The 72,089-nt window shown below is 39.1% G+C and overlaps 3 protein-coding genes across 3 annotated transcripts; 2 read left to right on the top strand and 1 right to left on the bottom strand.

Moving 5' to 3' along the window:
* The first annotated feature begins 45,277 nt into the window (after window positions 1-45,277).
* LOC132642643 (coatomer subunit epsilon-1-like) lies at window positions 45,278-47,630 on the top strand. Its single transcript, XM_060359729.1, has 4 exons — window positions 45,278-45,402; window positions 45,481-45,635; window positions 45,874-45,953; window positions 47,362-47,630. The coding sequence occupies exons 2-4, from the start codon at window positions 45,579-45,581 to the stop codon at window positions 47,453-47,455; spliced, it is 231 nt and encodes a 76-aa protein (XP_060215712.1). The 5' UTR covers window positions 45,278-45,402; window positions 45,481-45,578; the 3' UTR covers window positions 47,456-47,630.
* A 1,922-nt stretch (window positions 47,631-49,552) lies between these two features.
* LOC132642642 (two-component response regulator 24-like) lies at window positions 49,553-50,874 on the top strand. Its single transcript, XM_060359728.1, has 2 exons — window positions 49,553-50,432; window positions 50,530-50,874. Exons 1-2 carry the CDS (start codon window positions 50,178-50,180, stop codon window positions 50,701-50,703), a joined length of 429 nt encoding a protein of 142 aa, XP_060215711.1. The 5' UTR covers window positions 49,553-50,177; the 3' UTR covers window positions 50,704-50,874.
* A 961-nt stretch (window positions 50,875-51,835) lies between these two features.
* Window positions 51,836-52,318, bottom strand: LOC132639660 (secreted RxLR effector protein 161-like). Its single transcript, XM_060356099.1, has 2 exons — window positions 52,172-52,318; window positions 51,836-52,039 (listed from the first exon to the last, which is right to left on the bottom strand). Exons 1-2 carry the CDS (start codon window positions 52,316-52,318, stop codon window positions 51,836-51,838), a joined length of 351 nt encoding a protein of 116 aa, XP_060212082.1.
* Between the last annotated feature and the right edge of the window lie 19,771 nt (window positions 52,319-72,089).

The raw sequence follows: 72,089 nt of genomic DNA, 5'->3' as shown, positions 1-72,089 counted from the left end.
CATATAGCATAAGAGAAGTTTCAGAATGAGAACAAGCAAGGTAGGAGAAGACATATGTCAAAGCACATAGTTGCATTTCCAGGAGATGTAAGGACTAATGCTCCATTTTCTGAGGCCAAATGGCTTCCAAGTCTAAAATGCACACATAAACACATCCATAGGACTTCATCAAATTCCAAGTAGGATAAATCAACAAGAGACCTCAGCTTAATTGGCTAGTTGTTCACAACAGTAAAGTCAAACAAGTATAAAGAAGGAACATAAGACTTCCATGACACAAAACCAGCTTGAACCAAATCACAAGCTGCAGGACTTGCAGGTTTTCAAAGAAAGGGAAAAATCAATGGTCTATGTTAAGCCTAGGACACTGAAGACTTATTTATTTTTTATTAAACTTACAGGAAAGGAGGGTTTGAAGAAAAACAATTTTGTAACTTAAGATCAATCTACACGTAGGTTCAAAGAACACAGACATCACAACAGGGTCTGTAAACTGAACATAAGTTCAAAGAAATAAATTCTTTTGGAAATTCAGTGGCAAAGCAAGTATCTAGGACTGGTTTTTGTAATTTTCAAACTTGATCAAAACTTTTGACTAAAAAACATGATCATGTTATAAGTACAGACTAAAATGTAAGGACACAAAGGAGAGGACAGGAATAGATAGTGAAACAACCATGACACAAACTGCCAATTCTCTTAATTTCTAGTATTTCATTAGCTAGATGATCACACGAGGAGAACCAGGCAAAGTGAAGTAAGATCTCACTTAATTCTAAGTTACCTACAGATTTACAATATACTAAGTGACTGTACCAAATGAGATATTTCATCAAATTCAGACAAATTGTGGGGTACAAGCAAGACAACATTGACCACACACATAACTTGATCTTTTAAGAAAAAACACCTGCCTTAAGTGATCATGACACATATGAGCAAAGATCTTCCTCTTTTAAGGTCAACTACCACTTTACACTACTAGTCTGGACAAATGAAAAGACAAAGTACCAAACTTATACTAACTTTGCAAAACTCCTCATCACTTGGTAAAAAATGATTCAAAAACAGTTTTGACACTTCACCCCTTGGCCAAAAAGAGTAGTTCTAGCAAATAAGTGAAAATAGATACCAAATGAGGCTCAGTCTACATCTTCAAACCCTTCTCCTCAGTTTTATCTTATCCTGTATCTAGGTGGAGTAAATTTATATGGAAAATAGTCTTTTCTTATGAGTAAACGTTCCTGGCCACTTAGAAGAACCAAAACAAGTCAGGAATGAATCATATGCACTTAACTGAACTCTAAGCAAATTATTTTGGGAAATAGTAGTTATCAAACAACAAAGAAAACAGGGACGTATTTGTTAATTAGAAGTACACCTAACCAGTTCATATTACATGCCTATATTAAGTAAATTCCCAAAATCCACTCAATATGAGCAAACAGGTTTAAGAGGGAGGGACCAGAACATCATCATGAACAAACAAACTCAAAGGAAAAGGAAAAAAATAAGTGTTATATACAGTTTGAAAGAAAGAAAAGGGACAACCCCTGTATCAGACAAAGAACCAATCTCAACTAGCTAAAAGCAACCTCACATAGATCAAGTTATACCAAACTGAATAAGAAGCTTAGTATCATCACAGGTGACTAATCAAGTTCACTAAGCTTGACACACATGAATTCAGACTAGGCTAATTAACAAAAGAACTAGTTCCCAAGGATTAATTACTAGACAAACTAGACTGTAACAACAACTACTCCAGCCACTAACCATTAAGTCTAAAGACAAAAAGTAAAAACTTAGTGGATACCTCAAGTTAAAACATGGACCTATCTCAAATCTAAACCCTAGTCAAGTAAGAACAAACAAGACCAAACAAATATCAATAAGAGAACTCCATTAAGCTACTGTCTTAACTAAACTTAACACAAGTCCTATGTGAACTAATTCAAAAAGGCAAATGTACTTAAACTGATTCATTTCTTCATCAAAATCCATTTATCTATAAAGGAAAAATAAGAAGAAATCCAGGGAGCATAATAACCTAGACTCAACAAGTTCTACTAATGCCTATGTCAAACTAGACTAAACTGCAAGAACACAAAATAGAAATCAATTAACGATATTACCAAATAATTAAACACTAACCTCTAAACATAAATAAACCACCATATGATCACAGTTAACTAGCAAAAATCCCCAAAAAAACTCTGGGACATAACTAAAGCAAGTATTAAAAGATTGAAATTAAAACAAAGGAACAACAAGAATGAGTATTACCTTTTGTTGGCACGGCCTTGACCAAAATCGAACTTGGATGTTCCCTCCTCCAAACTCAAACCCAGAAATGCCAAAAATAACAAAGAACACAAATTTTAGAAACTTGGTTTTCGAGCAAATCGAAGAAACCTTAAAACTTTTGAGAAAATCTATCTTTTTAAGGACTAATATTTCAAATCCCTAATATTTCTTAATATTTTCCCACCTCTTCTTTCGTGAATGGGGGTTTCTATAAAAATGCTCTAAAACTACAACCAATCGATGTGGGACTTGCAAGTGTTATGCAAGTCACAGTCACGAACTTAAATTAATGGCTCAATCCAAAGTAAAAACGCAATCAAAGGTCCAAAACACTTTGATCCTAACAAATACATACAACATGGGGGTGGGTATACCTTTAAGGCTTGTTTGGCTGTCTCTTGGTGAGAGAAGGATGAAGCTTTTAATGCTTCGTCCTCTCCTCCGCTTTACACGCTTCTAAATCGATGGGACGTGACCGAGAACAGTGGTAGGTACGTGGTGGCATATAGGGGGGAGGGGGCGGCGGCGCTAGGGTTACCCCTAGCTGTCTCCCACTCTTCTTCTTTGCAAACAGGCCCCTAGGCCAAATGAAAATAACGGGGAGGAGAGTAAGACTCCCCCCCCCCCCCCCCCCACTCATTTGTCGCTGCTTAATGGACCGGGTTCGGTCCTTTTGGACTGGGCCTGGTCCCTTGTCCGTTTTTTAAAAGGGGCCTGGTTCGTGTATATATATACATGGTGTATATACATACATATATATAGAGGGTCGGGGAAAAAATAGACTAATACATAAATAAATAATGAAAAACTAACTATTAGTGCATTAGGACTTAAATAATTTAAGAATACGACCCATGAATAAAAGTAACAATCATTTTGTAGATACCGATTTTTTTGAGTTAATTAACCAGATAAAAGAGAATTAATCGATTACGCAAACGCACACAAAATCAGAATTTGAAGGGTAAAATGGTCATTTCTTTTAATTACTCAAAGTGCCTTGGATAATAAAACTGGAATAAAACTACTCATTAATCTAATTTTCTTTGATTTAATTAACTAAACAAATAATAGTCCAAAAAGGTTTTCTTGCCCCTTTGATTAATTAAAATAAAATATTCTTCAAAAATATCAATTTCCACAAAATTTAAAAATACCCTAGATGTTTCTTTATCAACTCAAAAGAGTGAAATATTATCCCAAATAATTTCATAAAAATTACCTAGACCCCTTTGGGGTGCGCAACTGATTTTATTTATTGTCCAAGGACTCCGAGCGCTTAAAACAGATTTTGGGAGGTCAAAAATTAGGTGTCAACATATGTAAGCCATGAATAGTAACATGATAAAAGCATGAAGATAACGTAAGATAAAAAGAACCATTTATACCTCATAATACCTCTTAAGATGATCGTCATGCTTACTTAACTTTTCTCTAAATGAAATATCTCATACATATACATATACGATACCATACCCGGCCATATAGGCTCGGTGTCGCTCATACCCGACCATAACAAGGCTCGGTGTTATCCATACCCAACTGCAGTTGTGCGCGCGTAATAGATATCATACCCGGCCATATAAGCTCGGTGTCAAAAAAATAGGTATATACATATATGACGTACATGAGTATCCAAAGGAAACATTGCAACTCTATCGGGGTGACATAAAGTCCGTAAACCCCCGATTTCTATTATGGAATTACGATCATCATCATCATCATCATCATCATTATCATCACTATGAAGAGCTTTTATCAACAATATCTTAAGAATCTTGAAAGTCATGAGCTTCTAACATTTTCTAGGAATAGGACATTACGGATATCTTAGATGGATTCACAATAAGAAAATCATGCCTTTGGAAAGAAAGGGTTAGCCTTAACATACCTTTACGTCTCCTTATTTACTTAACGTTCTTCTTCAAAGTCCGCAAAATCTACATTGAAGAGGATTCATACTAAGGTTAGGTCTTAAAATGTCACGACCCAACTAGGGCCGCGACGGGTACCCGGAGCTAGCCACCGAGCACCACTTGCTCTACTATTCATCTTACTCACCTAATGCTCTTTTATCAACTTTATACATAAATTATAGAAAAAAAAAACATAGTTTAGATAAAAGCATAAATGCTTTATATACATTTGCCTCTCAGCCATCAAAATAATATATATACATATAATACCACCTTGTGAGACCATCTAACCCACACTGTGTATCTACGAGCCTCTACTGACATACTATACATATAAACGGAACAAGACTCCGTCGTGCCCAAAATATGCATTTATACCAAAAGGAGAATCGCAAGCACCTCCGAACGATGGAGTGCTCTCAATCAGCTGACAACTACTAAGGATCTGGATCAAGCTCGCCTCCCTGTCTACCTGTGGGCATGAATACAGCGTCCAAGAAAACGGATGTCAGTACGAATATTGTACTGAGTATGAGAGGCATAAACAATGTAGAAAGACAACAATAATATGATGAGAACGTCAATATGAAACATCTGGATCTGAATGACAATCATAAAAGAAGTAATGCATGCTGTCTTGCTCATACTCATCATCATCTCATGTATGCATGATATGAAAGCTGGTCGTCCATATCGGAACGGTGTGATAATCAATAACAATAGCCCGCGTCCAGGCCTCCCGCGTCCGGGGTACCATCTCATGCCGCCCACTAGTGGTGTCTGCCCATGCCAAAAGGTCATGGCAGAACTTCCTTTATTTATACTACTTTTCCCATAGTCTATATCAACTCCCAACGTTCACAATAACATCCACAATATTACAATCAACAACCATCATTTATATACGTTTGTCACATTCCACCATTTTCCTCCAATTTTTCCGCATTTATCCTTATAACGCATTTTTGTGGTTTCGCGTATTTAATACTTGTTTCATGCTATAAACATCATTTATAACGTATTCATAATCACAACACATCAATATTCATGATTTAATCCAACTATCATTCAACCACTTACACTATTCACCCATTCAAGACCCATTTCCCATGTCTTCCTACAATTCAAGCATCTTAGTCTTCTAATACCTTAAACAACATGATAAAGTCATGAAACTTACCTTAGATGATAGTTGGACAAGTCTTGAGTTGAAATGCTTCACTTGCACAAAACCCTAGTCCCACCTTCTATGGAATTTCTTGACTTAAATGATCCTTTGATGTGTTTCTTACACTTGGTTTTGGTGGATTGATGAAGTTGATCTTAATTCTTCACTTGGATTCTTGTTTTGGAAGAGTTTGGAATGTTCTAGAGAGAGATTGGATCGTGGAGTGAGAAGGAGAATTGAATAAAATGAACTTGGATCATTATTTTATAAAGTTGAAATCTGTCCTGATGCCATTATACGACCCATTATACGGACTGTATAAATTTTTACGGTCCGTATAATCGACCGTAAAACTGCTCCAGTGACTTCCCTTCTCTGTGTCAATTTGACGGTTCATTTTACGGGCCGTATAATTTGTACGGTCCGTATAATATACCGTAAAACTCACCTTTCCACCACTTCATTCTGTGACACTTATACGGCTCATTATACGGCCGTAAAACCATTATACGGTTCGTATAATCGACCGTATAATTCACCAGTTCACTGAATCTTATTCTTATTGCTTCGTTTGATCCCCGATCCTTATGAAACCATCTTAACCATTATTCAACACTTCGATACCAATATAAGGGACGCCATCACTCATCAAAACATCGCATACGCTATGTCCTTTGTTAGCCTATTCACTGTATGCTAACGGAAAAATTTCCGAAGCGTAACATTCTCCCCCCCTTTTGGAACATTCGTCCTCGAATGTTAAACACTCAGGATTTTATAAAAATTTCGCCAGAGTTTCCCCTGTAATCTGGCACTACCAACCTGTCACAACAACCCATAATATCATCGCCTCACGGGGCTACATCACAATATCAACACATCTATGGCCACACACAACCAAAAGCATAAAAATAAGGCATACATACCTCATCTCATCGACGTTTCATCTTGAATCTCTTCCGGGGGTTGGAACAAATGGGGGTACTTGGATCTCATCTTCTCTTCCGCTTCCCAAGTCATTTCTTCCCGATTGTTGTTCCACCATAGAACTTTGACTGATGCCACCTCTTTATTCCGAAGCCTTCACACTTGCCTATCTAGAATAGCAATAGGCACTTCTTCGTATGTTAGCTTCTCTGTCACTTGTACATCCTCTATCGGGATAATCTTCGTGGGATCTCCGATACACTTGCGGAGCATCGAAACATGGAATACTGGATGGACCGATTCAAACTCCGAAGGCAAATTCAATTCATAGGCGACCTGACCCACTTTACTAACGATCTCATAAGGTCCGATGTATCTAGGGCTTAACTTCCCTTTCTTGCCAAATCTCATCACCCCCTTCATCGGTGATACCTTCAGAAACACCTAATCGCCAACTTGAAATTCCAAGTTTCGTCGGCGGTTTTCTGCATAAGACTTTTGACGGCTTTGGGCTGTTAGCAATCGATCTCTGATCACCTTAACTTTTTCCACCGCTTGTTGAATCAATTCGGGGCCTATCAATTATGCTTCTCCTGTTTCAAACCATGCAATTGGAGATCTACACTTCCTTCCATATAAAGCCTCGTACGGAGCCATTTGAATGCTGGAATGATAGCTATTGTTATACGCAAATTCAATTAGCGGTAAGTGATCATCCCAACTTCCACCGAAATCCAGCACACATGCTCGCAGCATATCTTCCAAGGTCTGAATAGTACGCTCGGCTTGTCCATCAGTTTGTGGATGGAATGCCGTGCTAAATTTCACTTGAGTGCCGAGACCTTCCTGAAAGGATTTCCAAAACTTGGCGGTGAATTGTGCCCCTCTATCGGTAATAATAGACAATGGAATACCATGAAGTCGCACAATTTCCTTGAGATATAGCCTCGCATAATGTTCGGCTGCATATGTAGTCTTAATTGGGAGAAAATGGGCTGCTTTTGTCAATCTATCCACGATCACCCATATAGAATCATACTTCCCTCGTGAACGGGGTAATCCCACAATAAAATCCATGTTGATCACTTCCCATTTCCAAGTAGGTATTTCTATTGCTTGCAATGAGCCTCCTGGCTTTTGATGTTCTGCTTTTACTTGTTGGCAATTCGGGCACTTCACTACAAATTCTACTATGTCTCGTTTCATGCCATCCCACCAATAGAGCAATTTTAGATCATGATACATCTTGGTTGCACCTGGATGGATAGAATATTGGGAATAATGGGCTTCCCCTAATATTCGACGGCGCAATTCCGCCACATTCGGCACACATAATCTGCTTCGGTACCTAAGAACCCCATCCATAGCAATTTCAAATGAAGACTTCTCTTTCTAATGAGATATGTCTCTGTAATGACGCAATTGAGGGTCTTCATATTGTCGTTCTTTCACTTCTGTGTTCATAGAGGAATCTGTGGGATCATTAATGTTGATCCCTGCATCACCCGAACCCATTACACGTACTCCAAGATTAGCTAGTTGGTGGAGCTCACGAGCCATCTCTTTCTTTCCCGGGGAAACTTCACATAAGCTACCCATTGATCGGCGGCTAAGCGCGTCCGCTACTACATTTGCCTTTCCGGGGTGGTATAAAATATTCACATCATAATCTTTTAACAATTCTAACCACTGCCTCTGCCGCAAGTTTAACTCCTTTTGCTTGAAAATATATTGAAGACTTTTGTGATCTGTATAGATATCAACGTGCACACCATACAAATAATGTCTCCACATCTTTAAGGCATGAATAACCGCAGCCAATTCGAGATCATGAGTTGGATAATTCCTTTCATGTTTCCGCAATTGTCTCGAAGCATATGCAATAACTTTGCCATGTTGCATCAATACACATCCTAATCCGACACCGGAAGCGTCACAATATACAACATAGCCATCTGACCCTTCTGGAAGTGTTAAAACTGGAGCCGAGGTTAGTCTATCTTTCAACTCTTGGAAACTACGCTCGCAAGCATCACTCCACTGGAATTTAGCTGACTTTTGAGTTAGTTTCGTCAACGGAGCTGAAATAGATGAAAATCCCTCTACAAATCTTCTATAATAGCCTGCCAGTCCAAGAAAACTGCGAACTTCCGTGGGTGTTGTAGGCCTTGGCCAAGTCTTCACCGCTTCAATTTTCTGAGTGTCGACTCGAATGCCATCATCTGAAATAACATGACCCAGAAATGTCATAGAATTTAGCCAAAACTCGCACTTTGAAAATTTCGCATATAATTCTGGGGCTCGAAGAATGCCAAGAACGATCCTCAAGTGATCTGCATGTTCCGATTCTGTGCGAGAGTACACCAGAATATCATCGATGAACACTATCACAAATAAGTCCAAGAGTGGCCTGAACACATTATTCATCAAATTCATAAACACAGCCAGAGCATTAGTCAACCCAAATGACATTACTCGGAATTCATAGTGGCCATATTTCGTCCTGAAGGCTGTTTTAGGGATATCCGCTTCTCTAACTCTCACTTGATGGTAACCCGACCTTAGATCTATTTTGGAAAACCATTTGGCACCTTGCAATTGATCGAATAGGTCATCAATCCTAGGAAGAGGATATCTGTTCTTCACCGTCACTTTGTTTAACTGTCTATAATCAATGCACATCCGTAGAGAACCGTCTTTCTTCCTCACGAACAAGACCGGTGCTCCCAACGGTGATGAACTGGGCCTAATAAACCGTTTCTCAAGGAAGTCTTTGAACTGTTCCTTTAACTCTTTCAATTCTGCCGGATCCATTCGATAAGGAGGAATGGAAATTGGCTTGGTGTCCGGCAATACATCGATAGCAAAATCAATTTCCCTTTCTGGAGGAAGACCTGAAAGTTCATCTGGAAACTCATCTGGGAATTCACTTACTACCGGAACTGATTGAAAAGCTGGTGGCCGTGCCTCGGTGTCATGAACTCTAACTAAATGGTAAATGTAGCCCTTGGCTATCATCTTCCTTGCCTTAAGGTAGGAAATAAACCTACCCTTTGGAGACGCAGTATTACCCTTCCACTCAAGCACGGGCTCTCCCGGAAATTGGAATCGAACCACTTTTGTCCGGCAACAAACATTAGCATAACATGATGCCAACCAATCCATCCCTATGATTACATCAAAATCAGTCATTTCCAGTTCAATCAAATCAGCTTTTGTCTGACGATCACATATAATAACTACACAATTCTTATATACTTGCCTCGCTATTACAGGATCACCAACCGGAGTGAATACCTCGAAAGGTTTAATTGGCTCGGGTCTTACCCCAATACAATCAGCAATATACGGAGTAATATACGAGAAAGTAGAACCCGGATCGATCAAAGCATATACATCGCGGGAAAATAGAGTCAATGTACTGGTGACAACATTTGGGGAGGACTCAAGATCCTGTCGCCCGGCTAAAGCATATACGAGGGGTTGAACAACACCTGAAGTAGATGCTCCCCCTCTACCTCTACCTCTACCAGCTGAAGTTTGGGGAATCTGTGCTGTCAGGCGTACCGAAGAAGAACCTGCCGCTGAACCTGTGGGCTGAGTCCCAACCCTATCTCTCGCTGATGGACAATCTCTCATCATATAGCCATCCTGCCCGCAGGCGTAGCAAGACTCTGAACCCTGAAAGCACTGTCCGGAATACAATCTACCGCACTAACTACACCGCGGTGCCGGAGGTCTCCGCTGACTAAAGTCTCCCCTAAACTGAGAATCTGAGGCCCTCGAACTCTGGCCCTGTCCTGACTGAAAAGAACGATCAAACCTCCTGTCTACGAATCTGCGAGGCGCACCGGTCGCTGACTGACCTGAGTGCCTAGAATGCATCTGTCTCGGTCCTCCTCTATATTCACTGCTCACTCCCATAGATCTAGCCCTCTTACCTTGTCTTCGATCATTATCACGATCACTTCTTTGCGGCTATTTTCGTTCCTCGAGGTTCTGTGCATGGGCTTGTATTCGGGAAATATCCATCCCGTCTTGTAAAGAGGCCGTCAAACAATCTCGAAATAGATGTGGCCCCAAACCACTCACGAATCTATGGACCCGGTCTCCCATATCGGCTACCATAGTTGGAGCATATCTAGGCAAAGAATTGAACTTCATACTATACTCTCGGGCACTCATGCTCCCTTGCTTTAGATTCAAGAACCTGTCCGCTCTAGCTCGGCGGACTTTGGGTGGAAAATAGTGACGAATAAAGGCATCCACGAACTCTTGCCATATCGGAGGAGGCACATTCTCTCCTCTTGATGCCATCCAATTGATATACCATAATACCGCCACATCGCGGAGTCTATAAGAGGCCAACTCCACGGATTCGGTCTCGGAGGCATGAATAATCTTTAAGGTCCTCAACATTTCATCAATAAAGTTTTGCGGCTCTTCATCCGACTTTGACCCAAAGAATTCTGGGGGATTTAAGGTCATAAAATCACGGGCTGTCGTTGTGCCTGAGCGGCAACCAATTGTGTCAATAAATGTATGGCCTCGGTCACTTGTTGACCCGAAGAACCCGCTGGAGGGATCGGAGCTGAGGCTCCTCCTTGCTCTTCTACATCGGGCGAGGCCTCATTTTGCGATTCACCTTCCCCTACATTCATCAGAAGCTCTCGTTCTGCCCGCCTCTTTGCCGTAGTCTTTCCCTTCTGGACGGCGGTAGCTTTTCCCTTTGGCGGCATATTCTGAAATCACAACACACTATTAGGAAGGATAAGACCTTATACATGGCTTTATCGCACGATTTCTTAAGAAGAAAGATGGTCATTTTTCCTAAATGCCCTGTAGCCTCTTGTTTATTGATGTGCCGCGCAACACACCATAAACAAGACTCTACTAGACACGGCTCGTAGACACTTCCTAGGACGAACTGCTCTGATACCACTTCTGTCACGACCCAACTAGGGCCGCGACGGGTACCCGGAGCTAGCCACCGAGCACCACTTGATCTACTATTCATCTTACTCACCTAATGCTCTTTTATCAACTTTATACATGAATTATAGAAAAAAAAAACATAGTTTGGATAAAAACATAAATGCTTTACATACATTTGCCTCTCAGCCATCAAAATAATATATATACATATAATACCACCTTGTGAGACCATCTAACCCACACTGCGTATTTACGAGCCTCTACTGACATACTATACATATAGACGGAACAAGACTCTGTCGTGCCCAGAATATGCATTTATACCAAAAGGAGAATCGCAAGCACCTCCGAACGATGGAGTGCTCTCAATTAGCTGACAGCTACTAAGAATCTGGATCAAGCTCGCCTCCCTGTCTACCTGTGGGCATGAACACAGCGTCCAAATAAAACGGACGTCAGTACGAATATTGTACTGAGTATGAGAGGCATAAACAATGAAAAAAGACAATAATAATATGATGAGAACGTCAATATGAAACATCTGGATCTGAATAAAACTGGAATAAAACTACTCATTAATCTAATTTTCTTTGATTTTATTAACTAAACAAATAATAGTCCAAAAAGGTTTTCTTGCCCCTTTGATTAATTAAAATAAAATATTCTTCAAAAATATCAATTTCCACAAAATTTAAAAATACCCTAGATGTTTCTTTATCAACTCAAAAGAGTGAAATATTATCCCAAATAATTTCATAAAAATTACCTAGACCCCTTTGGGGTGCGCAACTGATTTTATTTATTGTCCAAGGACTCCGAGCGCTTAAAACAGATTTTGGGAGGTCACAAATTAGGTGTCAACATATGTAAGCCATGAATAGTAACATGACAAAAGCATGAAGATAACGTAAGATAAAAAGAACCATTTATACCTCATAATACCTCTTAAGATGATCGTCATGCTTACTTAACTTTTCTCTAAAAGAAATATCTCATACATATACATATACGATACCATACCCGGCCATATAGGCTCGGTGTCGCTCATACCCGACCATAACAAGGCTCGGTGTTATCCATACCCAACTGCAGTTGTGCGCGCGTAATAGATATCATACCCGGCCATATAAGCTCGGTGTCAAAAAAATAGGTATATACATATATGACGTACATGAGTATCCAAAGGAAACATTGCAACTCTATCGGGGTGACATAAAGTCCGTAAACCCCCGATTTCTATTATGGAATTACCATCATCATCATCATCATCATCATCATTATCATCACTATGAAGAGCTTTTATCAACAATATCTTAAGAATCTTGAAAGTCATGAGCTTCTAACATTTTCTAGGAATAGGACATTACGAATATCTTAGATGGATTCACAATAAGAAAATCATGCCTTTGGAAAGAAAGGGTTAGCCTTAACATACCTTTACGTCTCCTTATTTACTTAACGTTCTTCTTCAAAGTCCGCAAAATCTACATTGAAGAGGATTCATACTAAGGTTAGGTCTTAAAATGTCACGACCCAACTAGGGCCGCGACGGGTACCCGGAGCTAGCCACCGAGCACCACTTGCTCTACTATTCATCTTACTCACCTAATGCCCTTTTATCAACTTTATACATGAATTATAGAAAAAAAAAATAGTTTAGATAAAAGCATAAATGCTTTATATACATTTGCCTCTCAGCCATCAAAATAATATATATACATATAATACCACCTTGTGAGACCATCTAACCCACACTGCGTATTTACGAGCCTCTACTGACATACTATACATATAAACGGAACAAGACTCCGTCGTGCCCAAAATATGCATTTATACCAAAAGGAGAATCGCAAGCACCTCCGAACGATGGAGTGCTCTCAATCAGCTGACAGCTACTAAGAATCTGGATCAAGCTCGCCTCCCTGTCTACCTGTGGGCATGAACACAGCGTCCAAATAAAAGGGACGTCAGTACGAATATTGTACTGAGTATGAGAGGCATAAACAATGAAGAAAGACAACAATAATATGATGAGAACGTCAATATGAAACATCTGGATCTGAATGACAATCATAAGAGAAGTAATGCATGCTGTCTTGCTCATACTCATCATCATCTCATGTATGCATGATATGAAAGCTGGTCGTCCATATCGGAACGGTGTGATAATCAATAACAATAGCCCGCGTCCAGGCCTCCCGCGTCCGGGGTACCATCTCATGCCGCCCACTAGTGGTGTCTGCCCATGCCAAAAGGTCATGGCAGAACTTCCTTTATTTATACTACTTTTACCATAGTCTATATCAACTCCCAACGTTCACAATAACATCCACAATATTACAATCAACAACCATCATTTATATACGTTTGTCACATTCCACCATTTTCCTCTAATTTTTCCGCATTTATCCTTATAACTCATTTTTGTGGTTTCGCGTATTTAATACTTGTTTCATGCTATAAACATCATTTATAACGTATTCATAATCACAACACATCAATATTCATGATTTAATCCAACTATCATTCAACCACTTACACTATTCACCCATTCAAGACCCATTTCCCATGTCTTCCTACAATTCAAGCGTCTTAGTCTTCTAATAACTTAAACAACATGATAAAGTCATGAAACTTACCTTAGATGATAGTTGGACAAGTCTTGAGTTGAAATGATTCACTTGCACAAAACCCTAGTCCCACCTTCTATGGAATTTCTTGACTTAAATGATCCTTTGATGTGTTTCTTACACTTGGTTTTGGTGGATTGATGAAGTTGATCTTAATTCTTCACTTGGATTCTTGTTTTGGAAGAGTTTGGAATGTTCTAGAGAGAGATTGGGTCGTGGAGTGAGAAGGAGAATTGAATAAAATGAACTTGGATCATTATTTTATAAAGTTGAAATCTATCCCGATGCCATTATACGGCCCATTATACGGACCGTATAAATTTTTACGGTCCGTATAATCGACCGTAAAACTGCTCCAGTGACTTCCCTTCTCTGTGTCAATTTGACGGTTCATTTTACGGGCCGTATAATTTTATACGGTTCGTATAATATACCGTAAAACTCACCTTTCCACCACTTCATTCTGTGACACTTATACGGCTCATTATACGACCGTAAAACCATTATACGGTTCGTATAATCGACCGTATAATTCACCAGTTCACTGAATCTTATTCTTATTGCTTCGTTTGATCCCCGATCCTTATGGAACCTTCTTAACCATTATTCAACACTTCGATACCAATCTAAGGGACGCCATCACTCATCAACACATCGCACACGCTATGTCCTTTGTTAGCCTATTCACTGTATGCTAACGGAAAAATTTCCGAAGCGTAACATTCTCTCCCCCTTTTGGAACATTCGTCCTCGAATGTTAAACACTCGGGATTTTATAAAACTTTCGCCAGAGTTTCCCCTGTAATCTGGCACTACCAACCTGTCACAACAACCCATAATATCATCGCCTCACGGGGCTACATCACAATAACAACACATCTATGGCCACACACAACCAAAAGCATAAAAATAAGGCACACATACCTCATCTCATCGACGTTTCATCTTGAATCTCTTCCGGGGGTTGGAACAAATGGGGGTACTTGGATCTCATCTTCTCTTCCGCTTCCCAAGTCATTTCTTCTCGATTGTTGTTCCACCATAGAACTTTGACTGATGCCACCTCTTTATTCCGAAGCCTTCGCACTTGCCTATCTAGAATAGCAATAGGCACTTCTTCGTATGTTAGCTTCTCTGTCACTTGTACATCCTCTATCGGGATAATCTTCGTGGGATCTCCGATACACTTGCGGAGCATCGAAACGTGGAATACTGGATGGACCGATTCAAACTCCGAAGGCAAATTCAATTCATAGGCGACCTGACCCACTTTACTAACGATCTCATAAGGTCCGATGTATCTAGGGCTTAACTTCCCTTTCTTGCCAAATCTCATCACCCCCTTCATCGGTGATACCTTCAGAAACACCTAATCGCCAACTTGAAATTCCAAGTTTCGTCGGCGGTTGTCTGCATAGGACTTTTGACGGCTTTGGGCTGTTAGCAATCGATCTCTGATCACCTTAACTTTTTCCACCGCTTGTTGAATCAATTCGGGGCCTATCAATTGTGCTTCTCCTGTTTCAAACCATGCAATTGGAGATCTACACTTCCTTCCATATAAAGCCTCGTACGGAGCCATTTGAATGCTGGAATGATAGCTATTGTTATACGCAAATTCAATTAGCGGTAAGTGATCATCCCAACTTCCACCGAAATCCAGCACACATGCTCGCAGCATATCTTCCAAGGTCTGAATAGTACGCTCGGCTTGTCCATCAGTTTGTGGATGGAATGCCGTGCTAAATTTCACTTGAGTGCCGAGACCTTCCTGAAAGGACTTCCAAAACTTGGCGGTGAATTGTGCCCCTCTATCGGTAATAATAGACAATTGAATACCATGAAGTCGCACAATTTCCTTGAGATATAGCCTCGCATAATGTTCGGCTGCATATGTAGTCTTAATTGGGAGAAAATGGGCTGCTTTTGTCAATCTATCCACGATCACCCATATAGAATCATACTTCCCTCGTGAACGGGGTAATCCCACAATAAAATCCATGTTGATCACTTCCCATTTCCAAGTAGGTATTTCTATTGCTTGCAATGAGCCTCCTGGCTTTTGATGTTCTGCTTTTACTTGTTGGCAATTCGGGCACTTCACTACAAATTCTACTATGTCTCGTTTCATGCCATCCCACCAATAGAGCAATTTTAGATCATGATATATCTTGGTTGCACCTGGATGGATAGAATATTAGGAATAATGGGCTTCCCCTAATATTCGACGGCGCAATTCCGCCACATTCGGCACACATAATCTGCTTCGGTACCTAAGAACCCCATCCATAGCAATTTCAAATGAAGACTTCTCTTTCTAATGAGATATGTCTCTGTAATGACGCAATTGAGGGTCTTCATATTGTCGTTCTTTCACTTCTGTGTTCAGAGAGGAATCTGTGGGATCATTAATGTTGATCCCTGCATCACCCGAACCCATTACACGTACTCCAAGATTAGCTAGTTGGTGGAGCTCACGAGCCATCTCTTTCTTTCCCGGGGAAACTTCACATAAGCTACCCATTGATCGGCGGCTAAGCGCGTCCGCTACTACATTTGCCTTTCCGGGGTGGTATAAAATATTCACATCATAATCTTTTAACAATTCTAACCACTGCCTCTGCCGCAAGTTTAACTCCTTTTGCTTGAAAATATATTGAAGACTTTTGTGATCTGTATAGATATCAACGTGCACACCATACAAATAATGTCTCCACATCTTTAAGGCATGAATAACCGCAGCCAATTCGAGATCATGAGTTGGATAATTCCTTTCATGTTTCCGCAATTGTCTCGAAGCATATGCAATAACTTTGCCATGTTGCATCAATACACATCCTAATCCGACACCGGAAGCGTCACAATATACAACATAGCCATCTGACCCTTCTGGAAGTGTTAAAACTGGAGCCGAGGTTAGTCTATCTTTCAACTCTTGGAAACTACGCTCGCAAGCATCACTCCACTGGAATTTAGCTGACTTTTGAGTTAGTTTCGTCAATGGAGCTGAAATAGATGAAAATCCCTCTACAAATCTTCTATAATAGCCTGCCAGTCCAAGAAAACTGCGAACTTCCGTAGGTGTTGTAGGCCTTGGCCAAGTATTCACCGCTTCAATTTTCTGAGTGTCGACTCGAATGCCATCATCTGAAATAACATGACCCAGAAATGTCATAGAATTTAGCCAAAACTCGCACTTTGAAAATTTCGCATATAATTCTGGGGCTCGAAGAATGCCAAGAACGATCTCAAGTGATCTGCATGTTCCGATTCTGTGCGAGAGTACACCAGAATATCATCGATGAACACTATCACAAATAAGTCCAAGAGTGGCCTGAACACATTATTCATCAAATTCATAAACACAGCCGGAGCATTAGTCAACCCAAATGACATTACTCGGAATTCATAGTGGCCATATTTCGTCCTGAAGGCTGTTTTAGGGATATCCGCTTCTCTAACTCTCACTTGATGGTAACCCGACCTTAGATCTATTTTGGAAAACCATTTGGCACCTTGCAATTGATCGAATAGGTCATCAATCCTTGGAAGAGGATATCTGTTCTTCACCGTCACTTTGTTTAACTGTCTATAATCAATACACATCCGTAGAGAACCGTCTTTCTTCCTCACGAACAAGACCGGTGCTCCCCACGGTGATGAACTGGGCCTAATAAACCCTTTCTCAAGAATGTCTTTCAACTGTTCCTTTAACTCTTTCAATTCTGCCGGATCCATTCGATAAGGAGGAATGGAAATTGACTTGGTGTCCAGTAATACATCGATAGCAAAATCAATTTCCCTTTCTGGAGGAAGACCTGAAAGTTCATCTGGAAACATATCTGGGAATTCACTTACTACCGGAACTGATTGAAAGGCTGGTGGCCTTGCCTCGGTGTCATGAACTCTAACTAAATGGTAAATGTAGCCCTTGGCTATCATCTTCCTTGCCTTAAGGTAGGAAATAAACCTACCCTTTGGAGACGCAGTATTACCCTTCCACTCAAGCACGGGCTCTCCCGGAAATTGGAATCCAACCACTTTTGTCCGGCAACAAACATTAGCATAACATGATGCCAACCAATCCATCCCTATGATTACATCAAAATCAGTCATTTCCAGTTCATTCAAATCAGCTTTTGTCTGACGATCACATATAATAAGTACACAATTCTTATATAATTGCCTCGCTATTACAGGATTACCAACCGGAGTAAATACCTCGAAAGGTTTAATTGGCTCGGGTCTTACCCCAATACAATCAGCAATATACGGAGTAATATACGAGAAAGTAGAACCCGGATCGATCAAAGCATATACATCGCGGGAAAATATAGTCAATGTACCGGTGACAACATTTGGGGAGGACTCAAGATCCTGTCTCCCGGCTAAAGCATATACGCGGGGTTGAACAGCACCTGAAGTAGATGCTCCCCCTCTACCTCTACCTCTACCGGCTAAAGTCTGGGGAATCTGTGCTGTCGAGCGTACCGAAGAAGAACCTGCCGCTGAACCTGTGGGCTGAGTCCCAACCCTATCTCTCGCTGACGGACAATCTCTCATCACATAGCCAACCTGCCCGCAGGCGTAGCAAGCATCCCAACCCTGACGGCACTGTCCGGAATACAATCTACCGCACTGACTACACCGCGGTGCCGGAGGTCTCCGCTGACTAAAGTCTCCCCTAAACTGAGAATCTGAGGCCCTCGAACTCTGGCCCTGTCCTGACTGAAAAGAACGATCAAACCTCCTGTCTGCGAATCTGCGAGGCGCACCGGTCGCTGACTGACCTGAGTGCCTAGAATGCATCTGTCTCGGTCCTCCTCTATATTCAATGCTCGCTCCCATAGATCTAGCTCTCTTACCTTCTCTTCGATCATTATCACGATCACTTCTTTGCGGCTGTTGTCGTTCCTCGAGGTTTTGAGCATGGGCTTGTATTCGGGAAATATCCATCCCGTCTTGTAAAGAGGCCGTCAAACAATCTCTAAATAGATGTGGCCCCAAACCACTCACGAATCTATGGACCCGGTCTCCCATATCGGCTACCATAGTTGGAGCATATCTAGCCAAAGAATTGAACTTCATACTATACTCTCGGGCACTCATGCTCCCTTGCTTTAGATTCAAGAACCTGTCCGCTCTAGCTCGGCGGACTTTGGGTGGCAAATAGTGACGAATAAAGGCATCCACGAACTCTTTCCATATCGGAGGAGGCACATTCTCTCCTCTTGATGCCATCCAATTGCTATACCATAATACCGCCTCATCGCGGAGTCTATAAGAGGCCAACTCCACAGATTCGGTCTCGGAGGCATGAATAATCTTTAAGGTCCTCAACATTTCATCAATAAAGTTTTGCGGCTCTTCATCCGACTTTGACCCAAAGAATTCTGGGGGATTTAAGGTCATAAAATCACGGGCTGTCGTTGTGCCTGAGCGGCAACCAATTGTGTCAATAAATGTATGGCCTCGGTCATTTGTTGACCCGAAGAACCCGCTGGAGGGATCGGAGCTGAGGCTCCTCCTTGCTCTTCTACATCGGGCGAGGCCTCATTTTGCGATTCACCTTCCCCTACATTCATCAGAAGCTCTCGTTCTGCCCGCCTCTTTGCCGTAGTCTTTCCCTTCTGGGCGGCGGTAGCTTTTCCCTTTGGCGGCATATTCTGAAATCACAACACACTATTAGGAAGGATAAGACCTTATACATGGCTTTATCGCACGATTTCTTAAGAAGAAAGATGGTCATTTTTTCTAAATGCCCTGTAGCCTCTTGTTTATTGATGTGGCGCGCAACACACCATAAACAAGACTCTACTAGACACGGCTCGTAGACACTTCCTAGGACGAACTGCTCTGATACCACTTCTGTCACGACCCAACTAGGGCCGCGACGGGTACCCGGAGCTAGCCACCGAGCACCACTTGCTCTACTATTCATCTTACTCACCTAATGCTCTTTTATCAACTTTATACATGAATTATAGAAAAACAAAACATAGTTTGGATAAAAACATAAATGCTTTATATACATTTGCCTCTCAGCCATCAAAATAATATATATACATATAATACCACCTTGTGAGACCATCTAACCCACACTGCGTATCTACGAGCCTCTACTGACATACTATACATATAGACGGAACAAGACTCTGTCATGCCCAGAATATGCATTTATACCAAAAGGAGAATCGCAAGCACCTCCGAACGATGGAGTGCTCTCAATCAGCTGACAGCTACTAAGAATCTGGATCAAGCTCGCCTCCCTGTCTACCTGTGGGCATGAACACAGCGTCCAAATAAAACGGACGTCAGTACGAATATTGTACTGAGTATGAGAGGCATAAACAATGAAGAAAGACAACAATAATATGATGAGAACGTCAATATGAAACATCTGGATCTGAATGACAATCATAAGAGAAGTAATGCATGCTGTCTTACTCATACTCATCATCATCTCATGTATGCATGATATGCAAGCTGCCCGTCCATATCGGAACGGTGTGATAATCAATAACAATAGCCCGCGTCCAGGCCTCCCGCGTCCGGGGTACCATCTCATGCCGCCCACTAGTGGTACGTCCATGCCAAAAGGTCATGGTGTATCCGTATAGCTGCCCGCCTTAGCGGTGACTGCCCGGCCAACTAGGCGCGGTGTAATATGATCATGACATGCTTATCATAAAATACTTGTAATAATATACTTATCATAATACATGCATATGGCTCAAGATCAACTATACTCTATCGGGGTGACGTAAGGTCGTGATCCCCCGATTTCATTATGGAGCAATTATTGACATTCTGCCTCACCTTGAAGGAATTAGTACATAAGGTGAGTGTAAGCAAATAAATAACATCATTATCAATATGGAATCATCATATCATATCTCTTATCTTATATAGGCATTTATGGATATCGACTTTTAGCTTTTCCGGAATATAGGAGCTCATGAAGAGGAAAGGAACTTATGCTATAGGACTCATGCCATTAGAAAGAAAGGACTAGCCTCACATACCTTGTCGTTTAGCTAAGCTATCGTTCACTTGCTCCCCTTTAACGTCACGTCTCTACCTTCACGAGAGAATCCGTATTCACATTAGTTAGTCGACTTAAGGAAACGCGTCACTATTTCTAGAGAAAATTTGGTAGCACTTCCTTTATTTATACTACTTTTCCCATAGTCTATATCAACTCCCAACGTTCACAATAACATCCACAATATTACAATCAACAACCATCATTTATATACGTTTGTCACATTCCACCATTTTCCTCCAATTTTTCCGCATTTATCCTTATAACTCATTTTTGTGGTTTCGCGCATTTAATACTTGTTTCATGCTATAAACATCATTTATAACATATTCATAATCACAACATATCAATATTCATGATTTAATCCAACTATCATTCAACCACTTACACTATTCACCCATTCAAGACCCATTTCCCATGTCTTCCTACAATTCAAGCGTCTTAGTCTTCTAATACCTTAAACAACATGATAAAGTCATGAAACTTACCTTAGATTATAGTTGGACAAGTCTTGAGTTGAAATGCTTCACTTGCACAAAACCCTAGTCCCACCTTCTATGGAATTTCTTGACTTAAATGATCCTTTGATGTTTTTCTTACACTTGGTTTTGGTGGATTGATGAAGTTGATCTTAATTCTTCACTTGGATTCTTGTTTTGGAAGAGTTTGGAATGTTCTAGAGAGAGATTGGGTCGTGGAGTGAGAAGGATAATTGAATAAAATGAACTTGGATCATTATTTTATAAAGTTGAAATCTGTCCCGATGCCATTATACGGTCCATTATATGGACCGTATAAATTTTTACGGTCCGTATAATCGACCGTAAAACTGCTCCAGTGACTTCCCTTCTCTGTGTCAATTTGACGGTTCATTTTACGGGCCGTACAATTTTATACGGTCCGTATAATATACCGTAAAACTCACCTTTCCACCACTTCATTCTGTGACACTTATACGGCTCATTATACGGTCCATATAATCGACCGTATAATTCACCAGTTCACTGAATCTTATTCTTATTGCTTCGTTTGATCCCCGATCCTTATGGAACCTTCTTAACCATTATTCAACACTTCGATACCAATCTAAGGGACGTCATCACTCATCAAAACATCGCACACGCTATGTCCTTTGTTAGCCTATTCACTGTATGCTAACGAAAAAATTTCCGAAGCGTAACATAAAAACACTCTTAAGTTCAAACTAGTATAATTAACGAGCTAACGAAATTTGGGCAGCATTTCCCCTATTTTATCGACTTCCACCGTATTACAAAACAACTCCCAAACAACAATACCAACATCCACAATATCATAATCAAGAAGTTGTATTCAATTTAATCTCAAATTTGTCCAAAATCCCTTTTCAAGTTCATCTCATAGTCATCTTCTTCATTTTAACACTTTATGACTTCTCCACTTTAATTCTTTTCCTTTCCAAGAGTTACTAAACCTTTACATCAACTCAATCATATATATAAGATAGAGAACATACCTTATAGTAGAAGAACTTCACCTTACTCAACTCCTTCCAAGACCAAGTTCATCACAACTTTGGAGAGAAACAAGAACAATCACATTCCATGGATTGTACTGAGGTTTTGATGTTTGATCTTCTATCTTGATGGAATGGAAGGTTTTGGAGTATTGTGGAACCTTCAAGAACCCTCTAATAATGTGGGAAAGTAAGTGTGGGAGTTTGATATGAAAATGGGATCTTTTGGGATTTAAAAAGGGGTCAAAGTCACCCTCCCGCATCAATTTGCGGTGGAGATGCGGCTCAGCATATTGGATATGCGCCCGCATCTCCCCTCCTCTGAGTCCAGACTTTTTGGTGAGTTTGCGGCCAGTGTGCTGCACAGCAAACTGGTCCACAAACTCTGATTTTCGGCGAAAAGTGTTCTCTTCGATTCGTTTGAACTCTAATCCTTATGGAACCTTCTTAACACTTATATAAAACTTCATTAACAATCTAAGGGGCCCTATAGCTCCCCTCAAAGTAATGATAAGCAATGTATAACTCAAATGATATGAAATATTCCCAAAACATGACTCAAACTCCAATTTCTTCAACGAACTTACTTCTGCCGATTCATATGACTCAAAAACCTTAAGGCACACACTTAAAGTTATGAAATACCCTCCTTAACCTTATAAGGGCTTCATGTCCACTTTAGGCTTGCATTAGTTTACTCATAATACAAACGACATGACATTTCCAAGATGTAACAAAGGGGGTATTTGCATAACTCAGCCTAAGTTATAGTTTAATAAAAATAGTAATTTTACAATGAATAGCCGTCCATCAAAATAATAGTCGATACATATATATTTTGCGTATATTTATAATATTTACGATACATATTTCACACATAATTGGGGTAATACTTTAGGGAAAATTTCAATAATATACAATCCAGCATAAGAAATTACATCCACGTAGCCATGTTTTTAATTTACATTGGCATAGCCACTTTTCACGGTATACAACATTATAAAACAATATACAATTTTACACACCTACTGTAGACAATGTATCAACCTTATATAAAAGTGTATAATAATGTATAGGAGGTGTTTATACACTTTTTTACACTAATATACAATATTATACAGACTTATACAAGAGGTGTTTATACATAAGAAGGATTTATACATAATGTATAAGAAGTTTTTACACCTATTTATACACCGTATAAAAGTATAATAAAACAAAAGGAGAAAACTGAAAAAATAAAGAAGCAACACCAAATAAAAATACATAACCTGCATTAATAAATGTGCAACCACATACGAGCAACGAATAGATTAGAAAATCCATATCATATAACGATGCAAAGTTGGAAGGAGAACTTCACTCACAGTACAAATCAACATCTTAAAGCTCGTTGGTCATGATGAAAATTGGAAACATAAACCACATATTACACATCATTCCACATGTTATAGAGTAATGGACTAGAAAAACATCACAATAAGAGAAAGTATTACATGTGACCATTTCAGTAGGATAGGCACATCTGGCAGTTTGATATACAGGGAGGTCTAGCTTGGGTAAAAAAAATTAATACAGGCTGAAACGGGTAATTATTTTATCCTAATTGGCATAGAGTGTAAAAATCACAATACTGTATCTGTATGACTAGCGGGGCTTTAATTATTTCGGCCAAGCGACCAAGTATATTAAAAGCCCAAAAAGCTATCAGGCCCAATAATCAGAGACCCGCCCAACTCATTTCCGAATGCTCTTAAAAAGCTTTTTTCCTGAGATCTGAATCTAAACAATGCAACAGCAGCAAAGAAGAAAAGAAGAATAAATTTGTTGAGAGAAGAAAAGAAAAAGAGAGAAAAAATGGCAGGATCAGGACCAGACCCATTGTTTCGATTAAGGAACAACTTCTACATAGGTTCTTACCAAGCCGCTACTAATAACAGTGGAAAAGTTTTGGAATTTTTACCTAGCTTAACTACCTCTAAGACTTATTTATGAATTATAACTACTATTTAATTAATTAACTATTAGTAGCTAAATGGGTTTTTTATTTACATATCATAGCTATAATAATATACACAGGGTTATTTCCTCCACCCAACCGTATTTTACGGCCGCTCTCCCTTCTTCCTTTTTCCATTCATATTTCTCTTTCATCTCTCATATGTTTCTCTTTCTTCTCTCATATGTTTCTCTTTCTTCTAAGTGCCTTCACGCTCCAGTTATCTACAGCCAAATACAATAATGAGCAAATACTACACCCCGTTATTAGGTTGCAAAATCCACCCAAAACATGGATTGCTTTTCAAAACTCAACAATTGTAGCAATTATTTCTCCAAAAAAACAATTGGATCTCCGAATTGGTTTCAGAAATCAACCATAACCCTAATTTCAGTTTTTTCTTTAATTTGTAAGAGTTCCAGACCCCTTTATTCTTTTTAGATGAAAAGAAAAGGTTTTGTTTGAAACGCATACTTCGGCACTTTTTGTTTGGCGATTTATCGTAGCGGCATGTTTGTTCGGCGATTTCATAATGACGGCGGTTAAGGCGAGTTCTTCACGTTGGGATTTAGTGAGGAAGATGAGTTTCTTTGATGGATCGGGTTTGATACCAGTCAGATCTCCGGTGTATTTTTTGTATTTTCGCTGGAGATCCGACCGGACTTGACTATTGTTGTGGAAGAGGATGGAGAGGTAGCTATTTGTATAATGTATTTTTGATTGTGTGTATTTCGCTGTGTTTTTATCTAATTTTAGTATATTTCAATGTATCTGAATCTAGAGTGTTGGATCAAAGCAATTATGTTGGCCATCATTACATTTAGAAATACAACAATGCGATCTGGAAAACAGCTGCAATAAATTTTTTTGATCCAACTATAGAGCCTAAATTTACTCTACCATGTCTCGCGTTCTTTGTATTTCTCTGTATTTCATAATATTGAAATACACGTGTTCTCTGTATTTCTCTGTATTTCATAACTAATGTCCTATTATGGAAGTTATGCGTGATTTATGGGAAAATTTAATTTGATTTCCTAGAATTTTAAAAAAAATCTGTTCCAAAAATAGAGCCTAAATTTATTCAAAAAATAGAGCCTAAATTTAATTTGATTTGTGTAAAATATAGTTGATTTAATTTGACTTACTATTTAAAAAGGAAAAGAATATTATGTTACAAAAATATAGCCTATTTTTTCTCTTAGATTTTTTTTAAAAAAATATGTTCCAAAAATAGAGCCTAAATTTACTCTAACGTGTTTTGTATTTCGCTATATTTCACTGTATTTCAAAAATGCGAGATACAACTGAAATACAGCCAAAAGCAACTACGAATTGTAAATCTTCAACTTGTAGCTATAACTAGTTAGAAGCTATTAAAAGGTAGCTATTTGTGTAAGTTTTACAAAAGTTTTACTATATGTGAGGCATGTCAAGTCATATTTGTGTGAGGCATTTGCTTGATTAACAAGTGGATTGATGTAGACCCCACTTTCCAAGCAATCAAAGACCCATGGTCTTCTTTTAGGTGAACAAGACCCCACTTTCCAACCAGTCCTTTCTTTTCTATTTGCAGTTCTCTACTGGTTATCCATTTTTTTGCAACATCTCTTCTTTAATTTATCCCAACTCTCTCTCTTTCACTTATATTTTCACAGCTATTTTTGATAGTCCTATCAAAAAGATGGATCAATACCATTATTATTTATTTCTCTACCCTTGTTATTCATATACTCATTGTTACGATTCATTTGGTTGACTCTTTCTTTTGCCATTAATCATTGTATCCCTCGATCAAATCAATAAAAAAAATCGTTTTACCTGGAAAAAAAAAATCTGTGAAAGTTCTCATTTCACATCTCAAAAATTGAACTCAAAAGATAAATCTTGAATAAGAAACTCGCGGAATTTATATTTGCAGTAATCATCGGATAGACACCAAAGCAACGAGAAAACTAACAAATATGAAAAGGAAAAAATTGCCCAGTAAATTCTTCTTCTAATCTCTAATAGTTTCACCAAAATATCCCCTCCTTATCCATGAGCAAGTGAAAGCACACCTGTAAATACTCTAAAACCTCTATTGTCATTGTCTAACTTCAATCTTCTTCTTTTTTTTTTTAAAAAAAGAATATTTTGAAATTCTATAGCAGTGTTGAGCTTATTGTTAAAATTCTTTTAGTTATGAAGTCTAAGAATCAACCAAAAAAACATAAATAAGGAAAATAGACTGCAACCTTTATAGGGTCAATCTTTTAAGGAATAAATTTCATGAATGATCATATAACTTGTTTTCACCAAAGTCACATAATTATATTTTTTAGCAAACAAATTCACCTTTCTATGCAAAAGTCACAATTGCCCGAAAACTCAACTTTCCAATGCGTGATAATTTTTTACTTCTATATTTTAACTATTTTTTTATTTTTAATCTAACAAATACAGATCCAATTAAAAGAGGACTGATCTGGTCCAATTTTTTGATCTTCAATGAGTGATGATCCATAAAATAAATTATAATTATATAACCATGTATAAAACTTACCCGTTTTTTAGAAATAGTACAAGAAAACACTTAAAAAAACTGGATTAAAATTACTCCATTTATCTCTATTTGATTTTTGATAAATGAAAAACAAAACTACAAATATAGAAGGGGAGACAAAATATACAAGATGAAAAGGGGTGTGGAGAAAAGAAAAGAACGGCACAGAAGAAACTCACAGCGGGAATTTGAGGAAATGAAGCTGAAGGAGAGACTACTGACAAGGGGGGCCCACAAAACACTTGTCAAAAAAAAAGATGCCCTCACACAAGTATGACTTGGCATGCCTCACCCAAAATAAAACTTCTCATAACAGTGATGTTCCTAATGAACAAGATACTCTTGTTTACCGATCGCCCTTGGCAGTTATCAGGTACTTTCTATTAGGATCAAAATAACACGGCGTCATGCGAAAGCTTACAATTGCAAACATTGAACGATGATAAATCAAAAACAAATAAAATATACTAAAAAGATATAATATTATAATATAATTTGGTTAAGTAACCTACATATTTAAAAACTAATGTAAAGAAGCATAAACTTTATTGAGAGAATATTCTTTCTCTAAATAAGACTTTTTAATAATTACATTATAGATGCTATTGTGCTGTGTCATATGAGAAGCATTTTTCAATCGATAGAGGTTCAAAACATTTTTCTTCAAGAAAAGGACTAGCTAAATATGAAAGAGAATTATATTTTTCTTTCGAGAAAAGTAAAATGATTATGGTTATATTTTGACTTTCCTTCTAGAGAAAAGTAAAACTCAAATATAGTAAGAAAATCAGGGCAAAAGCCTAACACTTTCATCATTTGGGTGGTTTGTTTTAGTTTAATTGAATTCTTATGTGATTTGTTTTTACTTAATTATCATTGCAGCTTGTGATCAATGAGATCAGCTGCTAGGCTGTCAAATTGCTCTCTTGCTAGCCCTGATAGATAATAAGGTTACAATTTTATTCCAATTTTGAATCCAGAGAATATGGCAGGTAATGTGTCTTGTTAACTGTAATTTTGAAGATTTCCTGATCTAATGTAGTACATCTGATTGAGTGATTTTCCAATTGGTAATTGCAGTTGTCCCTTTCAAAATTCAATTCCTAGTCACACAACTTTAGTGGTCCAGCTTATTATCCTTACCATTTTTGGAGTTAATTTTATCTCCAAATATTGAGCGTAAAATGTAATTCTGATACTCCATTATTGTTTGAGTAGCTTCGTCATTTAAGTTTATTTGAACCCTTTTTAAATTAACAAACTAACTATACTTTTTATGAGTTACATATTTTGTTAGGTAGTGTTTTGCCTTTTGCGAGTTCGTTTCGTTTCTATACCACAAGCTGGAGGGATTTGTGTATTAGATAACATTCATTTAACCGGTGAAAAGAGGATTTTGAATTTTACTAGTGTTACTGATTTGAACTTTCTTTCACCACACGGATTGTTTTACCCAATATGGTTGCTAATATCGTATGATCTGCTTGTTATCTTATTTTTTGTGGTTTGATTTTGTGTCAAATGACTTTAATATGAAACAATGACTATGAAATTTGTACGTGAATCTTCCCTTTTTGCATGGGTTTAAAGGGTACATAGCGGTGTACATCTGATGTGTACTAGTGAATCTGAATGGAACAACACAATGCAATTGGAGGGCAGCTGAGAACTTGTATTTGGGTTTAACTGGTTAAGGAGAGGCTTTCGGATTCCGGAGAGTTACTGGTGTAGTTCATTCCAATGGTTTGTTTAGAATCAGTCATCTATATGCTATTGAACTTGCTGCAGTAGACATGCTCATCAGTAACTGCCGGAAAGAAACTAGAAGCTTCCAAAAACTTCTATTTTGGTTTAACTGGTAAAAGTGTTTTTCAAAATTCTGGTAGAGTTATTGGGTAGCTTCCATCGTTTTAAAACTCAGTATGGTCACATTTATCGGGTATATCAACTGATCAGTTTATTGCTGTGCTCTCTTTCTAGCAGGGCTTTGCACTAAATGACTTTAATCTGCAATAGTAGCTGTGTAATCTGAAATATTAAAAGAATAACTGTAAGTTTGAGGGATAGATCTGATAGTTTGTACTCGAAGTTGATATAAATCTTGTTATTGTAGTTTGAGGTTGTTTTATAGTATTAAAGCTCTACTATTAAACCTGCACTGTAAATCCGTTGGAAAGATCTGTGATGTATTTGCTGGACATGATTGGTGCAACTCAAGTACCTCCATACATCTATAGTATATGTTGCTGGTATAGTTTGTAGACGGGCTTTATCCATTTGCTGTCAATGGAATTTATTTACCTGATTAAAAATAGTTTTTCTGAAGGGGAGCCTTGGCGTAACTGGTAAAGTTACTGCCATGTGACCAGGAGGTCACGGGTTCGAGCCGTGGAAACAGCCTCTTGCAGAAATGCAAGGTAAGGCTGCGTACAATAAACCCTTGTGGTCCGGCCCTTCCCCGAACCCCGCGCATAGCTGGAGCTTAGTGCACCAGGCTGCCCTTATTAAATATAGTTTTTCTGGAATAGCAATTTAGGAAATTCAGTTCGAGAGACATTACAGGATCCTATTTATTGATACACTTGGAGAGGAGTTGAGAAGAGTTCTCTCTTAGTCCTTGATCAAAGAAAATTTACTTGTTACCATGAAGTTTTTGGAAGATGGTTTCATTATAATCCACCATTTTGCTCTTTGCAGAAGTGTTCTTCTTTATTTGTTATGGACAAGCGGAGGGGACTTAGTTGTAACTTTCTTCTTTATGTTGTAGGAAACAGCAATCGCCGGTCTACATGAATTATTAGGAGATCCTGCCATAGGAAGCAACCCTATATTAAGGCTTATTGCTGGGATCGTGTTCATGCATGAGCAGGATTACAATGAAGCTCTGAAACACACAAATGCTGGTGGAACAATGGAATTGTGAGTTGCTATCGTTTCTTCTGTTGTATAATTGCTTTGAAGGTCACTATGCTAAATAGTGTAGAGATACATTGAGGAATTTTCTTTTTGATGGATTGATTGCTTTATTTTCTTTGACTATTGGCATTGTGCTAATTACACTATGGTGCTCGTGTGCGTCTAACTACAGTATTCTTCTAAATTAGCAAAGGGTAATTGCTATTTAAAAGTTCAGCTTCAGGTGAATGGTTATTCTGAGACAAAAAGGCATGTCTGTGTGAGACGTGGTAGAGACAATGGTCGTCTACCAGAAAGTATTATAGAATGGATATATTAACATACTTGTATACGGTAAAAACCCTTGTCGTTCGGCCCTTTCCTGGACCCCGCGCATAGCGGGAGCTTAGTGCACCGGGCTGCCTTTTTTTTTATACAGTAAAAACCGGATATAAGCAAGACCGGTGAGACCGGGGACCGGAGATAAGAAGAGATAGGCATGATCACCGAGTCTTCTCTTAGAACTGGTGATATTTCACCGGTTGCGGTTGACCTGAGAAAAGTGAAGCGAATTTGTTTGGTTCGGTATCACCGGACCAAACTCCGCATCACAACCAGTCCAGTTTCAACATGACCGAGTTGATCGTGGTCGTTGGTCCGGTTGCAGCATGACCGAGCTGATCGTGACCGTTAGTCCGGTTAATCAGTTATAAAATTGCCACGCGTCAACATCGTTCTGTCACATTGTACCGACGACCGTACGGGTGTCAGACCGTACGACCTAACCTTATCCTTTTATGGTTTACTTTATTCTGAAAAAGGTTTTATGTTGTATGCAAGGTCCATAAGGCAAAACTATAAATAGGAGGCATTTCCCTACTTTTAAGGGTTAGCTTTTTCAAGATCAAGAACATTGTAATAGAAATTACATATTGAAGCTCTCTCTCCTTTGGTCCGGATCAGTGGCATTTTATGCTTATTCTTCTAATATAGTTGGCTTAATCATAAACATTTGTATCTTGATTCGAATCACTAACGCATATGTGCACATACACATGCTATAACACGCAAATCTATAATTTTTTCCTATAAACCCAAAATAGATTAAAGTTCATCCACATATCCTATATCTCACTTACAAATTCAATTGATTACCTAAATTCAGGGTAAACAGTTTGGCGCCCACCGTGGGGCTAGGGATAATAGTGGTCTTTGATCTTGGTTTCTATCTCTTACCCATTAAGATTGAAAAAATCTTTTGTTCGTTTCTGTGAAAACGGACCAAATAGCAAGCTGAGGACAATCTGGTCACGTCAACAACAACGAGATTGTGGCCGAAAATGAGAACAGTGGGCTACGGGGCTTACCAGCAGAACCCATTGACCCAAACTCCGTTGATTCAAGGGAGGGCCTCAACCAACAGTGCTGGATACCCCGGATGATATTAACTTACGTTTAATTTTTGAAATGTAGCAGGAACAGAGGGCAACTATTGCCGAACAAGGAATCGCAATAGCCTAGTTGCAAAGCAAAAATGATGAAACGTCCCCGGAGAGGACGAAAGCTGTTGCCGAACCCAGAAGGGACGAAACACGGATGGTCGAGAGTAATGGGTCCGGAGCTAGTTCATCCACCGAAGTTCTGAGAATGCTCTAAACATTGGCGAAGCAGGTAGACTTGACTGAGAAGAGGGTGGAAACATATAACTCTCGGGTGGACCAGGTCTCGGGGGCTCCGCCTATTCTGAAAGGACCGGATTCGAAGAGGTACATTCAGAGGCCTTTTCCTCCGAGTGCGGCTCCGAAATTGATCCCGAAGAGGTTCAAAATGTCAGATATTCAGAAATACGACGGCACAACGGACCCTCAGGAACACGTGACTTCATACACCTGTGCCATAAAAGGCAATGATGTTGAAGAGGATGAAATTGAATTCGTGTTGTTGAAAAAGTTTGGGGAAACTCTGTCGAAGGGAGCATTGACTTGGTATGACCATCTTCCCGAGCATTCAATCACTTCTTTCGAAATGCTCGCGGATGCGTTCATAAAAGCTCATGCCGGTGCCAAAAAGGTACAGGCCTGTAAGGCGGATATTTTCCGTATAGCCCAAAGGGATGATGAGTTATTGCGTGAATTTGTCAACCGGTTCCAAAGGGAACGAATGGAGCTCCTCCGGTTCCGGAGGAATGGCTTGCATAAGCTTTTACCAAAGGGCTTAATCCTCGGAGCTCGACGGCCTCGTTTAAACTAAAGGAAAACTTGCTGGAATACGAGGCTGTGACCTGGGCAGATGTCCATAACAGATACGAATCAAAGATTCAGGTAGAGGATGATCAACTCGAACTTCCCCCGGGGCCCGTAAATATAAACAAAAGCTCTGAGCGATAGAGGAAAAATTATGATTCGCAGTCAAGACCATCGAGGGAAAGATATCGGCCATACTCCCATTCGGAAAAGCCAAGCTTCAAGTCGGAAAAATCTAGGGTTGTCCCGAGCCAATCCTCTGGTCGGGGTGATAAACGGCGAGCGCCCGTCAAACAGTCGAGGTCTCTCATTTAGGAGTGATGTCGGAAGCTCGACCAGCAACAAAGACTTGCCAAGGATATCGGAGTACAACTTCAACGTCAACACTTCGGACCTCGTCTCGGCTATTAGCCGTATCGCAGAAGCAAGATGGCCGAGACCACTAAGGTCATACCCGGGCCAACGGGACCCGAGCGTGATGTGTGAATATCATGGAACCCATGGGCACAGAACTGAGGACTATCGCCAACTAAGAGAGAAGGTGGCTCGGTTACTGAAGAATGGCCACCTTCGAGAATTGATAAGTGAACGAGCTAAAGGCCACTACAAGGAAAGGGAATCTCATAAACGAGCCGAACTAGTGGAACCCCAGCATATAATCAACATGATAATCGGGGGGTACCGATACCCCTCGAGGGCCGGTGATGAAACGGACAAAGGTTTCCATTGTGCGTGAGCAGTGCAACCAGGATTACGTACCCGAGGGTTCCATCTCTTTCAACAACGAGGATGCAGAAGGCATCATTCAACCGCACAATGATGCATTGGTAATCTCTATTCGTAGTTTTAAATCGCAAGTTAAACGTATTTTGATTGACCCAGGTAGCTCGGCTAACATCATCCGGTGGAGAGTGGTTGAACAGCTAAGGCTACTCGATTGGATTCAATATGACAAGTGAAACCACAAAGGGGGAGATTTCTTTGCCGGTCAACATTGACGGCACCATTCAGCAAACGGTGTTCTATGTAATCGAAGGGGATATGAAGTATAATGCATTACTGGGTAGACTGTAGATACATAGCATGAGGGTCGTGACATCGACATTACATCAGCTACTGAAATTCCCAACCCCGGAGGGGATAAAAACCATCTGGGGAGAACAGCCCGCTACAAGAGAGATGTTCGCGGTGGAGGAAGCATGACCCCTTCCCAAAAAATCGGATAAAAAAGAAGGTGAATCATTCAGCGGCAAGGACCTTAAATAACAACTAAAGTACACGGCTTCGACAACGGAGCAAAATGGGTCAAACCCGGGGCATGAAGAGGATGATTTCGGTGTACCCAGATCGTTCGTCTTGCCGGATGACTCGTATGCAACCAAGTCAACAGTAGAGGAGTTGGAGAAAATCATCTTGTTCGAATATCTACCGGATAGAAAGGTATACCTGGGCACGGGGTTAACCTCGGAGCTCAGGAACAAGTTAATTAAATTTTTTCAAGCTAATGCCGATTGTTTCGCATAGTCCCATATAGATATGACAGGTGTACCACCGGGAGTGAAGACTCACAAGCTCAGCCTTGACGGGAGGTTCCCCCCGGTGAAGCAGAAGAGAAGGCCCATGGCAGAGGCAAAACACGCCTTCGTGAAGGATGAGGTAACAAAGCTTTTGAAAGTAGGCTCTATCCGGGAGGTAAAATACCCGGACTGGCTAGCTAACGTAGTAGTGGTGCCAAAAAAAGGTAATAAATTTCGAATGTGCGTTGATTATAAGGATCTAAACAAAGCATGCCCGAAGGATTCATTTTCGATGCCTCACATCGATAGAATGATCGATGTGACGGCCAAACATGAAATGTTAAGTTTTCTCGATGCTTACTCCGGGTATAACCAAATCCGGATGCACCCGGAGGATTAAGAGAAAACATATTTTTTACTCGGTATGGGACTTACTGTTACAATGTCATGCCCTTCGGATTAAAAAATGCCGGTGCAACTTACCAACGCCTAGTTAATGGAATGTTCGAAGAACAAATAGGGAAAACACTAAAAGTTTATATTGACGACATGGTGGTCAAGTCCCTGGAAACAGAGGACCATTTAAAGCATTTGCAGGAAACCTTCGATGTACTCCGCAAGTATAACATGAAGCTTAACCCGGAAAAATGTGCCTTCGGTGTCCGATCTGGCAAATTTTTGGGCTTCATGGTGTCAAACCGGGGGATTGAAATCAACCCGGATAAGATCAAATCCATCGATGATATTGAGGTGGTGAATAACGTCAAAGTAGTGCAGAGGCTCACCGGAAGGATAGCGGCACTGAGTCGTTTCATATTGAGGTATTCGGATAAGAGTCACCGTTTTTTCTCCTTACTAAGGAAGAAGAATGACTTCGTTTGGACACCGGAGTGTCAAAGAGCTTTGGAAGAATTGAAAAGGTACTTGTCCAGCCCGCCTCTACTGCACACACCGAAAGCGGACGAGCAACTTTTTCTCTACCTTGCCGTATCCGAGGTAGCGGTAAGTGGTGTTTTGGTCCGAGAAGAATCAGGTACGCAATTCCCTATATATTATGTGAGTAGAACTTTAGGGGATGCGAAGACCCGTTATCCCCACCTAGAAAAGTTGGAATTGGCATTGGTAAGTGCTTCTAGAAACCTTAAGCCTTACTTTCAATGTCATCTGATATGTGTAGTGACTACTTACCCTCTAAAGAACATCATGCATAAACCAGAATTATCGGGTAGACTAACTAAATGGGCTGTAGAGATTAGCGGATATGATATCGAATACAAGCCTCGGACGGCCATCAAGTCCCAGATCTTGGCCGATTTTGTGGCAGACTTCACCCTGGCTATGATACCCGAGGTTGAGAAAGAACTTCTGCTGACCTCGGGAAACGTTTCAGGTATTTGGTCGTTACACACGGACGGGGCCTCAAACCTCAAAGGTTCCGGGCTAGGAATCGTCCTTAGAACTCCCGACGGGGATGCCGTTCGACAATCCATCAGAACTGTTAAATTGACTAACAATGAAGCCAAGTGTGAGGATATGATTGCAGGTTTGGAATTAGCTCGGAGTATGGGGGCTGAAATAATTGAAGCAAAATGCGAATCTCTCTTGGTCGTTAACCAGGTGAATGACGTCTTCGAGGTTAAGGAAGAATGGATGCAAAGGTATCTGGAAAAAATTCAAGTGATACTACACCGGTTTAAAGAATGGACCATGCAGCATGTACCCAGGGAGCAGAACAGCGAAGCCGATGCATTGGCTAATTTGGGATCTTCAGTCGAAGGGAAATAAATCAACCCTGGGACTATGGTGCACTTGATGAATTCGGCAATAGAAAACGGACATGCTGAAATAAACACAATGGGTTTAACTTGGGATTGGCGCAACAAATACATCGACTACTTGCAAGATGGAAAGCTCCCAAGTGACCCAAAAGAATCACGGTCGCTAAGGACAAAAGCAGCGCGGTTCTGCTTGGTAGACGGTCAATTGTATCGACAGTCTTTCTTCGGACCCCTGGCCAAGTGTTTGGGTCCTAGAGAAACCAAGTATATGATGAAAGAAGTACACGAGGGGACCTGCGGTAATCACTCCGGTGCTGAAGCCTTAGTCCGAAAAATTATTAGAGTCGGTTACTACTGGAACCGGATGGAGGAAGATTCGAAGAATTTTGTCCGGAAATGTGACGGGTGTCAAAGACATGCCCCGATGATTCATCATCCCGGGGAGTTGCTGCACTCGGTGATATCACCTTGGCCCTTCATGAAGTGGGGAGTGGACATTGTTGGTCCATTGCCATGGGCACCAGGTAAGGCCCGTTTTATTTTGTTTATGATTGACTATTTCTCCAAATGGGTTGAAGCACAGGCCTTCGAAAAGATTAGAGAAAAGGAAGTTATTGACTTCATATGGGACCATATTATTTGTCGTTTCGGCATCCCGGCCAAGATAACTTGTGATAATGGTCCTCAGTTCATTGGCGGCAAAGTCAATGATTTCCTCGAAGGGTTGAAGATCAAGAAAATTGTATCCACACCGTATCACCCAAGTAAGAACGGACAGGCGGAATCCACGAATAAAATAATAATTCAAAATCTGAGGGAAAAACTTGAAACATCGAAGCATCGCTGGAGGGAAGTACTACCGGAGGTATTGTGGGCTTACAGAACCACATCGAAATCAAGCACGGGAGAAACACCTTTCTCGTTGGTCTACGGGGCCGAAGCCCTTATTCCCGTAGAAGTCGGTGAACTGAGTCTCTGATTCAGGTACTCCACCGAGGAGTCAAACGAAGAGGCCATGGCCGTAAAACTCGATCTCACGGATGAACTTCACGAAAATGCGTTGGTCCGTATTGCAGCCCAGAAGTAGAGAATGGAAAGGTACTATAACCGGAGGGCCAATTTTTGACATCTCCAAGTTAGGGACTTGGTGCTTCGGAAAGTTACCTTGAACACCAAGGATCCCAACAATGGAAAACTGGGTCCGAACTGGGAAGGGTCGTACAAGATAACCGAGGTAACGGGAAAAGAATCGTATCAGCTCGAATTCATGGACGGGCAACGGTTACGCAATAACTGGAATGTGGCTCATTTGAAGAGATACTACTGCTAAGGTATGGACATTTGTGCTTATTTATTAACTTTTTCTTTTTTCCAGGAAGTCGAGTACTGGATAAAGTTAGGTGCTAGGTCTGAAAACACGTGTTGCACTTTTTTCCTTTGTACGGTTTTGTCCCAAAATGGGGTTTTCTGACAAGGTTTTTAATGAGGCAACAAGTACAACGTGTTACTAGATAAAGACGAGGACAAATGCCCGGAAACTCGGGGCCACACCCTACAAGTGGGGACTTGATAGTGCTTACTCGATCTTGCAGCTCGGATAAGCACTAGGGGACTACTATACCCACATCGAGGTTTACCCCGGTTAGTCGAAAACAGAGGATTATAGTCGAAAACAGAGGATTATAGTTTAATAGATGCTACCCCGGAAAAATCCTCGAGATTTTTGTATTTCCCATCTCCGCCTAAAGTCGGACCTTCTGTATTAGGTTTCGATGTAAGGACCAAACGATCAGAATGAATAGTGTCCACTTAGTACTTGCTACGACAAAAACAGAAGGAAACGGACGAAGTCTTCATATCATGTACATGCAAATACTTGCAATATTAAGATCATTAAAAATTCATTGCGGATGTGTCTTCTTGTTAAAGCGGCCTACCCTGGTGATTACCATCGAAATTTGGCATCATTTTTAACTAAATACCCTATACCGGGGATTATAGTCAAAATTCGACAAAGGCAACAAGGTCACATTGAACCGAGCCAAAATCTTGTAAACACCCCAAATGGGGACTGCAGTATTAAAAATTGGTAAGGCAGGGATTCAGGTATCCGAACCTAATCTATGATAAGTGAATAGCTGAAAAAATATCGGCCCTAAAAATGCCTAACGTGATTCGGAGACGTCTGAATTCACAAAGCATAAATAAATCCCACGGGCAAACCACTTAATCAAATTCCCGGACAAAACGTACCGGCCGAAGAGAAAAGCCAATATTCAGGCATAGTCCGAAAAAATGACTCCGAGTCTCTACTTGTCCTTAAAACGGACCGACAATTCGGGCAAAATTCATAACAAGCATTCAAGCAAAAGAATAAAGAGAATCGGAACGAAAAATGCACATTTCATAGATGGAGGTCTTTTACACCCGAAATTCCTACGAAGTTACAAAAAAAAAGCCAAAAAGGCAAAGGCCAAATAAAGGCTAAGTACAGGCTATGATCTATCCAGTGCAGCTGGAACCAGAACGCTCGGATACTGTCTGCTAGGAATCCTCGGAATCGGTATCAAGAGCTCTCTTGGCTTCCTCCTCAGTCTTTCTGGCTTCCAGTATCAAGGCCGGGAGATCTGCAAAACCATGTTCGGCTTGCTCAAGGGTGGCCTTCCGGGACTTCCACCGTTCATACTCCACCGCAATCGTGGTATGAGCTTCGGCAGCCTCCACTGTTACACCTCGAAAAAATTTTCCGTTCATGTACAGTGAATAGACTAGCGAAGGGCACGAAGTATATGATGTTTCGATAAGTAAGAAATAGCACTTGATGATCCTAATTGAGATTTCAAAGGCATTCGAAGTAAGAGAAGAAAGCTTGCTAAGAAAGGCAAGGTATACGTTACGAATCGGAAAGGATTTACAAGTGATAAGTTAGCGATGATTTAATGATGTCTAAAGAAGATTTATAATGTCCCTTATATTGTTAACGAGGTGTTAAACAAGTGTCAAGAAGGTTCCATAAGGATTGGAGATCAAACGAACGACGGAGATCATTTCAGGGAAATGGGGTTATACGACCGACCTATACGGTCCGTATAACATTATATGGTCCGTATAAGGGTCTGTATAACACCCAGAAAATATGATGTTTGCCTGGTGGTGAACCACGACCACTTATACGGGCCGTGCAATGTTATACGGACCGTATAAGTGTCCGTGGAAGTCCCGACGGGCTGAGTTAAGTTCAATTATATAAATGTGATCCCACTTCACTAATTTCATTTCCCACACTTCTTCATCTCTCTCAAGGATTCTAGAGGGTTCCACACTTCTTCCACAAGAACTCAAGAGAGATTCAAGATCAACTTCATCAAACCAAGAGAAGCAAGTGCAAGAAACTCATTAAGGTTCATCTAAAGAAAGAGATCTCATTGGAAGTGAACTAGGGTTTTGGCTCAAGTGGAGTATTTTCACCCAAGGCTCATTCCCACACTATCTAAGGTGAGTTTTATGATCATTCCATATTGTTTAAGGTATTTAGAGGTTGAAAGACTTGGATTGTAGAAGGAGATGGAAAATGGGCCATAAATGTGAGAATAGTGACATCTTTGAGTGGTAGCTTAAAATGAATCATGATTCTTGATGTGTTGGAATTATGATTATGCTATAAATGATATTAAGAATGTGGGATAAGCATTATATTTAATAAAACCTAATAGTGTACTATGACCATGATTATGGAGGAGTTGAAGTGAAATTGTGAAATGTGGATAATGTAGATGAATGATGATTGTTGCTTATAATATTGTGAATGTTGTTATGGATGTTTGGGAGTTGATATGTGATATGAGAAAAGTTGTATAAACAAAGGAAATTCTGCCCAATTTTCTCTAGCTTTAGTAAGCACGTTCTTATAATCGTTTAGCTAATGTTAATACGAACACCCTTAAAGGTAAATACGTGAGCATTGAAAGAGAACGATCAAGCGGTAGAATAGCTAAAGGAAAAGGTATGTGAGGCTAGTCCCTTCTTTCTAAGGCATGAATCTTATGGCATGATCTTCCCTCCTTCTCCATGAATTTCCTACATTCCGGAAAACTAAGAGTCTATGTTCATGAATAACCATATGAGTTAAAGATAAGAGATATTATGAACATGATGATGATGAGCTTAAGTCCAAAGATTCTAGAGTTCACGATATGATGTTTCTATAAATCTAATAATATTAACTACGATCCATTGATGTTGTTTATTGTATACACTCACCTTATATGCTAATTCCTTCAAGGTGAGGCAGAATGCTTATGAATGCTCCATAATGGAATCGGGGGTTCATGACCTTATGTCACCCCGATAAAGTATAGTTGTCTTTGAGTTTTATGTATGCATTATGACGAGTACATGATGATGATATTACACCGCGCCTATATGGCCGGGCAAACACCGCTAAGGCGGGCAGCATATACACCATGTCTAGATGGCATGGGCAGACACCACTAATGGGCGGCATGAGATGGTACCCCGGACGCGGAAGGCCTGGACGCGGGCTAATGATTATCACACCGCAACTATATGGTCGGGCAGCTTATACATATATGCATACATGATATGATGATGATTATGGAGTAAGCTAGCATGCATTATTTCTTTTATAATTGATAGTCAGTTACAGGTTGCTCCTTATTTGATGCTTCCTTATTCATTGATGTATTATTATTGTTGATGCCTTACATACTCAGTACAATGTTCGTACTGACGTCCTTTTCTTAGACGCTGTGTTCATGCCCACAGGTAGACCGGGAGGTGATCCAGACTCATAAGAGCTATTAACTGACTCGAGGGCACTCCATTGTTCCGGAGGTGCCATTGACTTGTTATTTCGTGTATGTTCATGTATTTTGGGCACAACGGGGTCCTGTCCCGTTCATATGTCTAGTACCCTAGTTGAAGCTCGTAGAAACGTATGTGTGGGTAGTATGGTCTCATGATTTCTCATCGTATGTTTATATATTATTTTGATAGCCGGAGGGCTTATGTATATAAGGTAAATATGTTTCAAGTATAAATGGTTCTTCTATGATTATAAGCATAAGATTAATGTATGATCGCAAAATGAGTAATAGAATGAGTGGTGCTCGGTGGTTAGCCCCGGATACCCGTCGTGGCCCTAGTCAGGTCGTGACATCCACACTCCTAAGGGCTTCTGCCAAATCGGCCTCAGCCTGGGCCAGCTTGGCCACTAATTCATCTCTCTCTTCATCGAGGACTCCTTGGATTTGAATGGCCGATTCGAGCTCGGCTCTGAGAAGGTCATTAACCTCGACTGTCTCCTCGAGTTCGGTTTTCAGCTCGTCGCATATCCGGGCCCTATCCTCGGATTTTTGCTCGAATACCCTCATCCTCTCCGTATACTTAGCACTCTCGAATTCAAGCATCCGATGCCTCCCGGCCATGTTCACGGCATCAGTCTTGACCAAGTCAAGCTCTCCCCGGAGTTGAGTCATAATGGTTTCGAGTTCACCAAGCCTCGAAGAAAAATCAGCATTATCTTGGCTAAGGACGACCTTGTCCGCTTCCAGAAGCCGGTTCTTCTCGACCATCCCGGCCAATTCGTCCTTTATTCGAAGGTTTTCGACCTTCGCTGCTTCGAGCTCGGGTTGAAGGTTGCAAAGGCAACAGCTCGGTTCAATTCATCCTCCTTCACTTGCAAAAGTGCTGGAACTTCTCCGTTTCTCGACCCTGGGCATCTAGCTGGCCCTTAAGGTCGTCAACTTCTTGCTGAGCACGGATAAAGGCTTTATTGACGAGCACCACACTCTGTAAAAGAAACGAGAAGTTAAACTTGGATAAACGAGAAGATAAAATTCACATTGAATTATGCAAGGATAGGTTGATAAGCTTACTCAATTGCCCGCATGCATGCCCTCGTTAATGAGACTCTGCCAGGGGACTCCGGTCATCTTTTGCTTATCCGAGTTCGAGATGAGGGGCCTCAGATAGCTTGCTACTCCCACCGGACGAGACAAAAAGCTGCAATCCTTAGGGACGGTGACCATGACCGATTTGGTCCTTCTAGGTTCCACACTCGGGGTCGGGAAGATATGCACCAGGCTATCTCTCGAACCAGTCTCGGTGGCCCGGCTGGCTGCCCTCGTGACTCGAAGGATAGGGAGATGTCCGAAACCAGCAGCTTCCCCGGTTGCAGGAGGGGTATCCAAGAACATATCATCGAGGTTGTCCGACCTCGGAGCAGCAGTAGGAGAAGCCGGAACAGCTCCGGCAGCCTCGGTAGGAGCGGGTGCCTCGGGTGTTGTAGTTGGGTCCCCGGCAGGTGTTGAACCGATACCCAATGGTACCTCGGTCTCGGGGACCGGCTCAGCCCTTTGTTCAGCCTCGACAGTTGGTGCATGCCCAGATCTTCTAGTCCTTTGCAGGGGGTCTCCTCGGATGAACCGTCTCCTCGGATGAACCATCACCTCAAATGCCAACATATTCAATTGACCTTAGAGGAGTCGGGTAAAAAACTTCTTCCCCACCTGTGTGCAATGCCGGAGCTAACGGTTCTTTCCCGATTGAAGGAAACGACGGAATGGTTGTATCCTCCTCCGGTATAGAGTCAACGGAGGGAGTCACACCGACCCTCCGAACAAGGAAATCGGCCTCTGTTTCATCTCTTAGAGTCCGAACAACGCTTCTTGCCCTCTTTTTTGGTTTCTGCCCTTCGTCCGAGAGGTTTCTCCTCCTTTTGTTGGCAGCAACTAATACGGGATGTAGTCGCTGAATCAAATTTGGGTGCCGGCGCAGCGGGTTCGGCTGCTGGCTCCAGTCTTGGGTCCACCGAGCCCTTGGGTAAACCTGAATACCGAAGATGTTATAAAAGGGAAAAGAAAAATATGAGGATATAATGTGTTCCAAATCAAGCAAAATATTACCGTGGTTTTGGGCGATCCATCGGCTGCGGGACAGGATTCCCCATGTCAGTTCTCCATGGGTGTGCTGATCGAGGAGAGCTCCAACCCACTCATTCATGTTCTGGACAGCCGGAGGTATCCATGCCACGGCTGATATAAAGAAGGGGAGAAATCGTTTTAACACGAGGGGGCAAGTGTTTAACAAAGCGTTCAAGGGTAGTTATTGAAAAAGGAACTGAGGAACTTACGATTATCTTTCCACCTCTCCGGAAAGGGCATATAGTCGGCTGAAATAATGTCCGCGGTCCTCACCCAGACGTAGCGCTCTAGCCAACCTCGGTCCCTGTCTTCGTCCATCTTCGAAAAGATCGAATTTCGGCTTCGCTTGGCGAGCTTGATCACACCCCCTCGGAACAACCTCGAATAATATAAATGGATGAAGTGAGCCATCGTAAACTCCCTTTTTATGTCATTGGCCAACAACCGGAGGCAGGATACAGTCCTCCAGACTATCGGGCCAATTTGGGCCAGGGTCACATTATATGTCTGGCACATATCTAATATAACCGGGTCGATCGGGGGTTCGAACTTGAGTGTAAAGGGATAGGTATAAACGTACAGAATTCCCTCCCTGTAATCGGTGATCGATTCGTAGGGCCCGGGTGCAAACACTTGCACCGGACGGTTATCCCATCCGCAGTCAGCCGGGACTTGGTCGAGTTTATCCTCGGTAATGGACGATAGGTATCGCTTTACATCGAACCCTCTATCCGCAACCGGAGAAGGTTCTCAACTTTAAACTCTTTGTTATAATTGGGTTTGGACGGTACTATGTCCAAAGCAGTGGGCTCAACGATGGTCTTGCCCTTGGGTTGTGAAGTTGGCTCGGCCCCTTGAGAGGAAACCGAGGGAACATCCTGGGAGGTGGTTTCGGTGTTGGCAGACATTCGAATTAGATAATAAAAAAGGAGGTTCGGTGAACTCGAATGAGGGAGAAGGAACAAGTTACAAAAAATAATAAGAGTGAAGAGACAGTTGAGAGAAATTTTCAAAATAGCAAAGTGAGAGGAGAAACACAATAACACTTTCGATCAAAGAACAACAATGGAGAAGTTGACAAAGTTGGTCTGTTTTGACAATCAAAATAAGTAAGAAAATGGAAGAGGAAGACGATCAGAGGTGGAGAAGTAAGAAGTAGAAGTGAAAGTGGTAAAATGAGAGGGTTAAAAGCCTTATATAGGCATAGGGGACTGAAACGGTTACAGAAGCCAGCCAAACGGGGGGTGCCACGTGTCCCACAATTAATGTGACGTGAGTTGAAGAGACGTGTGTTACGGCGGTTGCCAAAGTCGACCACTCGGGGTGAGACACGTGGCTGACGGTTGAGGGACGTGACACAACTGTTCCCGCAAAAAAGATAAGAACGCGCTTATGGCACTACCGGTTTGTTGATTCATCCACTTCCCGTTACTCCGATAAAACTACGGTCTGGGAAGTGTGGGGACTATCTGTATACGGTAAAAACCGGATATAAGCAAGACCGGTGAGACCGGGGACCAGAGATAAGAAGAGACAGGCATGATCACCGAGTATTCCCTTAGAACTGGTGATATTGCACCGGCTGCGGTTTACCTGAGAAAAGTGAAGCGAATTTGTTTGGTCCGGTGATACCGGACCAAACTCCGCATCTCAGCCAGTCCGGTTTAAGCATGACCGAGTTGATTGTGGTCCGGTTTCAGCATAACCGAGTTGATCGTGGCCATTAGTCCGGTTAATCAGTTATAAAATCGTCACGCGTCAACATCGTTCTGTCACATTGTACCGACGACCGTACGGGTGTCAGACCGTACGACGCAACCATATACTTTTAAGGTTTACTTTATTCTGAAAAAGGCTTTATGTTGTATGCAAGGCCCATAAGGCAAAACTATAAATAGGAGACATTTCCCTACTTTTAAGGGTTAGCTTTTTCAAGATCAAGAACATTGTAATAAAAATTATATATTGAAGCTCTCTCTCCTTTGGTCCAGATCAGTGGCATTTTATGCTTATTCTTCCAATATAGTTGGCTTAATCATAAACATTTGTATCTTGATTCGAATCACTAACGCATATGTTCACATACACATGCTATAACACGCAAATCTATAATTATTTCCTATAAACCCAAAATAGATTAAAGTTCATCCACATATCCTATACCTCACTTACAAATTCAATTGATTACCTAAATTCGGGGTAAACATTACTTATTTTCTGGGAAACGTATAACTAGAACCTTAGAAATGCTAATAATCTTAATGCAGTCCTGTGCAAGTATGATGTTTTTGCTAGATCTCCTGGCAGCTGATCGAATCGTAGAAATTTTTGTGGTTCAACTCCAAACCCTCCCTCCAATCGGCCAATCCTCCAATTCTGAAATGGCTCTTTCAAAATCTTTTGTTTGATTATCTATTTCTGTTTGTGCACTTTTGTACACCGTGTTTCGCTCTTTTGTTATTTCATAATTGCTTTTACCAAGCGCAATATTTTAATGAATGGAACTTCATACTTATCACAAAAACAAGAAAAGAAAAGAATGGAACTTCATCGTTTTGAAAATTGTGAAGGACAGTGATTAAATCATGGAGAGTGCTTGCTAAGGAAATTGTAGACTGATACATCTCCATATTTCATCATGGTCGAATTTGAAATTATGCCTTAAGCTAGATTAAGAAGCTTCCCTTCAAACTTAATTTGTCATTCCTTCATGCTTTACCTTTTGGCTAGTTTAGTGTCTAGATGTACCTAGTCTTGTTTTTAAGTTATGCAACTGAAAGGTTACAGTCTTGACGTTTCTACGAGTTTATGCTTTAACAGATTTGAGGTCAAGTATACTTTTAATTTTCTGACAATCTGCTTTGTGGTTAGAATTTATGTATAAGAATACTTTTTATTTCCCTGACTAAATGTGCTTATGCAGGCATGCTTTAATGTCCAGATACTCATTAAGATGCATCGGTCGGATTATGCAGAGAAACAGTTGAGAATTATGCAGCAAGTTGATGAAGATCATATACTAACTCAACTTGCAAATGCATGGTTAAACTTGGCACTGGTACATAACAAGTCCAATTTTTAGTTACCTAACAGAAACTATTAGATGGGAATATTCATAAATATATTCTATTTCCAGGGTGGATCAAAAATACAAGAAGCATTTCTTATATTCCAAGACTTCTCTGAGAAGTATGAGATGACTAGCTTAATCCTGAATGGGAATCTGTTTGTTGCATGCACATGGGTAACTTTGACGAAGATGAGACGCTGTTGCTTGAAGCCTTAAACAAGGTCACTTTTCCATGATCACTGTCTTCTATTTTTATCAATTTAACCTTCATATGCCCAAATTCTGTTGATTGCACTGAACGCTTTTGCTAATTATTCATTTTGCAAAACCTTTCTCACAATGCATTATTATGTGGCACTCACAGTTGTTTTTGATGCCTTCTAAGTATATGCCCACCGTCTTTATGAAAATATTTAGAATGTATTCCTGTATCACTTACAAGCTTGTTGATTTATGCAGGACGCTCAGGATCCAGAAACACTGGCCAATCTGGTTGTATGCAGTCTTCACCTTGGGAAACCATCCACACACTATCTCAAGTATGATGAGTAATACGGTCACTAGTTGTTTCAACTTTTTTATTGAATGAATCTAGTTGTGATACCATAATGCTTATTGAAGGATTGAAGAATTACATGTTATAATTTGCCAGATTAACTCCTGTCGCTAATTCACTGCTTTGGAAATATCTTTGGCTCATTAAGCTTCTATGCTAATATGGACTGTTCAGCGTCTTCTAGTTCGTCGTTTAGTTTCATTCATGGGCGGAGCCACTTTCGGCGAAGGGTGGTCAGGTGCACACCCTTCGTCGGAAAATTACACGGTGTACATAGGTTAAATGTTAGCTACAATGAGTATATATTCAATTTTGCACACCCTTAACACAAGTAAGAAGAAAATTTGCACACCCTTCATCAAATTAGGCCTGTGCACAAATCGGTTCAATCCGAATTTCCGAACCGATTCGAAATAATTTAGATAATTCAATTTGGATAATACAATTCGATTTCGATTTACAAATGCAATTGTAAAATATTACGGTTTAACGGTTCGGATACAGTTGGCTTCAATTATCAACCGAATCGATCCGAACAAACCGAATTTATACACCACTAGTGACTAATATGACTAATAGTCTAACTATATATATGCTTAATACTTAATAGTGAAGTAATATTTATTTAACTTCAGAAGTGGTGCAAATGAATGTCTGGCCTCAAGCTGACTTCCTTTTTAGTCTTTCATCTTTTGAATGTTCTTCTCACGAGCAATCTTTGCGTTTTGGCCATTGCCTCCACAGTCCACCCAAGGCTTTGTTTATTCTTTGACTTTAGCATGTACAAATTATATTTTTTTTTTTCAAGGATGCAAACTGAGTTATTATGCTGGTCTGCTTGCAAGTTGCAAGATGCCGGATTATTAATTTGGTATATGTAATGTGGTGTTGGCGGATTTGTATGCTTGTACAAGATGACAAGCTCTTGTTTTGCTGTTTATATGCTATTATGCTTGCAAGTTTATGATTTTTTCTTGGTTAATGTCTTGGTTATAAGACTGCAAATTTAGGATCTCATTATTTTTTGTTATATTTACTCTAAAACGAAAATGAAATAGTTACTTGTTTAAATTTCAAATAAACCGAACAAATCGATTTGTGTAACCGAACCGAAATAATAAAAAACAAATCGAATTGAACCTAGAACGGATCGAGTTTGGTTGAAAATTTTAGAAAGTCGAAATTCAGAATTTCAACTTGATGATGGCCAAAATCGAACCGAACCGATTCGTGCACAGGCCTACATCAAATTCCTGGCTCCGCCACTGGTTTCATTAGCCTTGTTAGTTTAGAACAACATCCCTCCCCTATTTACTGAGTGTCAGTGTGTTGTCATGGTAGCTAGAAAGGATAACTAACAGGCTGCTTTTTGTCTGACTTGGTGTTTGCAGCCAGTTGAAATTGTCGAACCGAGACCACACACTTGTCAAGCGCACGACATCTGCTGAAGAAAGTTTTGATAGAGCAGTCCAAACTGTTGCTTGAAGAAAGATTGCTGCATGTTGTTGCTTGATTTTCCCTACTAATGAGTTCAACAAGCAAATGTGGAAGCTATCTTTTGTAGTGTTATTTTTGTTGCTAGTTCATTTGGTATTCTCATTGGACAATTTAAAGACTGGCATGTCAATATAAAACATTTACCTGCAACTTTTATAATTAGTGTTTTGGCCGGTGATTGATAAGACTAACAAAATCCTAGCTCCTCATTAAGTCCTACATCAAGTGCGTTTTGTGATAATTATAGCAGGTGCGGAGGCTATAGGCCCTGCTCATTGGAGGTAAAGAAAAAAGGGGGAAATCGACTAGAAATATATTGATTATTGTATGCAAGTTGTTGGCTTACTAGAGTTACAAGTTATTAGACCATGTTTGTTATAAATATTATCTGCTACCACAAATAATTTAACTTAAATATTATAGGATATAACTTGAAATAAAGATAATAGGTTGTTATAACATACTTTTAAAGATTGGCATGTCAATGTATAATACTTTAGTCCAATATACCAAACAATTAATAAAAAATAACTTTAAAATAATTAATCCCAACATAACTTATTCCAACGTAATTAATCCCAAAACCAAAAGACCCTTAGTGGTCGTTTGGTTTAAGGTATAACATGGGTTATGCCGGTATTAATTTTTATACCACGTTTGGTATAAGGTATAGATTTATCCCGGGATTATTTTATACCTTGTACCAAACGTGGTATAAAAATTAGTGCTGGAATAACTCAACTTATACCTTCTTAACCCACTTATACTGGTATTATTTTATACCATCTTTCAGATGGTATAAAATAATATCAACAGATGGTATAAATTAGTCCCGGGATTACAATCCCGGGACTATTTTGACCTCAAACCAAACGACCACTTATAGTATTAACATACGTTGGTTCAACCAAGAAAAGGGAAAAATAAGGCAAGCAGTTATTGACTTTCTCTTGTTCATATATAAATTCCCTTGCTTCCATATGGCCCCTCACATGAGGAGTTGTTTTAATATTCCCACTACTACAACCAATATTATTTTTAAAAAACCGAGCCAAGGTATGATTAGAAATATGAATTTAGAAAATTTAAGATGCTATTTCAAATGGTCAAAGTCAAAATTAACATGGAAGATCTGCACACATGGAAATACATGTATACTAATTATAGTTATGATCACATTTTAGTTAAATAAATGTGAATCATTAATAATAAAATGAAATATGTATCACTCAGCTCATATTTTCGTTAAAAGAACACATATTTGTTCACTGTAAAAGGCATTTTGGGTCCACTTGATGGAAGAAGGGACATTCTTAACTCAAAAATAAATGTCAAGGGAAATTTTCGACCAATTGGTGGAAGCAGGACAAATTTAAATATGTTCTTATGTTAGGGGCATTTTTGACTCTTTTGCGTTTGCTATTTGACATGAAATAAGGGCATCAAATCTTCTGCATATATTTCTTAAAAGGACAAATAACAAATTTATTGCCGGAAAAGCATAATTTGACTTGAAAATAACTACTTCATTGTCAAAATACATCTTTTCAAAAGCAATGCAAATTCGCGAGATGAGATTACAATAATTGCATCTTCATAAATGTTTCTTTCCTGTTTTCCCAAAGTGAGATATCACTATTTGCATCTTCGTAAATGTTTCTTTCCTATTTTCCGGAGTGTGATAGCACTAGTTGCATTTTCGTCAATGCTTCTTTCCTATTTTCCCGGAGTGAGTTAGCGCTATTTGCATCTTCATAAATGCTTCTTTCCTGTTGTCCCAGAGTGAGATAGCACTATTTGAATCTTCGTAAATGCTTCTTTCCTGTTTTTCCATAGTGAGATACCACTATTTGCATCTTCGTAAATTCTTCTTTCCTATTCTACATAGTTTGTTAACATATTACCAAAAAATCTAATGACAACATCTAGTCGGGTGATTCAAATTCTTAGTTAGTAATGACACTTTTGGCGAATTATCATTAATGCACTTTGAAAATGTGACTACTAAGAAAGTATTGTTGCTTGTTTATTTCTCTATATATACATATGTCAGGTGCACTTGTTTGAGTACTATCAAGGTAAAGCACTCAAGTTTTCATTCTAGGCAAAAGAAAGATAATAACATTGCCTGACTAGTTTGTCATTTTTGTTTTTGAATTTCATACTTTTTTTCTTGTTTTTTTCAAGGGCCATCATCCATATTTCATGTTAGTCGGAGAATAAAATGTTTCACTTTGAATAAAAAGCATGAGATTATGGTTAACTTGAAAGAATTTGAATCTTCTTTTAAAAAATAGTTATGTTTTATTTGAAAATGTCTTATGATAAAATCCTCAGCGTGTTGCAATGTAACCTTGAATTACTATGTGGTGTGTTAGAGTCAGCCTTAGAATTGCAATTGTTGTACTGAAGCTATTATTGTAGATGTATTAAAAGGATGTTCATAAAACATGACATTTTCACATATATTATTACAAAATAACTATTTTTTGTCATTTGGGAAACAATTAGTGTTGTGAAATCACGAATATATGAAATGAAAGGGATTGTTGAACGAAACAAATTTATTTACCCTCTAATTAAGACAAATAGGGTGATATTCCAGAAAATAAATGTTTATAATATCTACTTCAATTATTTAAGAGTTCAATTGTGGTTATTAATTTTATACTAATATTTTGTGATCTATTAATTGTTAATATCAGGAAAAATGTTGTCATCCAGTGATGCCTCTTCTTCACTGAACAACTCGAATGCTAATTCCAGCGTTGGAAAAAAATTGAAAGCACTTATGGTATATGATAACCGCACAATTACAATGATCCACGGAGCACTTCTAAAGAAATTTGGTGTCGAAACACATGAAGCGAAAGATGGCCAAGAAGTTGTCCTTGCTCATCGCTCAGGTGCATGCTTTGATCTGATTATGATGGACTTAGATATGTCAGTGGTAAACGCTCGTCAGGTATGCTTCTACAAAGCATAATTTAATTTTTATTTGAAAATTTTAATTTTATCCTAATTTATATACAAAATAATATGAAATATTTTCAATTATGCAGACAATTATGGAACTTCGAGATATGAATGTGCGTAGCAAAATTGTGGGATTGACTTTCTTTGGAGAAGAAAAGAAGAAGCCATTCATGAATGTTGGCCTTGATTATTGTTATCCGAAGCCGCTTCCTTTCGATGTAGTTCGGGATCTTGTGGAGAAAATTAAGGAGGATGCCTAGACTTATCAAAAGCACTTGATTTAATGTAACAGATATTTTAATCATTAGAGAAGTTAAGAAAATAAGTCGACAACTTCACATTAGCGGAGACTAGCTACATTACATTCTTATTATGGTTTCTAAAGTATGTATACCATACTTACAATTACCAATAAATTTCTTTTGGTAGAACATCAAGCTTTTTATTTTTTTGAATGAAGCACTAAAGTGCGAGACATAACAAATAAAAATGACATTAGTCAAAGTGTATGTCATGTTCATTGAGGATCGGATAATACAATTAGATAATCTAATAACAATATAAAACATAACAAACATTGATGTTGAATAACAAAACTTACTACTGCTAATTTCTTCAACAAGTAAATAGACCTTGTGGTAGAATGAAATAGAAGAGAAGTATCAATTTGGTTACAAAGTTTTGACTTTTCTTTTTTCTTTTACCGCATACCTTTGATTTGTAATACCACAAATTATGATTGAAATGTAAAGTTGAGTTACTATTGTTTATTGATTTATAACAGCGGAACAATTAGTAATTGTGAAGAATTAACTTGAAGAAGACAGATTAGAGATGAACAGAATGCATTCATACGAGAGAGAGAAAGAGAAGAAAATGGGCATGAACCATATTTTTCTTATTATTCTAACATGTGATACAATTACACATATATATACTCATCACTATACTTAATACTAAATACTTTGAGTGTGTACAATTTAGTCCCCTTAGTTTCATTCTTCTACACTCCCCCTCAAACTAGGTAGGGAGTACTTGGAAAATGTTCAACATACCTAATTTGGTCATTAGATATTCATGTTGCTTCTTGGTTAATCCTTTAGTTAGGATATCAGCTAGTTGTTCAAGAGTGGAAATGTATTCAGTGGATACCAAGCCTTGAATAATTTTTTCCCTTATAAAGTGACAGTCTATTTCTATGTGTTTTGTCCTTTCATGATATACATGGCTGGCTGCTATTTGTAATGCAGTGTTGTTATCACAAAAGACTTTTACTAATTCTTGACTGTTGACTCCAAATTCTTTAAGTAGACCAATTAGCCATATAAGTTCAGAGATGGTAGAAGCTAAACTCCTATACTCAGACTCTGCAGAGCTTCTAGACACAATTGTTTATTTCTTTGATTTCCAAGTGATCAAAGAATCTCCTAGTTTGACAAGATATCCAGTGACAGATCTTCTGGATATAGGACATGATGCCCAATCAACATCACAATAAGCAGTCAATACAGGACTGTTCTTGCTAGATAATAGAATTCCTTGCCCAGGCTGATTCTTTAGATACCTGGTGATTCGACTAGCAGATTTCATGTGAGACTGTTTAGGTTGTTGTAAAAATTGACTTAAAGTTTATACATTGTATGCTATATCTGTCCTAGTCATTATAAGATATAATAATTTCCCTATAATTATTTGATATTTTCCTTGATCAGCTAATCTATCCGTTACTGTATTCTTTCCAGCTTTCTTTGAACAAGTTTCGTCATCTAGTCTTCCATGCTCATCATACTCCTTACTAGTCAACTTTAAGTTAGTATCTATAGGAGTAATTGCAGGCTTAGCTGCTGATAATCTAGTTTCAGCTATTAACTTCATCACATATTTACTTTGATGCATTAAAATTCCTTTATCAGTTCTAGCAAACTCAATACCAAGAAAGTATTTAAGTTCCGCTAGATAACATTTATTTTTCTTCTTTAATTAACTGTAAACTACTTCTTGTAACTAACATATCATCTACATATACAAGGATTATAGTAATTCCCCTTTCAGTTTGTTTTATGAACAAAGAGTGATCATAGTGACTTTGTTTAAACTATGCTTTTATCAATGCTTCTGTTAGTTTGGCATTCCATTGTCTTGGAGCTTGTTTAAGTCCATACAATGATTTCAAGAGTCTGCATACCATGTTCTTCCCCTGACTCTTGAAACCTTGGGGTAATTCCATATAAATTTCATCATACAAGTCACCTTGTAAGAAAGCATTGTATACATCCATTTGGTGTACATGCCACTGATTTATAGCTACTAAGGACAGTACAGCCCTAACTGTTTTCATTTTTACTACAGGGGAAAAGGTTTCTTGGTAATCAATTCCTTCCTTTTGACTATATCCTTTGGCTACTAATCTAGCTTTAAATCTTTCTATTTCACCATTAGCCAAGTACTTAATTTTATATATCCATTTACAACCAATAGGTTGTTTACCTTGAGGAAGAGGGACCGTTGCCCATGTCTTATTCCCTTCTAAAGCTTCTATTTCTGTCTGCATTGCTTTGACCCATCTTGGGTCTTTTATTGCTTCTGCATATGTTATAGGTTCAGTAATACTAGAAATTGTAGCTAGGTATAGTTTGTACCTAGAAGATAGTCCTTGATATGACATGTTGTTTGTTATAGGATAAGCTACATCTTTAGCAATGTTCAGTGATACAAAATCTTTCATCCAAGTTGGTATTTTCTTAGGTCTACTAGATTGTCTCACAAGTTGTTCTGCAACTGAATCTGATGTAACTAGAGGTGGAGGTTGAGAATTCTGTTGGTTAGTTAATTGAGTAGAAGTTGTAGCTAATGTGTTCTCCATATCATCAGGACTGGAGACTTCATTTAGAGACATATCCATCACATTCTCCCTGATCCTTGTTGAATTATTTTGACTTAATTTTCTTAAGTTAGTACTTCGTTTATTGTACTCAGTACTGGTATGATCTACCAGATACCACTCATTCTGTATACTATTAGGGACTCCACCTGTTTTTGTAGAATGAGGTGTAGAAACTCCAGTTTCAAAAGGAAAGACATCCTCTCTGAATAACACATCACTGCTTACAAAGATGTTTCTGTCTTCCATATCATACAAAACATAGCCTTTCTGTATAGCAGAGTATCCCATAAGTACTGATATTCTAGACCTAAACAACAATTTATCAATTTATTGTAATCTTTTGGCAAAGCTCAGACATCCTATTACTCTCAGATGTTCTAATTTTGGCATCTTCTTATAAAGCATCTCATATGGAGATTTATTTTTAATAACTGCACTTGGCATTCTGTTTATAAGGTAGACTGTTGTTTGTACACACAGGAATCAATGATATTTAATGATAAACAAATAAAATTTATTATATTTAGTGATCAATATATATATATATATATATATAATCAATTTGATGGTATTTTGAGTCAGGACAGATGATCAACTAAGTCATTATGCACTGAATCGAGTGATCATTAGAGCGATTTGATGTGAACTATTTGAATCACCCATATTTAGTCATAAATAAAGGAAATCAGCTATATTGGATCAATATATATACTTAATCAATTTGATGGTGTTTTGAGTCAAAAATAGATGATCAACTAAGTCACTATGAGCTAAATCGAGTGATCATTAGAGTGATTTGATGTGAAGTACTTGATTCACTAATATTTAGTGATAAACAAAGAAAATCAACGATATTTAGTGATCAATATACATATATACACTTAATCAATTTTATGGTGTTTTAAGTAAAAAAAACAGATGATCAACTAAGTCACTATGCACTAAATAGAGTGATTATTAGAGTGATTTGATGTGAACTACTTGATTCACCCATATTTAGTAATAAACAAAGAAAATCAATGATATTTAGTGATCAATATATATATATATATATATATATATATATATATATATATATATACTTAATCAATTTGATGGTATTCAGAGTCAGAATAAATGATCAACTAAGTCATTATGCACATAATCGGGTGATCATTAGAGTGATTTGATGTGAATTACTAGATTCACCAAGTGATAAACAAAGGAAATCAATAATATATATATATATATATATATATATATATAAAATCAATTTGATGGCATTTTGAGTTAGGACAAATGATCAACTAAGTCACTATGCACTAAATCAAGTGATCATTAAAGTGATTTGATGTGAACTACATGATTCACTCATATTTAGTTATAAACAAAGTAAATCACTAATATTTAATTATCAATAGAGTGAATATTTTACAACAACTAAGTACATTGTTGCAACAGATGAGCCATCTGTTGTAACACATGAGTAACTTGTTGCAATATTTGAGTCATCTGTTGCAACATATTAGTACTTGTTGCAAAAGCTTCAGCAACTGTTTAATTTGTTGCAACAGCTGAGCCATTTGTTGCAACAATTTACTCAGTCCTTTGATTTTTACCAACAAGGTCAGGAATCTGTCACAACAGATTACTCAGCTGTTGTAACCATTTATTCAAAGCAACTCTTTGATTATTTCCAATAGTTGTTTAATATGTTGCAACAGAGGGGAAATATGTTGCAACATCCTCAGCAACTATTTAATTATTACCAACCAAATTTGGAATCTGTTGCAACAAATTTGAAATTTGTTGCAACGTAACTTGTTTGAAACTACTGAACATAAGGAAGCCGTTGCAACAGGCGAGGAATCTGTTGCAACAACCTCAACAACTTTTTGATTTTTTCCAAAATGTGAGGAATCTGTTGCAACAACTTCCTTGATTATTGCAATGACTTGTTTGAAACTACTGAACATAATTTGAACAACTGAAATACATACTGAACATATAATATATTGATATTGACCACAATATATATATATACAAAAATTGTATAATGTTCATCATCCATTATAATCCACCAAGAACATAAAATACAAACTTATAAATAATTGTTCGTCAGCCCCCCTTTGGACTCCAAAAGTACAAATTAACAGTTGTGATATGTTTAACAACTAACTAGTTGTTGCAACAAGTCTTGTTACTAGTTGGAAAACACCCAACAAGTTACAGAGCTGTTGCAACATATTTATTACTTGTTGAAAATTTTTCAGCAATGTATTAACAAGGATCATACATTTGTGATTTGAACAAGATCAACATATCACTTAGGTGAGTTGTTGCAACTGATCACTTAGCTGTTGGTGACAACTTCGGCTGTTTTTGTTTGATACAACAGTTGTATGTCCAAAAACTAATGTAGTTGTTGCAATAAGAAGTCTACTTGTTGTGACAAGTCAGTGAGTTGTTGGAAAGAGTAGGAGCTGTCCAACAACTTTCACAGTTGTTGCAACAAATAGGCTAAGTTATTTATATACATTTGAGCAGTTGTTGCAACAGATTAGTACAGAAGTTGCAACAACAACATAAATTATTGCAAGTGTTGCAAAACTACAACAGATGTTGCAATAAATTCAGAAGCTCTTATACAACATCTCTAGCACTTGTTGCAACAACTGTAACTGCTACTGTAAATTGTTGGAAAATCAGCAGCTATACTTAGATGAATAAATTGAAATAAAACAACATTGTTTACTTACCAAATGAGCGGAAATAACTCATGAAGTAATGCCCAGTGCTACACGAATGAAATCCGGTCTGACAATTACGTAAATCGAGTGAGTTTTTTTTCTTTTTCTTGAGCAACTTTTTGCTAAATAAAAGAAGAAAGCAGCAGCAGCAAAAGAGGAAGAGAAGGAGGAAGAGGGGGATGGGGTGGCGGGATGGGTAGGTGGAGTAAGAAACAAAAAACAAAAAAAATCAAAACTTCTTTTCAAAATTTGTTTTTTGGTGCTGCAAAAAATCAAAAACAAAAACTTTCTTTTTTTAAAACAAAATTGATTTTTTTTGGGGTGGGTGGGTGTAGTAAGAAACCAAAAAAAATAATTTAAAACTTATCAAAACTTTTTAAAAAAAGATATATTTTTTTGGGGGGGAGGGGTGCGGGGAGGAGAAGGGGGGGGGGGGGGGGCTAATGGGTTTTTTGGGATTAAGTTGGGTTTTTTTTTTTTTTTTTTGTATTTTACAAAAGTTTCACAAGTTTTAAAATTACATTTTGGACCTCAATTAACTTAATCTCAAATTTAAGTGGGCTTTGACTTGGGCCGGTCAAAGTTGTCACCTTTATTAATTACAAGACTTTGATGTCACCTTGTTCTTCGGCTTATTTCATAAGTAAAATTTTCACAAATATCTATCTTTTAGCTGTTTCTAACAAGCTATAACTATAAGTTCATTATTTTACAATTTGTAGCTGGTTTTTCCTATATTTAGGTCCTGGACGCGTCGCATAAATATAGCCAAAATATAGACTAAATACACGGAACTGTTGAGCAAATAATGCCTCTATTTAAGGAAAAAAATCTTTTTCAAACTAAACAGAAATATGTTTTTAATGTTCCATAAATCACGCAAATCTTATTCTCTTCCATATCTAATCACATATCTCATTCAACATCTAATCATTCACATAAAATTTGAATTCAAAAACTCTCTTCATATTTTCCCCCAAAATATAACTAAAAAAAAATCTCTTTTTAATGTTCCATAAATCATGCAAAGCTTGATTTGTTCATCAATTGAATTACACGTTTCACCGTGTAATTGCAACTTTTTTATTTTTTATATTTTTCTGAACTTTTTAGTTGTTTTTCATATATATTTTGGCTATATTTTTAATTGTATTTTGATTATTATGTTCAATATTACTTATTCTGGTTTCTGTTGACTATATTTAAGATATATTTTGAATATATTTAGAAAAATTTCAGAAAAAAATAAGTTGCAGTGAAAACGTTGCTACCTCAATTATGAACTCAATTATGACTATATTTTGGCTATATTTTTTAATTATATTTTGTTTAATATGTTCAATATTACTTATTCTGATTTCTGTTGACTATATTTCAGATATATTTTTCATATATTTTGACTATATTTTTCAAAATTTCAGAAAAAAAAAAGTTGCAGTGAAAACGTTGTTACCTCAATTATGAACTCAACTTGAATTCGATATTTCAACAGATGAATTCAAATATATATTCGTCGTTTAAAACACAAAAATAACAGAGAATCTTACATATTTTAGGAAATGGAGTTGAATTTTGGGGGTAAAAGGTTGAAATTAATGAGCAGTTAATACAGAGTAAAAAAAGGAAGTGAAAAAAAATCAGAAACTGATTTGAAAAGCACGAAATTAGGGGAGATGGGGAGTTAGAAACGTGTATATTTAGAAAAAGGGGGGAGAGAGAAAGTGTGCAGCTAAAAAATAGGGGTGTGGGGAGTGATAAGTTAATTGATAGAAAAGTGGGTAGCTATAAATTGTAAAAATATAATATTATAGCTACTAAACTTAATTATTAAAAAAAATAATTATGTTCCATAAATATGTAACATAGTAAGCTATGTCAAGTGAAAATTACATTCCATAATCTATCCTCCTACATTTTGGTAAATATAGTCAAGTAAGGACATTAAAATGCCTGTAAAAGGTTATGATATCATCTGACGAGTGAATCTCCCATGTTGCGGGACCCGATATAACATTGTGCAACTATTCCATTCATTTTAGCCTACTCTCTTATTTTCATGTTCTTTCCATACCTCTTGTCAAACATTTTATTTGTCTAGAATAGTAATAACTAAATGTAATTAGTCACATTTAAAATGATAATGTAACTAATTAATCAACTAACAAAACATAATACGATATATTTGGTATTAATAGCTCAAACCACTATTCTCTTGGTATTAAAATCAAATATAATAGTAACACTTTATTAATGCCATCATTTTATCGATGATGGATTATATCAATAGTATCACTAATTTTAAATTTGTAAGAACCAAATTTTCTCATAAAATAGAGACAAATACTATTACAGAAAAAAAATGGGGGTACTGTAATTATACTACTAATAACTTTATAAAAATGGAACAAAGCTTAACAAACTTCTATACAAGAACTAAAAGCAAATTGAAGATTTAGTTTGGACCCAGGAAGGCAATATTACTAATGAAGTAACTTCACTCTTCTAATGCACTGTCTCTAAATTTATCTTAAAATTGAAGAGTGCCTTAATATTAATTAGTGTTTGGGGAGTTTTAGATAAATATCAAACAAGTTATTTAAAAATCCCGTACTCGATATTTATACTTTTATGATACGAATAAAGCTTATTTATATTACCAATTCAAAATTCATAAAATATTATACACCAATTTCAATATTTTTACCTATATTTGGGCCCGTGAGGATCTAATAACTAGTACATTTGAAAAATTACATTATAAGTCAAGCTTTTAGAGTTAGGCAAATAAATAACACAACTTTTAAAGTTCTTCAAAAATAACACATTTTATACTTTAAACAAAATATTATACGAAAAAGAATCCTCTAAATTAGGGATTCAATAATATTTACTCATTCTTATTATCATTTATCTCCCTACTTTATGGGGATAAACCCATCTTTAGTATATCATTTATTTCTCTTGTTTAACAGATAAATATCTATTCCTATCACTTCTCTTTCTTATACACTCCTCAATTGCTACTATATCTTCTTATTCATTTCAACTTTTTCATATTGACTGTTGAGAGTTTTCAAGGATTTAGGCAAGGCTAATGGTAGGAAAAGAAAAATAGATTGACTTCGTCAAAATATTTATTAAAAAAAATTAAAAACATATTTATTAAAAAAAGATCCAGCAAATACATTTCAAAACAACATATTCGAAAGACAGTTATTATATGAGGTATAACTGCATATATAAAATATTATTTGAAGCACATAAAATTATACGAGATATAAAAATTTATCGTACAAGGTATAATAAAATTATGCGTGGTATATGAAATGTATACTAGGTTTAATAAAATGTATACAATGTATAATAAAATTATACGAGGTATATAAAATTTATTATACAAGGTATAATAATATGTATATAGGATATAAAAGACAGTTACAGCAGAATTCACATATTAGTGATATATATTTGTATAAGTTTAATTCTGATTAATTTTAATTTCAAAATATTACTTAACATAGATTTCCTTATACATAGGAAGTTGCTTTAGCAAAAAAGTAGGAACGTATAGAGGTTTCCTTATACATAGGTAGTTGCTTTACTATAGAATTCTTAATTAAACTACTACAAAATGTTTACTGCATTTACCTGTTAACAATTTGTAAATATTTTTATATTCTTGTCTACTTATGTTTTTTTCCCTTAATAAAAGGGAATCTGAGGAGCTTGCTGTCAATGTGAATCGATGGAAAAGCCCTCCTATTTCCCTGCTAGACAAAATGGGTTGATAGGGCATTTACGTGATTTTAAAGAATTAGAGCAGCTTTATGGGGTGAAATGGTGGGGCCCAAAACTTTTCACACGTATTTGAAGACATGTAGTACACTGCCTGGGCCCACTTGAGTTCCACATATCACACTTCACACAGAATTACATGTGTGGGGCCCAACCTTTCTTTTGGGCACTTATTCTCTCTTGGGAAAGCTTGGTTGCAGGGCCCAAAGCTAGTTTTTTTTTAAGGAATTTGGATTCCAAATTTTAATTATTAGGTATTAGGATCACATTTAGAATTAAGGCTAATTAAGTGGAGATAAGTTATTGGAGCGTCAAAATAAGCCCCCATGTTTAAAAAAATGCATTTTCGTCCAAGGATTTAAAAAACAAAAAATATTATAAATCAGTTTACCCCCCTTCGTCTCTTCCATATTCCCACTTTTTCCTTCAAATGAAGCTCCCAAATCTGCTTAGCTCTTCTCCTCTCTTTCGATGTTAGCCCTAGTATAGTAGAGCTTTCCTTTCTCTTTTCTCCTCCCGTTCCTTCTTTCTTAGCTGCCATTGTTAAAGCTATTGAAGCTTTTGAAAACAAATTCGGATTTGGGTGGTCATCTCTGGGTTTTATGGCTTGGGAATTACTATTTTTGGTTATAGTTTGGTCTGGTAAGCTTTAATTCGTGATCTCGTTAGTTTTAATTCGTATTCTTCAAAATTTATAAGTTCTGGTAATTTTCGTGTAGTATAAACAAATTTAAGTTTATTATGGAGGGTAAAAAGATAGCAGCTAGTGATTTCGATGGCAACTGGGTTTGTATTAAAATCGCCTGGAAATGAAATTCTTCACAAAACATCCAACCTGTTGAATTGGATAATTATTACACCTATGATGATTTTTTGATGAGCATGATTTTGTCTGGTAATATAGACCCCGTTTCGATAAAAGTGTCCATTAGCTACGTAATTGATGCTCCTAAAAAGGGACTGACTCTTACCTACATCACAAATAACCATCAAGTTCGTCTATACCTTATGAATGTTGATAAGGATGGTTCTAGGCCTAGGTTATATGTAAGTTTGAAGGAAAGGGTTGTTGAAAGTCTAAATTCATCAGCTGCAGCGAATTCATCAGGGGCAGCCTCACCAATTATCGATAAAGATCCTTGCGAAACTCCAATTGACAATGACATCGATGAAGATCATTGGAAACCTCCAATGGACAATGACTGTCCTGATAATGTTAATGGATATGATTTGGAGAATCCTGCTTCCAGCAAACATAGCTATGTTGATGGAATAGGTTTTAAAAGTGGCGATACTTTCAAGGACAAGCGTACGCTAGTGGAAACACTTGGGACAACTGCTTTGAAGGCACGCTTCAATTTCTATGTTTGGAAGAACAAATCAGACAAATATATGGCTAGATGTATTAATGATTCTTACTAGTAGAGACTGTGTGACAATAAATATGTAAGAAGTTCTACTATTTCTACTAACCATTCAAATGCATCATGTGTAGTTATAGCAAGGCACATTATGGGTAAACTTGAAGAAGGCACATGGGTCACTCCCAAACAAATACTTAATGAAATTTCTGAAAGAATTGGCTGTGAAATTAGCTATTGGAAGGCCTATCAGGAAAATATAATTGCTAAGGAATTTGTAAGGGGGTCAGCGGCTGATAGGTATTCGAAATTCATTCCTTATAGTTGGGTCATACATAGTACAAATCCTGGAAGAAAGATAGACTTAAAGCTTGATGAGGAGGGGAGATTCTTATATTACTTCTTGGCTTTTGGAGTGTGGATAAGGGGATTTAAGCACATGAGAAAGGTCATAACCGTTGATGGCACACACTTAAAGGGAAAGTATGGAGGTGTTTTGTTGACTGCTATAGCACAAGATATGGAGAACTATGTTTTCTCAGTGGCCTGCTGTGTGGTTGACTCGGAATGTGATGCCTCTTAGAATTACTTTTTCCAACAGTTGCTTGACATTGCGCCTAATAGTTTAGATTTGTGCATAATATCTTATAGGCACCACAAGATTAAGAAGGCAATACGAGATGTTTACACCAATGCTCACCATTGTGTTTGCACAAGGCATCTTTGTGAGAGAATGCGTGGGAAGTTCCATAACGGATCGTTTGAGAAATTCTTTTACAAAGCAGCAAAAGCATATACCTCGGAGGTGTTCTAAGATAACTTTAGTGAAATTCACGGCATTGCACCGGATGTAGTTGATTGCCTTAGGGATGAAGTTGGGTTCGATAAATGGAGCAGGGCATTTTTCTCGAGGAACAAATTTGAAGTGCTAACGTCAAACATTACCGAATCATTCAACTCAATATTTCTTGCGAAGAGATAGAGTTCCCCATAACTGCCCGTTTTAATGCCATTAATATGAGGTTTGGTACCAAATTCAATGAAAGACGTACCTTAGGAAAGAATCTCCTATTATTAAACAGACGTGTCATGCCTCGTGCTAAAACAGGGACAAGGAAGAGAATAGATGTAACGACCCGTTTGGTCGTTATAGTCTTTTTGGCATTTTCGCCCATTCCCGATCATTGATTAGCTCACTTTTAACCCAAGGGGACCATTGGCACGCTTCTCGAGGTATCTAGACCGGATTCGAGCAACTTTTGTGAAATATAGGCTTAAAGTGAAAAATGGTTGACCCAAAGTTGACTTTTGGGTAAACGAACCTTTTTCGAAATTTCGTCGATTCCGAGAGGTCCAGATGGTCATTTAGAACTTGGTTGTGTATTTGGTTCGGTTCCCAATGCACTCGAATGGATTTCGGGAATTGGATTGGGAAACTGAAATTAAGGCATCGGGAGTTGACTCGTTCAACGAGACCTCCGTTGGGAATTTTGAGGCCACGGACGCATCCATAGCGCAATTTTATGTGTGTCTATGCGTATGATATGTGAGCAAATGGCCTCGGAAACTAGTCAAAAAATTGGATCAAATTTGGCGGCACCAGCACTGCGGCAGCAGTAACCCTACCACTGGAATGTTCTAAGGCTTTTCCCTTGACCGCTGAAGCGGCACCGCTGGGGCGGTCCCAGTGTCGCTAAAGCGGGTGACGGGCAGTATGTTAAATTATTAAAATGTTAAAAGCCTTTAGACCCTCATTATTTCCCATCTCGATATTTGAGCTTGAGGGAACTGTTCTTAGGGATATTTGGAGGAGAATCTTGGAGGTAAATTTTGCTTATTACTTCACTCTTCCTTAAATCATAATCATCTTAGATTCTCCCTTCCCTTTAATAACCCTTAGTAATGGATGTTGGAAGAAGGTTTTTGATGAACACTTTCTCTAGGCTTGGAAATGATAAATTGATGATGTTTATGCTAAATTTTGATGAATCTTAACTTATTAATCATATACCTTCCATTCCTAGTGTTGAATTTCGGAATTAAGGAATTAGGGTTTATACCTAATTTGGGGGTTTTGCTTGAAATCAGAAATTAGGCTAATTCTTGAGTTAAATCAGCAATTAGTGGTTGGGTTATGATCACCTAGTGCTTAATTTGGTAATTTGCTTATGAATTTCCCGTTTTGCCCTTGTGGGCTCATTTTTCCAATTTTTAGGGCTAGAATTGACCTAATTGAATAGTAGCAATATTAGTATCATTCTTCATGATTTCTAATTTAGAATTCGATTATGCTTAGACTAATTTGGTTTTGAGGTTCAGCGGAAAGGCAAAGCAAATGAGTGAGTTGTTGGTGTTGCGGGTCGGCCATCCAGGTAGGTTATAGCTTACCTTTGGTTAGACTTCGTATAGCGAAACACATATTTAGATTATATCGTTAGAGAGAGCATGTGAACCTTCAGGTATAAAGTCGAGATGGATATTGCCTTAGGTTGGGCCCTATTGTGTGTTGGGCTAGCCATCCCGTTATGTGTGATTTGGTTGTTCGATTGTACCGGCTTGATGCCATGAGTCGTTGATAGATATTGAATTCTATTTTATCATTCTTGATTATGATATAGTTGGCATACCCACTATTGGTATTTGTACTCGGATATATTATTGCCGTACCCACTTTTGGTACTTGTGATTTAGTTATATTATTGTCATACCCACTGTTGGTATTGTGATTCAGATATATTGTTGGCGTAGCCATTATTGGTACTGGTGATATTAAGCATGATTATTGATGTGATTCATACATTGCACGCACTCTCATTTTCATGATACACTGTTGAGATATTGATTAGCTAAGCTCAGTTTGACGTGAGAGTCTGATATCCAATGTTTGTCCCAGAATCAGGGATTGAGTGAATTGATACTTGATGAAACTCTTTTACTTGACTGACGTGAGAGTCCGATGTTCATTCCGAAATCATGGATAGAGTGAGTGCATGGACTCTGCGGGTCCCCCAGAGTGATGCCGGTGAGAACCACCAGTGGGAAAAGATTCGGAGTCCTGTCTATCTGTTGGACAAAGATCCAGGACGGGTGACACTTAGACTTCGCAAGTTACACTGGGTTGTGTTACTGGAATGTCGATATTTTCGTCCGGAGCACATGTGTACACCGCATTGCATGGCATTGCATTGCATTCATACTATTACTGCATTGCATTGCATTATGACTTAATTGTGATATTTGGTGTTGGATTGGATTGGATACCTTTTGACTTGGCACATTTGGGATTAGATGCTCTACTTAGGTGATGACGGATAATTGGAATTGATTGCATTGTCTTATACTTACTGGTTTATATGCTTATCCGCTTTATTATCTGAATTGTGTTAGCTATGCTTAGTCGGCCGATGATGCCTATCAGTAATGTTGTTTGTACTGACTTGCACTTTCTGCATTCTTTTATGAATGCAGAGTATCAGGTCGGATCCATTTCCGTAACGCGTAGCTGATCGTCGCTTCAGCTTTCTCTTGAGTTTCCAGGGTGACCTGTCCACTCCTTGAAGACTTTCTATCTTTATGTCCTATTCTATTCAGAGACATAGACACTTTATGTATTAATATTCTAGATTTTATTATTTCCCTTTAGATGCTCTTGTGTTATTCAGACTAGACCCTAGGGGTGTTTATCGTCATTCCGCACCTTTCTACTACTTATATATATCTATATATCAAGAGACTTACATATTTGTTCTTTTCCGTTGCTTAATTTTCATCTTTTTATGTATTTTTTTCATTATTAGGTTGAAGGTTCGCTTATCGAGGTGGTAAGGTAAGTGCATGCACGACTTAGGAAAAATTGGTCGTGATAAGTTGGTATCAGAGCCTTAGGTTACCCGGTCTTTAATACAATAGCGAGTCTTGTAGAGTCTCGTGGATCGATACGATGAGCTCCGTACTTATCTGCGAGAAGCTATAGGACATTTAGGAAATCTCACTTTCTTTTCATTCTTCGTGCTACTTTGTTCAATTTAGGATCTGGAAGGATCAGATTGGTATTTGACTCTATTCTCTTCCCTCACAGGTGGTGAGGATTCGCGACACGCCCACATGGAGAATGTACATGAGGTTGGCCCCGCCGATTTTTACTGGCGCACCAGACGAGGATGCGTACGAGTTTATCGTGATCACACACGAGCTGCTTCACACAGCAAGGATTACAGATACTCTCGGAGTCATTTATGTTACCCACGGTTCCATGGTGGTGCGAGGGCATGGTAGAGAGACTACCTTGCTGGCAGCCTAGCGTGTGCGCGTCCACTTACTTGGGAGAAGTTCTATAGGGGGTTTCTAGAGAGGTACGTGCCACGTCCGCGGAGGGACGAGCGTCGAGGTTAGTTTCTCGTTCTCCGTCAAGAGGGCATGCTGGTTACTACCTACACGCTATCCTTCTCCTATCTGGCCCGTTACTCCCAGGCCTTAATTTTGGCAGAGGCCGGTAGGATCTGGTGGTTCATTAGTGGGATGGATGGTCCCCTCTAGCTGCCCTATGTCCAACTTGAGGCCGAGGGCGCTTCGTTCCAGGCCATTGTTGACTGTGCAGCGAGAGTTGAGGCCGCGGGAGCTAGAGCAGCTAGGCCTCCAGTTGAAGATCCTTGATGTAGCGGCAACAGGTATTATTTTTGTTCGGGGTCAGTTTACTACTCTATTATTTGATCCTGGATCCTCGTATTCGTATGTATTTTCATTTCATGCCGTTGGTTTGGATTTTCCTTATGATAGCATAGATATACATGTTCACGTGTCTACTCTGGTCAGAGATTCTGTGATTTTTTATCGAGTCTACCGGTCTTGTTTGGTTACTTTTATGGGGTATGACACTTGGGTAGATTTGATGATCCTTGATATGGTGGACTTTGATATTATATTGGGTATGTCCTGCTTTCTCCCTATTATGCGATCTTGGACTATCACGCCAAGACAGTTACCTTAGCCATGCCAGGCATTCCCAGGCTTGAGTGGAGAGGTACTCCTGGTCCCGCTCCGAAGAAGATCATTTCCTTACTTCAGGCCAAGAAGTTAGTAAGTAAAGGGTGTTTAGCATATTTGGTGCATGTTCGTGATACGACTGTTACATCTCCCCCTCTTGAGTCTATCCCTATTGTGAGCGAGTTCGCGGAGGTATTCCCGTCGGATCTGTCAGGTATGCCACCTGATCGCGACATCGATTTCTGTATCGACGTGGACTCGGGCACTTGTTCCATTTCCATCCCACCATATCGGATGGCACCTGCCGAGTTGAGGGAGCTTAAGGAACAATTGCAGGATTTATTGAGCAAGGGGTTCATTAGACCTAGCGTCTCCCCTTGGGGTGCTCTTGTGTTATTCAATTTTGATTCCATCGTACTAAAAATAATTTTTGAGAAAAGGACTAAGGAAAGAAAGGAAATATGAAGTGGTTAAATTAAGATCAAGTGTGTAGTTTTCAAATGTTGATGTGTCACCCTGATATTGAAAAAGTACAACACATTAATTGCCTCAATTCTTGACTTTATAGGTGCAAGTTGTCGTTCAACAAAAAGTGGGATTACCTTTTCCTCCTTCTCACACGCCTTTAGTTGACCAGATTGACTCAGAAGGATGTTCCCTTCCAGTGGACGGATGATTGTGAGAAGGGCTTTCAAAAGCTCAAGCTTCTTTTGACTACGGCCCCGATCCTAGCCTTACTTGTGGAAGGTAAAGATTTTACTGTCTATTGTGATACCTCCTGTATGGGTTTGGGTGCGGTGTTGATGCAGGAGGGTAGAGGGATAGCTTATGCTTCCCGTTAGTTAAAAGTTCATGAGAAGAATTACCCTACCCATGATTTGGAGTTGTTGGCCGTAGTCTTCTCTTTGAAGATTTGGAGGCATTATTTGTACGGTGTCTATTGTGAGGTTTTCACCGATCACCGTATCCTTCAGCATATATTTACCTAGAGAGATCTTAATTCCAGGCAGCACCGATGGATGGAGCTCCTGAAATACTATGACATCTCTATTCTGTATCACCCCGGGAAAGCCAATGTGGTAGCTGATGTCTTGAGTCGCAAGGCAGTGAGTATAGGGAGTTTAGCTTGATTGATTGTTTCTGAGCGTCTGTTGGCCATGGAGGTTCAGACTCTGGCCAACAGTTTTATCTGTCTCGATATTTCAGCCTCGGGCAGCATTTTGGCTTATATAAAGGCAAGGTTGTCTTTATTGGATCGGATCAGGACTTATCAATTTGAGGATGTCCAGTTGAGCAAGATTCGAAATAGAGTTTTGAGAGGTGAGGCCAAGGAGGCTGTAATTGATTATGAGGGCATTCTAAGGATTAGAGGATGTGCGTGTGCGTTCCTCGTATTGGTGATTTTGTTCAGTTGATCTTGTCTGAGGCTCATAACTCTCGCTATTCCATTCATCCGGGGGAGACTAAGATGTACCATGACTTGAGACAACACTATTGGTGGTGTCGGATGAAGAGAGATATAGTTGACTTTGTGGCTAAGTGTGAAAATTGTCAGCAGGTAAAGTATGAGTACCAGCGGCCCTGTGGGGTGCTTCAGGGGACGCCTATTCTTGAGTGGAAGTGGGAGAGGATTGCCATGGATTTCATCACGGGCCTTCCGAAGACCCTTGGCAAGTTTGATTCTATTTGGGTGATAGTGGATCGGTTGACTAAGTCCGCTCACTTTGTCCCAGTTAAAGTTTCCTTTACCGCGGAGAAGTTAGCTAAGATGTATATTCGAGATATTGTGAGAATACATGGGGTCCCTATTTCTGTTGTATCTGATCGGGGTACTATCTTCACTTCCTGATTTTGGAGGGCTAGGAGTTGGGTACCCGATTGGATCTTAGTATAACTTTTCATCCCCAGACCGATGGCCAGTCCGAGCGGACCATTTAGGTGATCGAGGACATGTTGAGAGCGTGTGTTATTGATTTCGGCAGTCATTGGGATCAACACTTGCCCTTGGAAGAGTTTGCGTACAACAACAATTATCATTTGAGTATTGGCATGGAGCATTTTGAGGCCTTATATGGTAGGAGATGTAGATCTCCGATTGGTTGGTATGATGGGTTCTGTTACACCCTGTACTTGTGGAGAAGCACTGATCAAATTTGAGCGTAAGTATGTTGAACTATGGCTAAGTAAAACAACGTTGGAGTATAAAGGACGAAGCATTATTAAGTATATTTTATGAGTAAAAGATATGAGGAATTCCGGAAGGTCCTATAAGGAATTGAGTTGAAGGAGTTGAGTTAGTATGACTTTGGAAAAAGAAGAGCGTTACTTTGAACAACAAAGTAAGAGCCAATTTGGGGAAAGAATATATTTTAGTATATGAGGAGTTTTGAAGTAAAGAAAAAGCATAAATTGAAGTTCATGAAGTCTAGTTTCCAACGCAAACGATAGAGATGTAGCGAAAACGATGATGATAGTGATGACGATGATAATAATAATGATGCTAAAGGTGCCTACGGGCTATTATATTCACATGCGCCTATGAAAGGCTATAATGACACCCCGAGCTTATAATGCCGGGTAGAATATATGTATATGGATGTATATATGTATGTATGTATGTATGTATGTATATGATTACGTAACGCGCGCACACGTCTGCAGATGGTACGGATAACCCTGAAGCCTTGGTAGGGCCAGGTAGAAATAACATTGAGCCTTGGTTGGCCAAGTACGTACGAAACACCGAGCCTTATAGTCGGGTACGCTATGTATGTATATAAGTGTATGGCTATGTATATAATATGAATATGAATGTGATAAGACTATGTATAAGAATACGAATAAGGACATGTATACGAATATGAGCACAAGTATGGTACGAGTATTACTATGGGATACGAACGACGATCTATGCAAGTAAGCGACATGGTGATGATATTACTGTCTCCCCTCCTATGCTATCTTCATATGATATCTATTATGCTTCTATATTGATGTTGATCATGCTTTACATACTCAGTACATTCTTCATACTGACGTCCTTTTGTTTGTGGACGCTGCGTCATGCCCGCAGGTGAGCAGGGAGACAGATTTGATCCTTATCTGCCTATTCGGGATTACATAGAGAGCTCCATTTCCTTCGGAGCCATATCTTTTGGGTACTCATTCTTTTGTGTATAAAATTATGGGTATAGCGGGGTCCTGTCCCGCTAATGTGATATGTTATACTCTTAGAGGCTCGTAGACATGTGTGTGTGTGGGTAGATGTGTTTGGCCTTGTCGGCCTATGTTTTGTATATCATTTTGTCGGCCACGTTGGCCCATGTATATTGATGTGGCATAAATGCCTATGATGATATAAATGTGCGGTTGTCCATATGGGACTAGTTGACGAATGAATGGAAATGCATGTATAATTATGTGGCTCACCTAGATGTAAGTATAAGATTAAGCTAAGAGGGTGCTCGGGTGGGTTAGCACTGGGTGCTCGTCGCGGTCCCGAGTCGGGTCGTGACAAAAGTGGTATCAGAGCAGTTCAGTCCTAGGATGTGTCTACGAGCTGTGTCTAGTAGAGTCTTGGTTATGGGTGTGTTGTGCGCCACAGTTATAAACGAGAAGCTGCGGACATTTTATTAATATATGACCTTCTTTCTTCATAAGAATCGTGCGATAGAGCTATGATGTAAGAAATGCTTGTTCCTAAATCGTGTGTTGTGTATTTCAGAGATGCCTAAAAAGAAAAAGGCTACAGCAGCCCAAAAGGGCAAGACGGTGGCAGAAAAGCGGGCTGAAAGAGCACCGCCACCGGTAGTAGAGGAAGATGAGTCCCAGAGTGCGGCTCAATCACAGTCCTCTCAGACAGTGCCTATTACCGAGGAGCACGTGGGAGCCTCAGCCCCAGCTCCAGCTCCTCCATCTAGCGCTTCGGGCCAAGATGTAAGAGAGTCCATTAATTTGTTGACTCAGTTGGTTGCGGCCCAGACTCAGAGGCCAAGCACAGGGCAAGGTGACAGGACTGTTAGTGCAAGGGCCCGTGACTTCATTGCTTTGAAACCCATGGAATTCTTTGGGTCGAAACTGGAGGAGGATCCCCAGGACATTATTGATGGTATGCTAAGGACGCTCCGGTTGATACATGCTTTAGACACTGAGTCGGTAGAGCTAGCGTCCTATAGATTGAGAGATATCTCGATCCAGTGGTATACGGTTTGGATGGCTTCGCGGGGAGCCAATGCACCTCCACCGGTATGGCAAGAGTTTGTTGATGCTTTTCTCCGTCATTATATGCCTCCGGAAGTTCGGCGAGCTAGGGCCGATAAATGCTTGAATTTGAGGCAAGGTAGCATGAGTGCTACAGAGTATAGTCTCCACTTCAATTCCTTGGCTAGGTATGCTTCGGCCATGGTAGCGGATATGGGCGATCGGGTGCACCGGTTTGTGAAAGTCCTAGGGACCCACTTGATGGATAAATGCTTGACTGCGTCCCTTCAGGATGGCATGGATATTGCACGCATTCAGGCACATGCTCAGGAATTAGAGGAACACCTACAGCAGCGGAGAAATGAACGTGAGCAGGATAGGGGTCATAACAAGAGGGCCAGACCTTCAGGTTCGAGGAGCGAGTCCAGGGGCGGACACAGACATCAGTTTCCCAGCCATTCAGGCTATTCTATGACCAGTACACCTCCGCAGTTCACGGGGCAGAGATTTGACAGATCTACTCGTTCCGAGCCGAGTCAGGGTTATTCGGGGTCTCAGTTTAGAGGTGATTTAGGCCAGTCAAGACCACCTGTACCACGATGTTCCCAGTGTGGGAAGTTGCATTGGGGTCGATGCCGATTGGGCTCGGATGGTTGTTATTCATGTGGTCAACCAGGCCATATCATGCGTGATTGACCCTCAGTACAGGGTAGAGGTAGGACCCAGCCAGCAGGGTCGGCAGCCGGATCATCAGCATCTGTACGACCTACGGGGCCAGGTTCACATGCGCCAGTCGGTCATGGTAGAGGTAGAGGCAGAGCTCCCAGTACTAGCGGTCCTCAGCACCGTATTTATGCTTTGGCTGGACGCCAAGATCTTGAGTCTTCTCCTGATATGGTCACAGGTATATTATCAGTATTCTCTCATGATGTATATTCTTTGATTGATCCGGGCTCCACATTATCATATGTTACTCCATATATTGCGGGCCGATTTATAATTGAGCCGGAGTCTATCAAACCTTTCGAGGTATCTACACCCGTGGGTGAATCGGTAATAGCTAGCTGAGTATATAGGAATTGTGTGATTGCGATTTGTGATCGTCGTACCATGATTGATTTGCATGAGCTAGAAATGGTAGATTTTGACGTTATTATGGGCATGGATTGGTTGGCTTCTTGTTATGCCAATGTTGATTGCCGAATGAAGATGGTTCGTTTCCAGTTTCTGGGAGAACCAGTCTTAGAATGGAAAGGGAATGCGGCATCACCAAAAGGTAGGTTTATTTCCTATCTAAAGGCAAGGAAAATGATCACGAAAGGGTGCATTTATCACCTATTACGAGTTCAAGATGTAGAAGCTGAGTCGCCGACTCTTCAGTCAGTTCCAGTAGTGAACAAATTTCCGGATGTGTTCCCGGAAGAGCTTCCAGGCCTTCCTCCCGAGCGAGAGATCGATTTTGCGATTGATGTGCTGCCAGACACTAATCCCATATCTATTCCTCCTTATAGGATGGCACCCGCAGAGTTGAAAGAGTTCAAGGAGCAATTAAAAGACTTGCTTGAAAAAGGCTTCATTAGGCCTAGTTCATCCCCCTGGGGAGCACCCGTATTGTTCGTCCGGAAGAAGGATGGCTCCTTGAGAATGTGCATTGATTATCGGCAATTGAATAAAGTGACAATTAATAACAAGTA

Source organism: Lycium barbarum, chromosome 5, assembly GCF_019175385.1.
Source record: "Lycium barbarum isolate Lr01 chromosome 5, ASM1917538v2, whole genome shotgun sequence".
NCBI classification, from domain to species: domain Eukaryota; kingdom Viridiplantae; phylum Streptophyta; class Magnoliopsida; order Solanales; family Solanaceae; genus Lycium; species Lycium barbarum.
Note: the sequence above shows the minus strand (reverse complement) of the source record. Positions and strands in the feature narration are given on the sequence as shown.

Coding starts and splice junctions, on each gene's coding strand:
- LOC132642643 (XM_060359729.1), top strand. CDS start 45,579: ATGCACATGGGTAACTTTGACGAAGATGAGACGCTGTTGCTTGAAGCC. Junction 45,636..45,873: donor TGCTTGAAGCCTTAAACAAG/GTCACTTTTCCA, acceptor TGATTTATGCAG/GACGCTCAGGATCCAGAAAC. Junction 45,954..47,361: donor CCATCCACACACTATCTCAA/GTATGATGAGTA, acceptor TGGTGTTTGCAG/CCAGTTGAAATTGTCGAACC.
- LOC132642642 (XM_060359728.1), top strand. CDS start 50,178: ATGTTGTCATCCAGTGATGCCTCTTCTTCACTGAACAACTCGAATGCT. Junction 50,433..50,529: donor CAGTGGTAAACGCTCGTCAG/GTATGCTTCTAC, acceptor TCAATTATGCAG/ACAATTATGGAACTTCGAGA.
- LOC132639660 (XM_060356099.1), bottom strand. CDS start 52,318: ATGAAGTTAATAGCTGAAACTAGATTATCAGCAGCTAAGCCTGCAATT. Junction 52,040..52,171: donor AGAAAGCTGGAAAGAATACA/GTAACGGATAGA, acceptor CAACCTAAACAG/TCTCACATGAAATCTGCTAG.